This window comes from Phacochoerus africanus, chromosome 8 (assembly GCF_016906955.1).
Source record: "Phacochoerus africanus isolate WHEZ1 chromosome 8, ROS_Pafr_v1, whole genome shotgun sequence".
Taxonomy (NCBI): Eukaryota; Metazoa; Chordata; class Mammalia; order Artiodactyla; family Suidae; genus Phacochoerus; species Phacochoerus africanus.
Window position 1 is genome coordinate 69,162,162 of NC_062551.1, and position 70,022 is coordinate 69,232,183.

General features: G+C 51.3%; 2 protein-coding genes and 1 long non-coding RNA gene across 4 annotated transcripts in view; all 3 read right to left on the minus strand.

Annotated features, from left to right (window-relative positions):
* Positions 1-411: 411 nt before the first annotated feature.
* SLC2A5 (solute carrier family 2 member 5) lies at positions 412-27,540 on the minus strand. Of its 2 annotated transcripts, none has more exons than XM_047792500.1 (12): positions 27,181-27,537; positions 16,482-16,580; positions 15,725-15,885; positions 10,802-10,926; positions 5,083-5,235; positions 3,346-3,471; positions 3,038-3,225; positions 2,815-2,925; positions 2,226-2,327; positions 1,841-1,916; positions 1,256-1,383; positions 412-1,162 (listed from the first exon to the last, which is right to left on the minus strand). In XM_047792500.1, the coding sequence occupies exons 1-12, from the start codon at positions 27,211-27,213 to the stop codon at positions 962-964; spliced, it is 1,503 nt and encodes a 500-aa protein (XP_047648456.1). In that variant the 5' UTR covers positions 27,214-27,537; the 3' UTR covers positions 412-961. The 2 variants fall into 2 exon arrangements, 1 of the variants encoding a protein (XP_047648456.1); XR_007136520.1 differs by having other exon boundaries at positions 1,071-1,162; positions 3,333-3,471; positions 27,181-27,540.
* A 5,440-nt stretch (positions 27,541-32,980) lies between these two features.
* On the minus strand, positions 32,981-40,836 carry LOC125133457 (uncharacterized). Its single transcript, XR_007136443.1, has 2 exons — positions 40,620-40,836; positions 32,981-33,266 (listed from the first exon to the last, which is right to left on the minus strand). It is a non-coding gene; the product is annotated as an uncharacterized LOC125133457 (long non-coding RNA).
* Positions 40,837-50,148: 9,312 nt separating this feature from the next.
* GPR157 (G protein-coupled receptor 157) overlaps positions 50,149-70,022 on the minus strand; it is a 21,453-nt gene continuing 1,579 nt past the window's right edge. Inside the window, exons 2-4 of the mRNA XM_047791933.1 lie at positions 56,089-56,302; positions 51,176-51,370; positions 50,149-50,768 (exon numbers count right to left, since the gene is read on the minus strand). Coding sequence (XP_047647889.1) covers positions 50,553-50,768; positions 51,176-51,370; positions 56,089-56,302 — 625 coding nt within the window. The 3' untranslated portion in view covers positions 50,149-50,552. The remainder of the gene's footprint in view (positions 50,769-51,175; positions 51,371-56,088; positions 56,303-70,022) is intronic.

Sequence of the window (70,022 nt, forward strand, 5' to 3'; positions counted from 1 at the left end):
GCAAGATCCTGAACCCGGGGTTGAATTGGAGCTGCAGGTGCAGGCCTACGCCACAGCCATGGCAACGCTGGATCCTTAACCCACTGAGCGAAGCCAGGGATCAACCCCACACCCTCATGGATAATAGTTGGGTTCTAACCCACTGAGCCACAATGGGAATCCCCCCATCTTGAATTTAAAAAATCACAGCTTTGCAACCACCTCACTTCTCACCCCTCCCCTTCTTTCAGCAAGTATTGTCCCAGGGCCTCCTCCATGCCAGGCCCTTCCAGGCAGTGGGGATTCTGGGATAAACCAAACTGGCCCAACCCCTGCCCTCGAGGGGGCTGAGGCTTCAGGGCAGCCAAGCTCCTTGAAGGGGTGAGGAATGTCCTAGGCTTCCACCTGCTCACAGAAAGCTGCACATCTTGGTGATAAGTGATTATATCTGTTTTATTGAGTATAAAGAGGCAATTCTACAGTCCCCTAATAATAAAATTTGGGATCAATAATCTTGACTTGGTTAAAATCTCCATAGGGACCTGCTTCCCAGCTTCCTAAACATGGCTACAGGTGAATCACACTTTCCAGGACTGGTGTTTCTGGAGATGGATCTGACAAGAGGATGGATTCCACACTGACCAGGTTTCCGTGGCCCTGGAAGACTGTGGGATCAGAGCAGAGTTCATTTCTTCAGCCACGTTCGATTCCTTCCATCTTGCCATCACGGTAACAATTTTCGTTATAAAAGCTGGTGTTACCAGGAGCCACACAACGGCTGACCCACCATGGCTGAGGGACAGCTGCCCCCCATGCCTGAGGGTCGGTGATGGGTGAGTCTGAAAGGCTTTGAGAACTGCATGGAAGCCCTTCAGACAGTCCAGCAGGGCCTGCCTTCCACACTGGACTTGTCCTAGTTCTGGATTCATAGCCCAGGATGGAAGCGCCAGGCAGATCCAATGCACAGGCACTTCTTCTCGAGTTACAGCCCCACAGCAGAGGGCGGAAAGTCCTTCAGCTCCTTTTCTGGGTGCACCTCTGACACTTTATTCATCTTGGTGAAGATCTGATTGATTTCTATGAAGGTCTTGGACTTGGTCTCGGGAACAACCAGGAAGATGTAGATGGTGGTGAGAAGACATATCACGGCAAAAATGATGAAGCAGTAAGCGCCGAGGCCCACCTGTGGGAGGGGAGCAGGTTCACGTTCCTGAAGAGAGTCTGGATTTACCGCTTGAGGAGTTGGGGCATCTGGGGCCCGCGGGATCACACTTACTTGAATGAATGGGAAGATCAAGCCCACGGTGAAGTTGGAGAGCCAGTGGACACTGCCCCCCACCATGTAGGCGGCTGGCCGGGAGGACTGCAGGAAGATCTCAGTGATGAACAGTGCTGGGATGGGACCTGGGAGGGGGAAGAGGAAGAGCGGTCTTCTCTTCCCACCTGCCCACAAAGGGTCCTCGAGCACCCCTCCCACCCCCCCCAACCACTCCTAGCAAGGGGCCTGAGGCATCCAGCCCAAGGCAGGACTCCAGGACTGCTGTTCTTGCGGGGAAGCAATGGGACAAGGCACCTAGCAAGAGTTGGACACAATAGGTGACGTCCTGTCATGTCCCTAAAAGGGAGCCACGACCTCCTGTAAGGCCCAACCACACCAGGCAGCATGTTCCAGCCTAAACAGCCTGCCCTCGCTCTCACCATGCCCCCCCCCCCAAAAAAAACCCTCTGCCCCAAGACAGAGGCAGAGACGCTGAATCCGGCGCTCCCTGGAGCCTCTCTAAAGAGCTCAGGCCAGAAGTTTCTAGGGCTGACCGTACAGGAGAGGGGCAACGAAACCCAGGACCAGCTCTTGGGTACGTACTGGGCCCAAGGGCATGGCCTATGACGTAGGAGATGACGCAGACGATGCTGAGGTAGGGCATCCAGGATATTGTTTCCTGTGGAGAGAAAACCAAGTTGGATCACATTTGCTCCTGGGACTGGAGCATCAGAAATTTTGGTTTCCAGAGGGCCAGGGGCTCGGTCACCTCACCCAGCCACCGCCCAAGTTGGGAAGGCGAGCGCCTGGCGCCTCCTTCAACAGGCAACGCCCCCTGGATGCCACTGGAAGATAAGCTGAAAGTGGGTGAGGTGGTGGGCGGCTGGGGCTGGGGTGGGGACTGCAGGTGGACCCAAGCATCGTGATAATGCGCATGCGTAACAGGGCGCGGGGTGGGCGCTTGCCCCCCAGGCCCCGCCTTCCTCACCTGCAGAGCCAGGGCGGCTGTCAACACGCAGCAGGCGGTAAAGCAGGTGGAGAAGCCCAGGAGGAGCAGGAACCTTCTCCCCAGTAGCTCCACCACGAAAATCTGTAGGGAAGGGGCGAGGGAAAGCGGGAGGCTCAGGAGCCCTGCGTCCCACCGGGGAGGAGGCCCCGGCTGCCCCGCCGCACCCCTGCCTGGAGCCGCCTTCCCGGGCAGATCCCCTCCCCGTCCACACAACACTTTCTGAAGGAGCAGCTACAAGGAGAACCAGAGGGGCTGTGTCCTTGAATGGCCAGTAGGCCACCACGCTGTCCTGGCCAGGGGCTCCCTTTGTCCCTCAGCAGCCCTGGCACAGGGAGTGACCCCCAATGTAAGATGTTGGAGAAGTGCCCCCTCACCCGGTGGAAGCTTCCAGAGTGGAGGCCATAGGCTGCCCCCTCCCGCACGACGGAGAGCCCCGAGGCTAGAGATGAGGGGGCCGAGGGGCACGCCGCCACCTTAGATCCAGGCTCCTTCCTGGGCCAAGACCCCCACTCTCCAGGTGCCCTCCCTCCTTGGGGGCTGACGGGGACTCAGCTCCGGGGACACTCACGGCGATGCCGGTCATCAGCACGTTGACAGCGCCCGTGCCCGCCGTCACAAACTGCACGTCCTGGTCTCTCACCCCAGCGCTCAGGTAGATCTGGTCTGCGTAGTAGTAGATCTGGAAGGCAAACCCCCCGAGGCTGGTGGGGCCGGCCCGGCTGCCCCTGCCCCCGCTCCGAGCATCCCCGCCGCCTGCCCGCTGCCCCCTCTGCCCGGGGCTGCCCCGGTACCGCGTTCACTCCCGACAGCTGCTGGCCGCCCATGAGGATGATGGTGGAGATGACCTGCCACCGCAGGGACCTCATGCGGAACAGCTTCAGCACCGAGATGAAGCCCGCCGCCTTCTCGGCCTGGTCCTCCTCCCGGATCTCCTCGATCTCGGCGTCCACTTCGTCCCAGCCGCGCAGCCTCCTCAGCGCTGGGGGAGGGAGCAGTGGGGGTGTCGGGGGTGGACCACGCCCCCCGCCCCCCCCCCCCCCCCCGCCGGCAAAGATGCCGCTGCCTCCATCCCTTTGCGCATCTCACCTGAAAGCCTTACCGTTTTTGGCAGCTTCTTCATCTTTCTTCTGAATCAGCAGGTACCTGGGACTCTCCGGGAAGAAGGGCAGGAAAAGAAGCTGCAGCGCTGCGGGGATCCCCGTCAGCCCGAGGAGGATGGGCCAGCCTGCAGGGGAAGAAATGTGACGGGAGAGCTGGGCGGGCCCCAGCCTCAACCCCTGCCTCCTGCCCGCTGCAGCCCCACAGAGCCCAGGTGGCCCCTCTGGCCTCTCACCCTGATTGGTTTTCTTTGGAGCTGGCACACAAGCTCGGGGGCGGGGGGTGGGGGTGGGGGCTTTGTCTTTCTCACCTCTGTGTCCCCAGCACCTAGGATGGTGCCTAATACACGGTGGGCACTCTAAACACTTAGAGAATGAGCAGTGGTAAATAACCATTCCCCCCCCCACACACACTAGATGGACAACGTGAAAAATTCTGACAATACCAAGTGCTGGTAAAAATAGGGGCAGATGGAAGGTCTCCACATGGGGCACCTTTAGGGGACTGTCAGGCAGGAGCTGGTGATGCTGGACGCCCTCTCGTACTCTGACCAGCAGCCCCGTCCTGATCAGGAACATGCCTGGGCCACCAGGACGCCAGAACAAGAATGGGAAGAGCAGCACTGGTTATAGAAACAAAACCCAGAAACAAGGCGACTGTGCCCACAGTAGGATGGGGACATACATCGCGGTCCATTCATAAGATGGGATTTTAGGCTGCAATGAAAATGAAGTAAGTCAGGACAGGAGCCAGTCCCACCAGCACGGTGGTGGGTGCAGAGTCCTTCTCACAATGTGGTTCCGTTGTACTAAGTCCAGAAACACGGAATGTTAACTTGATCTTCTAGAAAAGCGGTGAAACTCCAGGTTAGAGCAAGGGCGCAGTGGCTCCCTTTGGGGGGTAGGAGGCTGTGATTGAGGGGCCCACGGGGCACCATTGAGGTTCCAGCTCTGGACCCTTATATATACACCATAAAAATGGTTCAATAAGGAATTCCCGTTGTGGCTCAGTGGTAACAAACCCAACTAGTATCTATGAGGACATGGGTTCAGTCCCTGGCCCCGCTCAGTGGGTTAAGGATCAGACGTTTCTGTGAGCTGCAGTGTAGGTCACAGAGGAGGCTCAGATCCTGCATTGCTGTGCCTGTGGTTGTGGTGTAGGCTGGCAGCTGCTGCTCCGATTCGACCCCTATCCTGGAAACTTCCATCTGCTGTGGGTGGGACCCTAAAAAAACGGTTAAATAAGTGAATGAGGGGTTTGGGCTCCCTCTAGGAGCTGTGAAGGCCTTGCTGTCCCCTTTTCTCCTAGGGCTTGTGGGAGGTGATACCCGTAGATGTCCATGTGCCAGGCACTAGTAGGGGCCCTTCAGTGTAGCTCACTTCCCCGTCACAGCAGTGTCACGAGGCAGCTGTGTTGCTGGGAGGCTCCAGGGCAGTGGCGCATCACTGCACCCCAGGTCCTTGTGTGACAGCCACCGAGCAGCCAGGAGAAAGTCGGACAGCGGTGTCCCCTGCTCCTTCAAAGCCCCCATGACCTGTCCCCCAGGAGGGACTAGAGACTGCCAGCCCGTCTGTCCCCAGCAACTCATTCGGGCCTGCTCTGTGCAAGGGGCCACCAACTCATTCAAGCCTGCTCTGCTGGGTTAGGGCCGTGCGGGATGGGGGCGGGGGATGGTTCAGAGAGAAAAGACTGGTTCACAGGGAAGGGCCGGGGGTCGGAGGAGGCGTCCTGAGCTCACCTTCTTTGTTGGCAAGGAGAGTCCGAAGACCAAAGATCTGGGCCACGAGAATGCCAACGGTGATGAAGAGCTGGGGCACCACCCCCAGGGCCCCCCTCAGGTTCTTCGGGGCCAGCTCCCCCAGGTACATGGGGACGACATTGGAGGAGAGACCTGCCGGGAGCGGGAGAAAAACACAATCAAGAAACAGGCGTCTTCTGGTGGAGACAAGCTGTGTCTCCAGATTCACTTCTTCTTTCTCAGCCATCACATCAGTTGGGCTGAAACTTTCTCAAAACGGCAGGAGTAAAGCGAACCCCACCTCTTACAATCGGAGCAAAAAGTCCGTGGACAGTGCCCTTGCTTCCTGACTGGTGTCACCTGGGGACACAGGCCAGCCGGACCTCTTAACCGGCTTGGTCACCGAGAGGAAAGCCCAGGTGTGGACTCCTTCCTCTCTTGCTTCTTGGGGAGAAACGCTGTTCAGAAAAGGCCAAGGCCCCCCTGCCCCCCAGCTTTACCTGCAGAGACGATGCAGTATATAATAAACCAGTGCGCCGACACTGAAGCACAGGCTTTCTCAATACGCATCAGACACTTGAATATATACTGTGGACCAACTGCATTCTGAGATTTGTGTGGTGCCTGAACGACTTTTGAACCCCCAATATTTGGACTGGTCCATTTTCCTGTCTTGCGAGTTATCTGACGCCCTTATGAACAGGTGAAACACGTTTATAGGCTCCAAAGTGGTTTCGCACATATCACATCCCATTTAATTCTCCTAAAAGCCCAGTGAGATGCCGGGGGTCTGGGGGGACAGTAGGATGGATTGTTACTGGTCCAAGTAGGGTAAGCAGAGCCAAGGGCCGACTGCTGCTCAGAGAGACATGGGGTCTTGAGAGGGAGGCTCTGGCCATGGGGACGCTGAGAGGAAACAGTTTGGGGAGAGGGAAGGCAGGGCTGCTGTTGAGGGGAGGGGATCTGACAGCCCTGAGATCAGAGGAGACTGACCACCAAGTTTTCAAGCTTTGCAGTTCTGCCCGAGGATAGCTCTCTGCCTCCCTGCTTAGTGTTTTAAAAGAGACCCCTTACTGTTCATGAATCAATATTGATTCTTTCTGATTTTCAGAGCAAAGAGGGGCAGTCTTTAGAGCAACTGTGTCCTGTGTGGAGGTGGGAAAGGACCGTGCAGGCCCAGTGCCCAAAGGGTTGTGGAGGAAGCATGCCTCTGATCTTAATTAAAAGCAACAGTGGAGAGGAGCTCCCGCTGTGGCCCAGTGGGTTAAAAATCCAACTGTCATGGCTTGGGTCACTGCAGAGGCACAGATTGGATCCCCCACCCAGCACGGAGGGTTAAAGGATCTGGTGTTGCCACACCTGTGGCAGAGGCTGTAGCTGTGGCTCGGATTCAGTCCTTGGCCTGAGAACTTCCATATGCTGCAGGTGTGGCCACTAAAAAATTTAAAAAAAAGAAAAAGAAAAAAAAGGAGAAACACGGGAGAGACAAATATCAGGAGGTGTGTGAAGAGATGGGAGTCCCTTCAGGTTGGTGAAGAACAATCTCATTTTGTCTTTTTCTTTTTTTCTTTTTTTTTTTGGCTGAGAATGGTACCTATGGTACAGTGGGTTAAACTGGGCAACGCCAGATCCTTAACCCATTGTGCCACTAGGAAACGCCTAGTTTGGTCTTTTTTTTTTTTTTTTTGGCTGCCCCGTGGCACATGCAGTTCCCCTGCCAGGGATCAGATCCAAGCTGCAATTGCAACCTAAGCCTCAGCTATGGCAATGCCAGATCTTTAACCCAATGTGCTAGGCTGGGGATCGAACCGGTATCCCAGTGCTTTTAAGACGCCTCCAATCCCATTGCACCACAGCGGGAACTCCTCCTCATTTTGTCTTAGAAACAATTCCACGGGGCAACCACGGCCAGATCATTCTAATATCAGAGTCAGAGAAGCTGCTTTTAAAGTTTAAATTCCTTCAGTGAGTCTGCACTGTTCTTAACAAAGATGCGGACTCACAGCAAATCAACCATCTGAGCATCTGGGAACCCAGGCTGCACTGACCCTGCAACTCCTTGGTCAGAGTGACTGCTTACTTTGTTTTTAAGGTGTCTAAGTGGCATGGAGCTTGACTTCTAGGCTTGTCAGGAGATACGTGAAGGAATGAATGGCAGGTGGATTAAGCTTCCGCTGGAGTTCCCAAATATGACCTGAGGATCCAAGAGTTCCTGAGACTGTTTCGGGGGTCTCTGAGATCAGAACTATTTTCAGAACTGCCCTGAGATGTTAACTGTCCTTTGTATTCCCATTCTCTGACAAGCTTTCCAGAGGTCATGGTCCCTCTGATATCTCACTGACAGAAGCAGGTTTGAGAGTCTGGCTGTCTTCTACTAAGCCAGACATTCAAGAGATTTGCAAAAACGTAAAACGATGCCACTACTTTTTTTTTTTTGTCTTAGAATATAGAGTGATTTTCGTAAAGACATCTAATGGGCTTATTACTACTATTTTAAAATAAATTAGGAGCAGGAGTTCCTGTTGTGACTCAGTGGATTGAGAATCTGACGAATATTCATGAGGACACAGGTTTGATCCCTGGCCTTGCTCAGTACGTTAAACTGACATGTCCATGAACTGCGGTGTAGGTCGCAGATGTGGCTCGGATCTGGCATTGCTGTGGCTGTGGCACGCAGACTGGCAGCTGCAGCTCCGATTCAACCCCTAGCCTGGGAACCTCCATATACCTTGGATGTGGCCATAAAAAGACAAAAATAAAAAAACAAATACATAAATAAAATGACTTAGGAGCACCCTGGTGGTGAAGTGAGTTAAGGATCCATTGTGGTCAGTAATGTGGCTTGGGTGGCTGCTGTGGCGCAGGTTCAATCCCTGGCCTGGGAACTTCTGCATGGCCAAAATAAATAAAAGGAACTTCTAAAAATTAAAAAAAAATGATTTAATACATTTCTTGGTTGCAATTTCTTTTCTTTCTTTCTTTCTTTTTTTTTTTTTTAATTTTATGGCCATACTCATAGCATATAGAAGTTCCTGGGCCAGGGATTGAATCCAAGCCACAGATGCAACCCACACCACAGGTGTGGCAATGCCTGATCCTTTAATCCACTTCACCAGGCTGGAAATTGAAACTGCACCTCAAGAATGACTTGAGCCGCTGCAGTCAAATTTTTAACCCACTGTACCATGGTGGAAACTTCTTGGTTGCAACTTCTAATGTGATAAATATTGATCAATATGGAGTTCCCATTGTGGCGCAGTGGAAACGAATCCGACTAGGAAGCATGAGGTGGCGGGTTTGATCCCTGGCCTCGCTCAGTGGGTTAAGGATCTGGCGTTGCCATGAGCTGTGCTGTAGGTCAAAGATGCAGCTCGGATCCCGCGTTGCTGTAGTTCTGGTGTAGGCCGGTGGCTACAGCTCCGATTAGACCCCTAGCCTGGGAACCTCCACATGCCACAGACACAAGAAGACAAAAGACAAAAAAAAAATGATCAATATAACGCATGTGAGTGAGAGCTCCCTGGACTCCTCAATAATTTTAAGAGCATAAAGGAGTCCTGAGGCCAAAGAATTTGAAAACTGCTGACATCAAGTCATGCTTATGTAAGAGCAAAGGTTGTTTTTGTTTTTTGTCATTTTTGGCTGCCCTGCAGCACATGGAGCTCCCGGGCCAGGGATCAGATCCGAGCCGCAGTCAGGACCTAAGCCACAGCCTGCGGCTATGCCGGATCCCTAACCCACTGTGCCCGGCTGGGGATTGAACCTGCGACCCAGTGCTCCCAAGACACTGCCAATCCCATTGCATTACAGCAGGAACTCCAAAGGTTGGGGTTTTAAGCTGTGATTTGATACCTATTAGAGCCTAACATTCTTTTTTGGAACCAACTCTGAATCACTGGATGTCAATAGAAAGGTGACAGCACCTGCCTGCTACTGACAACTTCCAGGAATCATCTGTTTTTCATAAAGCTGAGCCCGGCTGCAGGGAAAACCTGCAGAATCAGAGCCCGGTGCCTCGGGGCTCCAGCCCAGATGGCAGATAAATGTCCAGCCCTTCTCAGGAAAAGCCAGCGTGAAGGAAGTTTGCCAGGGGGCCGATCATTCTTTCCTTGAAGTGCCTCTTCTCTCTTTGAGATGCTTGTTTTCCTCCTTATCTCCCAGCCCTGCAGTTCCTCGCCACTCCCCCCAAGACCAGCCTCTCTTTACCCCCATATTGTCCGGTAACTTCAGGCAAGGGGTTTGCTGACATCCGGCCAAATCATCCCTTTGTCCTGATCCGCTTGTTTGGAAGGAGAAAAAGAGTCACTTGCAGAGCCTGGTGGGGAGTGGGGGGTGAGGGGCCCTGGGTGCAGCCTTTCCAAGGGGCCCTTGCGTTTGGGTGCCCACCCTGCAGGTGCCCAGCCCTGAGGGTGGGCACCTTGCTTGCCTTGACGGCCCTGGGAAATGCGGCCCACAAAAGAACGCCAAGCTGGAGGAAGGCCAGGGCATGGCCTGAAGCACATCTCTTCTGTCTGAAGCTGTCTTGGGGGAGGAAGCTCGGCCAGGGCAGTGTGGCTTTGGAGAGATTACTCTCATTAACTCTTTGCTGGCAGAGGGATTCGTACACTGGACTGTTTCTCCAGCTTTTTGGACCATAACCCACAGTACAAAATATAGAAATTCATTTTATATCCAACTTGGTTCTCACTTGGGCAGATAGATAAAGAACTGAAACAAAAGTTTCAAAAGACAAGCCTTACTTTTACAGCATGTGAATAGCCTCCCCTAGTTTTTTTTTTTTTTTTTTTTTTTTTAAGAAAATGCTGGGGCATCTCTGCTGTGGCACAACGGGATTGGCGGCCTCCCTGGAGCACTCGGATGCAGCCTCCATCCCTGGCCCAGCAAAGTGAGGCCAAGGATCTGGCGTTGCTGTAATTGCAGTGAGTAGGTTGCAACTGCGGCTTGGAGCTGATCCCTGGCTCAGGGAACTCTGTATACTGCAGAGCGGCCAAAGAAACAAAGAGAAAATGCCGGAGTTCCTGCTGTGGCTCAGTGGGTTAAGGATCCAGTGTTGTCATTGCAGGGGCTTGGGTCACTGCTAGTGGCATGGGTTTGATCCTTGGCCTGGGAACTTCCATATGCTGCAGGTACATCCAAAAAAGAAAAAAGAAAATATTGCTCACCAAACAGATGTCACCACCCACTAAGTGGTCCCAACCTATAATCCTATAATTTAGAAAACGCTGAAATAAAGGATTGGTTGGAAGGAGCCCTCCTTTTTTTTTTGCATCTTCTAGGGCCGCTCCTGTGACACATGGAGATTCCCAGGCTTGGGGTCCAATCATAGCCGTGCCTACGCCAGAGCCACAGCAACTTGGGATCTGAGCCATGTCTGCAAACTTCACCACATCTCACAGCAACACCAGATCCTCAACCCACTGAGCAAGGCCAGGATCGAACCGTCAACCTCATGGTTCACTAGTCAGGTTCGTTAACCACTGCGCCACAATGGGAACTCCAGGATACCCCTGATCTTGAAGTCCTCTATCTCAGTCTTTAAGGGACAGCCTTCATGGCAGGAAACGCTGCAGTGAAGATCTGCACACATGCCCCAGACGTAGGGGCTCAAGCATCTATTCACAGCGGTGGGGCAGGAACGGCGTGGACCACATGCCTCAGACTGGTTCAGACCCCAGGTGCCTGGTTTCCTTCCCTGGACGATCCCGAATCACAGAATTACCTGCACATATTCCCACCAAAAGTCTGGACACGATGATCATCTCAAAGGACTGGGCGACTTTGCTGCATCCCATCAAGATGGCAGGCACGATGGAGAAGATGTTGTTGAAGAGCAAGGTTCCTTTTCTGCGGAGGACAAACCACCAGCCAGTGCGGCTTAAGCATTTGCGCACGCGCTTTCCAAATGTTCACTCCGTTACAGTGGTGCTGTTGTGTCCTAAGCGTGGCTGTTGACCTAAGACTCAGACAGGTCAAGTGTGTGGCCTCTGGGAGGAAATGTACATGACCCCCACGCAGAGGGCATCCGTGGGGAAGCGAGGGAAAGGCTTGCGTGTGAAATTCAGTAAAGCGTTCTGCAAACATCACCTAACATGCTTTTAGTGTAATCCTGAAACCCAGCTTGGGTAAGGACGCCCACGGGAAAGGTTTAGGCCAACCACACTTAGCAACATAGATGCAAAAAATCCTAAATGAAATATTAGCAGATTGAATTCAACAGTATATAGAAAAATCTTTCAAGGAGTTCCCGTTGTGGCGCAGCAGAAACAAATCTGACTAGGAACCATGAGGTGGAGGGTTTGATCTCTGGTCTCTCTCAGTGGGTTAAGGATCTGCTGTTGCCGTTGCTGTGAGCTGTGGCGTAGGTCACAGACACGTCTTGGATCCTGTGCTGCTGTGGCTGTGGCATATGCCTGCAGCTTGTAGCTCCGATTAGACCCCCAAGCCTGGGAACTTCCGTATGCCATGGGTGCAGCCCTAAAAAGCAAAAAAAAAAAAAAAAAAAAGAAAGAAAGAAAGAAAAGAAAAATCTTTCCAGGTTAAAAACACCGTATTAAAGATTATACAAGGGGAGTTCCCACCGTGGCTCAGTGGTTAACGAATCTGACCAGCATCCATGAGGATGTAGGTTCGATCCCTGGCCTTGCTCAATGGGTTAAGGAGTTGGCATTGCTGTGAGCTGTGGTGTAGGTCATAGATGCAGCTTGGATCCTGCATTACGGTGGCTGTGGCTGTGGCACAGACTGGCAGCTGTAGCTCTGATTTGACCCCTAGCCTGGAAACCTTTATATGCTGCGGGTGTGGCCCTAAAAAGCAAAAAAAAAAAAAAAAAAAAAATTCCTATCTAAGAGTGGAGGGGACTTGGGGACTTGGGCCCTAGAGAGCCAGACAAAGGCAAAGGGAAAGCCTCTTTGGAGGGGCTCCCTGGGCGTCTCTCAGCCAGGCCTGCTGAGGATGGAAAGCACTATTTCTGGACGCACAAAACAACCCACCACATGCAAGAGGCTGCACATACAAACAGCACAGCTTCAGACAATAGGACTAGATAGAAGCTATAAAATATGTCTGTTTCTGGCTGCTCCTGAGGTGTGCGGAAATTCCTGGGTCAGGGATCGAACCCAAGCCTCAGAAGTGACAACACCAGACCCTTAACCCACTGAGCCTGCCAGGGAACTCCTATAATAGGTTTTTTAAACTATATAATGTCCTAAATGAGTAGTGTCCTAAAACAAGTAATTAAAAGGGTACTATATGAAGAACAAGAAACTATAGAAGACAAAAACTATCCAAAACAATAGCAAAAAAAGAGACAGATTTTAAAAAACAAATGAATTAAAACTTCTTGAAATGAAAAATATAATTATTGAAATAAAAAACATAGGTGAATCAGCTGAGGAGAGAATTAATGAATAGGAAGGCAGACATGAGGAAATTACATAGAAAGTGACAGAAAGAGAGATAAGAAGATGGGAAATATGAAAGAGATGGAGGATTATAGTATCATTAGTCACAATTGCCAGAAGGTGCAAGCAACCTAGATGTTTTATCAACAGATAAATGGGTGGACTAAACATGGTATATTCATGCAACAGAATGTCATTCAGCCTTAAAAAGGGAAAGAAATTCTGACGTGAACTACAATATGAATGCACCTCGAGGGCCTGAGGCTAAGTGAGATAACCCAGTCACAAAAAGACAAATCCTGTATGATTCCATTCATATCAAAGTCCCTAGCGCACTTAAATTCAGAGACAGAAAGCTGATCAATGACTCAGGAGAAGGGAAAGGGGAGCTCTTGTTTAATGGGTACATGGTCGGTTTTGCAAGATGAAACAGAGAGACAGGTGGTGGTGATGGTTGTAGAACAATGTGAATGTACTTAAGGCCAAAAATCTGTACCCTTAAAAGTTGGTTAAAAAGGAACATTTTATGTTATTTATCTATTTTACCACAATTTTTAAAAAATACATTTTTTAAGAAGTCAAAAAGGCAACAGCAACATGAAAAGCATGGGGGAACTTCCAGAAGAAAGAATATAAAAAACAGAGGATAGAGAATATTTGTGGAGGACTTCCTGTCATGGTGCAGTGGAAATAAATCCAACTAGGAACCATGACATTGCAGGTTCGATCCCTGCCCTCGCCCACTGGGTTAAGGACCAGGTATTGCTGCAAGCTGTGGTGTCGGTTGCAGACATGGCTCAGATCCTGCATTGCTGTGGCTGTGGCGTAGCCTGGCAGCTGTAGCTCCAATTTGATCCCTAGCCTGGGAACCTCCATATGCCACAGGTGCAGCCCTAAAAAGACACACACACACACACAAAAATTGTGGAAATGATGGCTGAAAAGTTTCCAGAACAGATGACAAAGACCTAAAACCTCAGACAAGGAACTGCCATGAATTCTGGAATAAATACACCAGCCACAGCTTACTCATGAAAGGGCAGGTTCAATAGGGTAAGGATGTCAGTTTTCCTCCAACTAAATTACCCAAAACAGGAGTTCCTGTCCTGGTGCAGTGAGCTGTGGTATAGGTCGCAGACTCGGCTTGGATCCCACATTGCTGTGGCTGTGGTGTAGGCCGGTGGCTATAGCTCCGATTAGACCCCTAGACTGGGAACCTCCACATGCCGTGGGGGGGGGCCCTAAACAGACAAAAAAGACAATAAATAAATAAATAAAGCAACAGATGAAAAAGACCTGTGCCTGGTATAACAGAGTGCAGTGTGGTCGTTACTTGCGCATGCTCCCAAGTGAAATCCACCTGCCCCGTGTAATCTTGGCTAAGTTACAGCAGCTCTCTGTGCCTCCTTTTCCCATGTTTGAAAAGGGGATGGGGATATTGTAATGATTAGAGGAATTGATATCCCCTAAAATCTCTTAGGCTAGAGCTTGGCACATAGGAACCCATCAATAGATTGTTAGCTGCTATTGATATTTAAGGAACACTGGTAAATCTTAAAGAAAACCACGAACAACTGAACAACATTTACTATATTTTCATGCAGGCAGTTGGATTAGAAACCGTCAGCTCCATCTGCAGACCAGACCTCACTTAAGAAGCGTCCTGCAGATCTGACGATGACTAGATTGTTGTCCTGCCCCCGGGGCGGGCCACATGGAGAATTATGAGTTCAACACCAGCCTCCCGGGAGGACTTCGGGATCTTAGATTCTGAATCTCAGTGTGCGTGTGTGTGTGTGTGTGTGTGGGTGGGTGTGGGTGGTTCTTGTTTAGCCACCTGGTGGCATATGGGGTTCCCAGGCCAGGGATTAAATTCAAGTCACAGCTTCAGCAATGTTGGAATATTTAACTCATCGCACCAGCCCAGGGATTGAACGTGCACCTCTGCAGAGACCCAAGCCTGCTGCAGTCAGATTCTGAACCCACCGTGTTACAGTGGGAACTCCATAGTGTATCTGTCTTTATTCTCAGATTTTTTTTTTTAAAGACTGGAGAAGAAACCAAAGTCTGGCATTGGCCTTGACTCATTTTTTTTTTTTTGGCCGTACCCACGGCACACAGAGCTTCCCAATCAAGGGACTGAAACCACACCACAGCAGTGACAATGCTGGATGCTTAACCCGCTGAGCCACCAGGGCACTCCACGGCCTTGACTCTTGACCTCACTAGGTCTGTGGCGGAGAATGGGAACTTGACCTCGCCCGGCCCATCCTCGAAGGGAGGGGGTTGGAGGGGAGGAACGCTTAAATACTGTTCATACCCACGGGATTTACCAGGGGAGTGTGAAGGCTGAAGTCAAATACTAAATCTCTAATGTTTCTACAATTAGGGGCCAAGATTTAAGTTCTGCACTTGGCATTCAAGACGCTCAGAGGGAGGGTGACCCTGAGAGCACATGGTTTCACATGGACATGAATCCCAGCCATTTCAGAGTTTTACAGGAGTTCAATGTGGGCTAAATACTGCATATTACTTGATTCAAGGTACAAGAACAGAGCAGTTAGCTTGAGCTCCTTTAAGAGGCAGCGTTCAAGAACATTCAGCTATGGTCTACGTTGTGCTTGATGTCTTGGCCATGCTATCTGGCGCTTGACTCTTCTAAAGGCCAGAAGGAGGCGTTCCCTTAGTGGTTCAGCAGTTAACGAAACCAACTAGGATCCATGAGGATGCAAGTTCGATCCCTGCCCTTGCTCAGTGGGTTAAGGATCTGTTGTTGCCCTGAGCTGTGGTGTAGGTCACAAACATGTCTTGGGTCCCTGTTGCAGTGGCTGTGGTGCAGGCTGACAGCTGTAGCCTGGGAACCTCCATATGCCATGGGTACAGCCTTCAAAAAAAAAAAAAAAGGCAAATAATAATAACAACAAAAAAGGCCAGAAGGACGTTTTGGGAAGGACAATTTCAAGGTAGGAGAAGATGAGAATGGGAGCGAGTCCTGATCTCTGAAGCACTAAAGCCCAAGACCAGCCCCCTCCACCCACCTCCATCCCTGAGAATTTCATCGCCTCAGTCCCCAAACGCTTGGCCAGTGTCTGGTCTTCTCAGCCACATTAGGAAACGAAAATCATCACAGCAATGGTCCTTATCAAGGTTTCCAGGAACGGTTTCTGCTTTAGACCCGGGTTTTAAGCACAGATGGGGCTGATCCATTTCAGGGAGTTGAAAATTCTCCTCCTCTTTCTTACCTGCCTAAGTGATTCACCAAGGGGCCGACCATGAGGGAGCCGATGAAGCCTCCGAAGGGGAACATGGACACAGACACAGACCACAGCAAGGTCAGGGAAAATTCGCTCATGTATTCCCCGATTCTGTCATAGTAGGTCTCATTGTAAAAGTCTTTCATGAACTGGAGGGCGAAGCAAAACAGAACATCGGAATAATTGGAGGTGCTTTTGCGGAACGAACGACGCCCATTGTGGGTGGGGCCACCCAGTGGGATGAGCTGGGCACGTGGGTATCAAACATTTTTGTGAGGATTAACGGCGATTAGCAGGGGGCCCCCCTGGAACTGAGAGGCCTCTAGTAGGCAAACGGCCTAGGAGGTTTCGCACCCCGGGAAGAAGTGAATCCAGCCTTCAATCATGGAACCCATGTTGGGCCATCCCTGCCTCCACTATGAATCACAGGGCTACCCAAGATCAGGGGCCCCTCAAACCTTGCCCCCCCCAACTCCTGGAGGCCAGCCCACCATGTGCCAGCCCGGCTTGGCTCTCCACCAGAAGCTGAGGCTTGGGGATCTGGTGTGTCCCCATGGCCCTGTGCCTGCAGGTCCTTTGGGCTTGCGCTCACTCTGTGTCTGGTGGGTGCCCCTCTCCACCCTTGAGACCCCCCTGGGTGCCCTCAGCGAAGAGGTGAGTCCCACCCTACCTCCCCCACCCCGGGCACTCCAAACCCACTTTCCTGCTCAGTGGGGGCTTCGTCTCCCCCACTGCAGCGACCTACCCCAGAAGGCGAGTTAATAGCGGCCACGTTGTACCCATACTGGAAGGAGGAGCCGAAGGCAGCTATCAGCGTCGCCAAAGCAAGCACCATTGTCAGCCTCTGCAGGAGGAGAGATCTCAGCTTTAGGTCAGGAAGCAGCCCAGGGTTCGCAGGAGCTCCTGATCGACTCCACTCGGCAACCGGTAGAAACGTGGATGTAATGTGATCTGAAGATGCGTGGCCTTTCAACCCCGCCCCACCTGCTAACGTACCCTCCCTGAGGCCTGGGGTAAAACAGGCTACTTTCACTGCACTCAGGGACCGAGGATCCTTTGCTACAGGGGGTAGGGGTGGGGAGTCCCATACGCACTGTGGAAACAGCCCCCCCCAGTCTGTGACAACCTAAAAGTCTCCACACGTTGCTCAGTGTCCCCAGGGTGTGTGGGGAAGTGCCCTGTGTCAGAGAGAAATGCAAGGATCACCCTCGCCAACCCTCCCACCTGGGGTCTGACTTGCCTCTGACAGTCCTGCTCCGGCTGCATTGGCCGAGTGCTGCAAATGCACCCGAGCGCTGTCTTATACACAGACTCCTTGAAAAATCAAAGAGAAAAACACACGAAAATGTGGAGTTCCCCTTATGGCTCAGCGGAAACGAACCTGGCTATTATTCATGAGGACTCCGGTTCGATCGCTTGCCCCTCTCAGTGGGTTAAGGATTCCATGTTGCTATGAGCTGTGGTGCGGCTCAGATCCTGTATTGCTGTGGCTGTGGTTTAGGCCAGCTGTTTCAGCTCTGACTCAAACCCTAGCCTGGGAACCTCCATATGCTGCACATGCAGCCCTAAAAAGACGAAAAAAAAAATTGGGTTTTTTTTGTTTTTTTTTTTTTTAGGGCTGCACCTGCCACATGTGGAGGTTCCCAGGCTAGGGGTTGAATCAGAGTACAGCTGCCGGCCTACACCACAGCCACAGCAACACAGGATCCGAGCAGCGTCCTTGACCTACACCACAGCTCATGGTGAGGCCAGATTCTTAACCCACTGAGCGACACCAGGGATTGAACCTGCATCCTCATGGTTACCAATCAGATTCATTTCCACTGCGCCACGATGGGAACTCCAACAAAAATTTTTAATTATTTAGGGCCACTGATCAACTTCTTTTAGCCCCTGGACTTCTGCTATAAGAGGCAGAGAGCACAGTGAAAAAAATCTTTAAATGTAGATTTCGAGGAACTCTGACCACGTTCTGTGACACTGTCCCCTCTGACATTCAGGAAACCAAACCCTCATTTAATTAAGACAATCTTCAATGACAAGTGGGAATTCATTAGTAAGGGAATGAAAAGCAGGGGGGACAAAAGAAGCAGAAAGAGCTTTGCTTTTAAAATCTACAGATCCCAGAGTTCCCGTTGTGGCGCAGTGGTTAACGAATCCGACTAGGAACTGTGAGGTTTCAGGTTTGATCCCTGGCCTCACTCAGTGGGTTAAAGATCCAGCGTTGCCGTGAGCTGTGGCATAGGTCTCAGACTCGGCTTGGATCCCGCATTGCTGTGGCTGTGGCGTAGGCCAGGAGCTACAGCTCCGATTGGACCCCTAGCCTGGGAACCTCCATATGTCGAGGGAGCAGCCCAAGAAATGGCAAAAAGACAAAATAAATAAATAAATAAAATAAAATAAAATCTACGAATCTGGAAGTTTCCATTGTGGTTCAGTGGTAACGAGCCTGACTAGTATCCACAAGGTTGTGGGTTTGATCCCTGGCCTTGCTCAGTGGGTAAGAATCCGGCGTTGCCGGGAGCTGTGGTGTCCGTTGCAGACAAGGCTCAGATCTGGCGTTGCTGTGGCTGTGGTGTAGGCTGGCAGCTGTAGCTCCGATTCAACACCTAGCCTGGGAAATTCCATATGCGGCAGGTGCTGCCCTAAAAAGAAAAAAAAGAAAAAGGAAGCATCTACAGATCTCAGTTGAATTTGCTCACTGCTACTTTCTAGCTCAACTCCTATGATCTTCAGTTTCCTCCTCTTTGGTGTGAGATAATAACACCCCTGGGAATTATTGCAAGGGTTAGTTACAGGAGCATCTGGTTGTGTATGTAGGTGAGTAAATCCACTGCCTGGAGTGAGCCTGGGTGTGGCTCTCTGAACCCACTGCTGAAGCACCTCACTCCTGTACTCTGACCCGGGTCCCAGGCACATGGGACTCAGCCCCTCCAGTGGCCGCTGAGGTCCTCATGTCCCCCTCTGGGCAGCATCCTTCCTAATCCGAGCAGGACCCCTTGAGAGAAGCCAGTAGGAGCAGGACAGGCAGAGAAACAGCGGTCACCCCGGCCTTGTCGGGTGCCCAGGAGGGGACAGCCCAGTCCAGTCCATGAACACCCCCTCCGCAGAGCAGGCTCAGGACCTGTAGGAGTCCTGGTCAAGGGCAGAACCACAGATGAATTTACAAATGGTTAATTCCCAGGAAGTTTCTGGTAAGGATGTTAAGAGCCACAAAGCCGCCCATCAAGGAACAACGGGCTCTGGTTTCCAGTCCCTCCTCAGACCCCACCACCCCCTCAAGCCAGTAGGGACAGCAGATGACAAAAGTGGGAGGAGCAGGTGATGCTGCCCAGGGGGAAAGGCATTTCCAGAGCTGTTGCTGTGCCGCGTTTTCTAAAGGCAGCGGGTGTGCAAGTAGGCACCCCCACCCTCAAAAACCCCGCCGGAGATGTGGCGACTCTCCCCTCCTCAAGTGCTCTGAGTCTTCATTCATTCACTCATTCAGCATATTGTGGGAGCGCCTGCTGTGGTGCCACGGGATTGGCGGCATCTTGGGAACCACTGGGACTTGGGTATGATCCCGGGCTGGCACATTGGGTCAGGGATCTGGCATTGCCGCAGCTGCGGCTTAGGTCTCTCTACTGTGGTTTTGCTCGGGTCCCGGGCGCGACCGTTCCACACGCCTCAGGGCAGCCAAAAATGACTACCCTCCCCCCCCAGAAAAACCCCATGTTTGCACCCACCGTGAGCCAGGTGTTGAGCTAGGGACTAGGCTATAGTAGAGAACAGAGATTCTCTCCCCTGTAGCTGTGCCACTGCTTGATTTGGTGGAAGAGAGGATGGGAAGAAGGAAGGACTGGGCGTGGGGAGGGAAGAAATGTTGACGAAAATTTCTCCTATTTTGCCTCCTTCCCAGTAAATGATTAACTACAAATGCTTCATTCATCCTGCAGGTGCAACTCCGACACTCTGCTTTGATGGGTCCTAAGGTTTGAAGTCCTTAGCAAAGCTCAGCTGGGGAGCTGGCTGCTGCTGGAGGCTCATGCCCCATACAGGAGGGGAGGGGCGGGGATTCTGCCAGGCAAGGGTACAGCCAGCTCCCAGATGGCTTTTATGGGATCCCACTGAAAATGATCAGAAAGCCCTCGGGCTGTCGAGTCTCTGAGGCTGGAACACATAATTCAACTTCTCTTCCTTGGCTTCCTACGTGCATTCAAGCCACAGGTACTTTCTATGGATCCACAGGAATCAAGGCTCACCCTTGGTTTTGAAAATAGCAAAGGCCTTCTGGGTGAGTTCTCACTGACCTTGCTGGTCCAAACGCTTACATTCTGATGAAGCAAAATTGTTTTTAAGGCAGGAAAAGACTAATTTTCTCTGCCATTTGAGCCACTATGCCCTCCCCATTAGTGTGCACTGTGTATCTGCATTATCCATTGCCTAGGTCCCCCTAGAAGACACAGGAATGCCCACTTGCAAAAAAAAAAAAAAAAAAGCCATCCTCCTGGCACCAGCAAGATAAATCCTCAGGAGATAATATTCCTTTCCCAACCCTGTAAGAAGTCACAACTCACTACCCACCTTGTTAGACTATTTAAACTGTCAATGTTACTTTGATATATATAACCCTTCGTCTCAAAAATTCCGATGACTGTGCTTGGATTACTAACAGGTGGAAGGAACAGTCTTCAGAGATTTCTTTTTCTTTTTTAATTTTTTTTTTTTTTTTTAGGGCTGCACCTGTGGCATATGGAGGTTTCCAGCGTAGGGGTTGAATTGGAGCTACAGCAGCCGACCTATGCCACAGCCACAGCAAGACCACGACTGAACCGCATCTGTGAACTATGCCACAGCTCACGGGCAATGCTGGATCCTTAATCCACTGAGCAAGTCTGGGGATTGAACCCTCATCCTCACGAATACTAGTCAGGTTCTTAACCTGCTGAGCCACAACAGGAACTCCGGCAGAGCTTTCTCAAAGACTATCTCCCAGGTTATAATCCTCAGGTTGGCTCAAATAAAAAGTTCCATTTCTGTCTTAAATTGACTACTGATTAAGTTTTCATGGCCAATGCATTAAACAAACATTCATTGACAGCCAGCTATAATCTAGGTACCACGCTATAGTCTGGCAGGCAAAACAGCTGCCCTCAAGAAGACTGTGGTCCCGGGAACTATACTTAATATTTTAAAATAATCTATAAGGAAAAAGAATCTGGAAAAAGGAGTTCCCATCGTGGTGCAGTGGTTAACGAATCCAACTAGGAACCATGAGGTTGCGGGTTCGATCCCTGGCCTCGCTCAGTGGGTTGGGGATCTGGCGTTGCGGTGAGCTGTGGATGTAGGTCACTGATGCGGCTCGAATCCTGCGTTCCTGTGGCTGTGGCGTAGGCCGGCGTCTACAGCTCTGATTAGACCCCTAGCCTGGGAACCTCCATATACTGCAGGTGAAGCCCCAGAAAGGAAAAAAAAAAAAAACACCACAATGTGATACCACTTCTCACACATTAGGATGGTTAAAGCCAACAAGGCAGATAATGACACAAATTGTAAATCAACTATACTTTCAAAAAAAAGATAATAATACATGCTGATGAGGATGAAAACTGGAAGCCTCTCACATTTGCCCCAGGGAAAGTCAAATGGTGAAGCCATTTTGGCAAACAGTCTGGCAGGTCCTCAAAAAGTTAAACACAGAGCAACCACAGAACCCAGAAATTGCACTCGTAGGTGTGCACCCAAGAGAATGAAAACACATGTTCACACACTTGATCACAGTCTTCCAGTGGCATTTTCATCACAGCCAGAAGGCGGAAACAAGCCAAATGCCTAGGAACAGATGAACGAGGATAAGCGAGATGGGGGATACTCGTCCAATGGGGTATCACTTGGCCATGAAAAGGCATGAAACACTGCTGCTTGCTACAAAGTGGGTGAATCCTGAAAATGGGCTAAGTGAAGAAGCCAGCCTCAGAAGGCCACCTATTGCCAGGATCCATCTATGTGAAATGTCCAGAATATGCAGATCCACGGAGACAGAAGATAAACCCGAGATTACACAGGGCTGGGGGAGAAAAGGAGGGGATGGTGGGAAATGCGGAGGGAAAGAGTGGGTACAGGGTCCTTTAAGGGTGATGAAAATATTCTTAAATTGGAGTTCCCATTGTGGCTCTGCAGGTTAAGCACCCGAAGCTGTCTCTGCGAAGATTTGGGTTCCATCCCTGGCCTTGCTCAGTGGGTTAAAGATCCAGTGTTGCCTCAAGCAGCGGCATAGGTCACAGATACAGCTTGGATCCGGTGTTGCGGTGACTGTGATGCAGGCCAGCAGCTGCAGCTCCCACTGGACTCCTAGCCTGGGAACATCCATATGCTGCAAGCGTGGCCGTAAAAAGGAAAAATAATTCTACAATCAATTATGGTGATGGTTCTATAACTCTGTGAATATATACTGAATTGTATATGTTAAATGGGGGAATTGCATGCTTCATGAGTTGTAGTCTCAATGAAGTTACTACACAAAAAAAGCATGTAAGAGAAAGGCAGAGCTTAAACTTTCTTTTGATTTCTTTTCTTTTTCTTCCTTCCTCCCTCCTTTTCTTCCTTCCTTCCTTCCTTCCTTCCTTCCTTCCTTCCTTCCTTCCTTCCTTCCTTCCTTTCTTTCTTTCTTTCTTTCTTTCTTTCTTTCTTTCTTTCTTTCTTTCTTTCTTTCTTCTCTCTCTCTCTCTTTCATCCCCTTTCTTCCTTCCTTCCTTTTTTTTTTTTTAAGCTTTCCAGAGGAGGGGGAAAAATAATTTGGGACTGGGCTGGATTAGGGCACGAGGGAGAAGGAGGGGCCAAGGAGGATTTGCAGGTGTCTCCGACCACCTTGTTAAAATGACAGGCGTGGCGTTCCCATTGTGGCTCGGCGGTAACAAACCCAACCAGTAGCCATGAGGATGCGGGTTCCATCCCTGGCCTCGCTCATTGAGTTAAGGCTCTGTCGTTGCCATGAGCTGTGGCGCCGGTCACAGACGAGGTTCGGATCCAGCATTGCTGTGGCTGTGGCATAGGCTGGTGGCTTCAGCTCTGACTCGACCCCTGGCCTGGGAACCTCCATATGCCGTGGGTGTGGCCCTAAAAAGACAAAACATAATAACGTAGAATAAAAGAAAATGAAAAAGTAACAGGCGGCTCAGTGGCCCCCTGGCATGAATGAGGGGGCTCTCCTCAGGGGCCAAGGGGAACTGCCCCTGTGAGCTGTGCTCTGGGGAGAAAGCAAGCGCCTCGTGGCCACAGTAAACGGGCTTCCTGTTTTCCAACATGCTGAGACCATGGCCTAAGACTAGTTAACATAAGGCCCTTCAGAACGTTCTGAGATTTAGTAAAATAACCGCCTTCAGGTCTGAGTCCTGACAGACAGGGCGTGATTCAAGGATGCCTGGAAGAAAGCCCCACCCAAGCTGCCTCTTAGGAATTTGTCTCCAATTTCCATTCCTACCACCAGAGAGGCTGCCTGCGTCTAAGAGGTTTCCTTGTCTGGCCTCTCCGGGTGGAATGCACAGATCCCTGGAAAAGTGAGTGGCGATGAATTAACACTGTAAAGTCATGTCATCACACTGTGGAACGAACCCAAACTTTCACAAAGAGTCCTTGAGGTTTCGGCGGAGGGGAGAGAGGCGAGACAAGCACCGTAAAGTTTCCCAACTGGAGCTACTTTGTTTCGTGGCTGTGGGGGTTGAGAGCAGGGCTGCGGCAGTGCAGCTCCCAAGAGCAAAGGACGAACCCCCCCACTCTTTCTCCCCCCGCCCCAGGCCATATGGCCTGCAGCCTCTGCGTCGCTGTTCCCTCATCTGGCGAGAGGGGACAGTGATCCTGCCTTCCTCCCAGGATCGATGTGGGGAAGGAGTTCTTGCGGGTGAACCACTGAGCCCCAGAGCTGGCTTCAGGAGGAATGCATTGCATCACAGCTTTGCTATGATGGCTAATTACTAACACTGACGACTGGGGGAAGCTACGTGCTGAACGACACTCGGCTAGCTCGTGAGGGAGGCCCTCCATCAACACTTCTGTGCTTTTCTTTTTTTTTTTTTTTAGGGCCACACCTGCGGCGTATGGAGGTTCCCAGGCTAGGGGTCTAATTGGAGCTGTAGCCGCCGTCCTATACCACAGGCACAGCAACATGGGATCCAAGCCGGGTCTGTGACCTACCCCACATCTCACGGCAACACCGGATCCTTAACCCACTGGTTGAGGCCAGGGATCGAACCCGCAACTTCATGGTTACTAGTCAGATTTGTTTCCGCTGAGCCATAATGGGAACTCCCCCTGCCTTTTCTTTTTGTCTTTTCAGGGCCGCCCCCATGGGATAAGGAGGTTCTCAGGCTAGGAATCTAACTAGAGCTGTAGCTGCCAGCCTACAGCACAGCCACAGCAATGCAGGATCTGAGTCATGTCTGTGACCTACACCACAGCCCACGGCAGTGCTGGATCCTTAACGCACTGAGCAAGGGAATCGAACCTGCGTCCTCATGGATGCTAGTCGTGTTTGTTAACCACTGAGCTACGACGGGAACTCCAAAAAATCATGTGTTTTCATTTCCCAAAGCATTTTTTCCCCTAATCCATTTTCTTTCTTTCAGGCCAAGAGTCCTTTTTCCCAGCACAAAGACACCAGGTTTTTGTCTTTCCTCTTTTCATCTGAGGAACCCAATGGCCAGGGGGGCCGTGGTTGCACAGCCACCAGCACAAGAGGGGCCTCCCACCATCCTGAGCAGCCCAGCATCTGCCCCGAGCCGCCCTTCCCCCACGTCTCCTGGGCTCCTAAATCCCCCCCTTGGCTTCGCTTTGTGATCGGCAGCTTCACCGCTGGAATAGTCCTGCTTTGATGTCTGCCAGGAAACCCAGCACTATTCACCCCATGAGGCAGGTCCGCCCTCAGCCACCTGGGAAGGGCCGCCTGCATCCTTCCGGGCCCGGAGAAAGCTTCCTTCCTTATAGAATCGGACGGGCAGGGAGCTGTGATCACGGCCCGCACGTTCTGCATGTAGCTGCTTAATCACCTCCTTTTAAAATGGATGGTTCCTTTGCAGGGGCCGCCTGGCGCGGGGGCCCGGGCGGGGGTGTTTCCTGTTCTTTCACAGCTGCACCTGGGGGCACAGCTGGGCGGTGCATTCCTCTCCCCCTCCCCCTCAACCGAGGCGGTCCTGCCACCTCATGGTTCCTTTCCTGGGAAAGAGAGGAGATAAGATTTGACCTGACACTTTGTTATCAGGAGGTCAACAAGACAGCTCTGTGCAGTCACCTCTAACGCGGTCAGGCTCCTTGGCCAGAGAGCTGTTGGCCTCCAGGGAGTAGGCAGCTGGGATGCTGCTAGACTTTCTACCACACCCAGGCCGCCCCCCACCCCCACCCCAGCTCTGCAGCAAAGAACCACCTGGCCCCAAATGCCAGGAGCGCCCTGCTCCAGAGGATGTTCAAAAAGAATGAACAGGTCATTTACACACATCATCTCAGTGAATTGTTTCTGCAGCCCTCGGCGGTGGTAATGGTTATTGTCCACTGAAAAACACTCCAGAGTTATGTTTTATTTGGGGCAAAATGAGGACTTCAGCCCAGGAGACAGCAGCGCAGGTAGCCCTGAGAGAGGAGCTGGGATGTCTTGGAGATTTTGTAACAAAGGGCAGGGAGCAGGAACAAAAGAGGCCTGGGCTCCCTGAAACCATTCCTTTGAAATGCACCTCCGCTATCGGGGCCAGGATCCTGAGTTCTCACAGCCTGCAGGACGCATCAGCTCTCACTCCCGGAGACATTCTTTATCCTTAACTACAGGCGGCGAGGCTGAAATACCACCCAAGGAGGAGAAGGGGGGACATCAGGATAGGATAAAGGTGAGGGGGAGGTGCAGGCAGCACACACCTGTTTCAATGCGCACACCCTTCTTACAACAGTTTGTTGCTGATCTCAAAGTTACTACCAGTCACAAGGAGCAGACCTCACCACAAAGGATTTTAGTGTTTTTCTAGATATGAGGAGATACAAGCATTGGGCTCATAAAATCTCCTGAAAATATCTGACTATCTGAAGGCCTGTTCTTCCAGTTTCCCCAGAGCATAGAGGTGCCTCCCTCCTGGTCCCCAGCCTGAGCTCCGCTCAGGGGATGCTGAGGTGTGTAGCTGCCATGGCTCATGTTTTACTCCATGCAAAGGCAGATGGCAAATGCCAAACTTCAGTTCAAATTATTATTTCCATTTTATAGATGAGAAAACTGAGGCACAGAGCGGTTAAATAACTCACTCAAGTTCCCATAGCTAGAACAGGATGGAGCAGGAATGAATCCTAGGTACTTGTACCTCCCAAACCTCTCTCTCTCTCTCTCTTTTTTTTTTTTTTTTGGCCGTGTCCATGGCATGTCTAAGTTCCCAGGTCAGAGATCGAACCCATGCCACAGCTGCAACCAGAGCCACAGCAGTGACAACGCCAGGTCCTTAAGCTGCTGACCCACAAGGGAACTCCTCCCCAAACTTGCTCTCTGTCTATGAGCTACAGCGCACATACCCAACCCTGCCTATGGCGAAGGTCTTAGATCCACATGCAAATAATTAATAATGTGCACAAAAAGTACCTCCCACCGTCAATATAAGCAGATGCTGTTGTGATGAATAAAATGCCCATTTCTTAAAAGTGTTAATAGAGTCACATTATGTTTCTGTCCTTATGTGTGTTCCTCAGTCAAGAGATTCTAAAAGTACAAGGCAATTCTATGGAAGGCAGGGGTGAGAGGGGAGAGGGCCAGAAAAATCTTTTGTCTCTAAAACAGAGGAGTCACATTATCTAAAAAGGTAGGGAATCTCTGCTACAGATTTGAGGTAAATTCAAATCCTGCAACATCTTTTCCGAGCCTCTCTTTTTTGCATGCTGGCTCTTTACCTGCTGAAAAGGTTCGTGAAAAGGCTTGGAAGCCAAAATAAAACCAAAGCAAACACATCTCACTAGCCATGTGTAAGGATTTTGCTGCAGTGCCAGAAGCCCTTCACCTCAAATGCTTATGGTTAAGGACATTGTGACAAATTCTCCTTTGAGTCTGATCAACTCGGTGGCAGGTACTTTTTTTTCTTTTGGCTGCACCCACAGCATGCAGAAATTCCCCGGACCAAGGATCGAACCGGCACCCCAGCAGCGATCCAAGCTCCTGCGGTGATAACACCGGATCCTTCACCCCCTGCCTGGGCCACAAGAGAACGCCCCGGTTCCAGGTAGTTTTAAAAGCTGTTTCAGGAGAATGATTTGCAAAGAAGCTCTAAATCCGAACGTCTCTAAATGTCTCTCAAGTCCCTGTAGAAGTCCAGCTGCGGGGTGAACTCCGAGGGGCAGGTCCCCGCAATGGTCCCCCATGGCACAGAGCTCCCAAAAGCATCCCCTAGCAGCGCTGAACTGGTCCTGCGGGTGGGCTGCTTCCCCCCTGCCTCCCTGGACGGCACACTTACCCCTTCCCTCTTGACCGGCTCCTGGGGCTCCATCTTGGGTCTGGACGTACAGAGTTCTGCTTATTTCCCTTCAGCCAAAATAACAAATGCACTGGATGGCGAGAAAAGACATTCTGGCTGTACTTTGGCCGGGCCAGGTAACAGCCAATAGCATTTTTATAGGCAGTCTCAGCCAGAATAACCCTTTCGGGAACCTAGAGGTGGGTCTTGTTTTCGCTTCTTCTTTCAAACGAGATGTCTGGGGTCTGGCTCAGCAAGCGGGCACCCCCCAGGGACCGCAGACCAGACCGCAGGCACCGTGCCTTCCTGAGTTGGGACAGTCTGCGATATTTCCTTACTGCCTGTGAAAGCCTCCACTGGTCGGGCTCGTGGTGAGTGACTGGAAGGGTTATTTCTGTCACAAACACATGGAAAGCAACAGGTGCCACCGACCCCACAACACACCAGGTAACACGGGGGCAAGGCATAGGGTCATCAGAGGCTTCTCCGAGTGGCCCCTGCCAGGAAGCCTGCAGCCACGCCTCTCCAGCAGAAGAGTCGAATTTTGCCAGATTTGACCCTAGGCACCACTTTCTCAGAAAGCTGATTTTCCTTTTTAAGGAACTCAGGGTTGGCTTAGAGATGCGATTTTCTGTGCAATCATCACTCTTGCAAAAGCAGTAAATATTTCAATTCCTTTTATCTGCAGGGCAGGGAAAGTGAGTCACCGCTGTTTGACTGGGTCCTCCACGCATGGCCGGGCCACCGTCGGCCCCCTGCACTCAGCACGTGTTCAGCTGCCCTGGGGCACACAGGCTCAAGTGGCCAAAATCCAGAGCAAAGTCCCACAAGACCCATTGGGTTTCATCTTTCCTGGGCCCATTCCCTGCTTTATTTGCTGTGGTCCAAACCAGTTCCTGGAGTCACCTCTTTCCCTAAGCCACCTTCAAAGACAGTTAAGGGGGCCCCACTCTGTGTTGGGGGTTGGTCCTGGCATCCGTGGAATTGTGACCAGGCTTGGAGGAGGGGGGACAGTGTAATTAGCCTGTGTGCGCTGCCGGTGGTCTGTGCTTTCTGATTCAGAGAAGGATGGGGACCGTGGGGGTGGGGTGGCACCATTTCCTTCCCTGTCCTTTCCCTTCTGTGTCACAGCCCTGACACAATGATTTCCAACTAAGGGTTGGCCAAACCCGGAGGTTTCCAGTTATTTCGAAGAGTTTTGAAAAATTCTCCAAAGAAAATGCGCTTTAGTTGGGGGCAGGGGTACAGGATGCTGGGGACAGAGGAAAAGGGTTCAGGCTGCACCACCAACGACAAAAAAAAAAAATGTCAAAAGGCTGCCAAGTCAGAGAAGGGGACGGGGACACCCTGGCCCCCAGCCTCACCCGCCCCTCCAGGAGTGGGGGTGGGGGCCCAGGGCCGGAGGGGGCTGTCCTGTCCCCAGTACCTGGCTCAGGCAGGTCCCAGGGCCTCCAGGACGCAGCCTTGGGAGTCACCAACGCCTCAATGGCCCCGGAGCGCAGCGCGGGGGTGGGGGGTTGAGAACGCGGGGAGGCCGCCACCCGCGCGGGGCCGCGGAGCCTGGGCGCCCGGCTGCTGGATGCTCGGCCGCCGCGGGGCCGCCCAGGCGTCCGTGCCAGGTCCCCCTCCCCTCTGCCCTGCACCTCCTCAGCCCAGGACCGTCGAGCCCCGCGGCGGGCGGAGTGGCACCGGTCCCTGCCTCGGCGGCCTGGCTGGGCACCTAGGGCTCCGGTGGGCCTGGAACAGTCGGGAATGGGCCCGGAGGCTCGGGGACTAACCCCTACCCAGGTCCTCTGCGTCCCCTGCCAGGTCCTTCCCAGCCCGGGGCCCGGGGCCCCGGGCACAGCAGCCTCTGGGTCTCAGGCTGCCATCAGGCCCGATGGGGTTGGGGGGAGGGGGTCCTTTGAGGGCCCATAGATCTCTGGACTCAGAATGGAGAATGGCCGCTGGTGGGAGGCAGGGACTGTCCCTGCTGGGGGTCCTTCAGGAACCTAGCCTGGGCTTGCCCACTGCAGGGGTCTTTTCCTGATCTTTCCATGTGTATATATCACCCATGGGAGCTGAAAACCCCGGGCAGGGGTGGGGTCTCATTGCAGGGGTGGAGTCTCATTGCAGGGGTGGGGTCTCATTGCTGTTCCGGGGCCCTCGCCCTCCTTCCCGCCCTGCCCGCGTCCCTGTCTCCTCTGGACTGAGGGAACCTGCCATTTGAAACCTGTTTTCACCATGGGGTTTAAAGGGACAATAATAAACAACACTGATTAACCCAAGGACATTTTGGCTAATTGCACTCAGCAGGCCAAGGCGTGTCCTAGGACCGCGTACCACTGTTTCCAAGAAACTGACCTGTGTTTGAAACTACCTCTGATGCAAGCCAAAGAATCACTTTTAAAGGGAAAGGACAGCGGCCAGACCCAGGTTCTCCCAGCACTCCCCTGATTTCATTTCCCCTCCTCGCATACAGTTTGATTCGTGACAGGGAAATTATATTAGAATTTTGTCATTGAGGGAGAAGAGGCCCTGAAGCCAGTTTGCCTCATTTGCGGAGGGCTGTGCATTAGGCCCCTCTAACCTCTCCAATGGGAAAAGCTCTTGCTAAGAACCCGTGCTTGCCCAAGATTCTGACAGGAGGATTTGGGTCCCAGAACTCGACTCCCAAACTGTTAATGTTGGCATAAAATGTAAGTGCATTAGCCCACAATTTTTTTAATTAAAAAATTTTATTAAAGTATAGTTGAGTTACAACATCGCACCAATCTCTGCTGTACAACACACTAACTCAGTCCTACATGTGTGTGTCCCCTTTCTATGTTATCTTCCATCAGGTTCTATCCCAAGAGACTGGATAGAGTTCCCTGTGCTCCACAGCACGACCTCATTGCTTATCCATGCTAAATGTCATTGCCTGCATCTATTAACTCCAAACTCCCAGTGTATCCAGCTCCCTCCCGCTTCTTCCTTGGCAACCACAAGTCTGTTCTCCATGTCTGTGAGTCTGAAGTTTCTGTTCTGTAGATAGGTTCATTTGTGCCATGTTGTAGATTCCACATATAAGTGACATCATAGGGTATTTGTCTTTCTCTTTCTGACTTATTTCACTCAGTATGAGAACCTCTGGTTGCATCCATGTTGCTGCAAATGGCATTATTTTGGTTTTTTTTTTTATGGCTGAATAGTATTCCATTTGTTAGCACACAATTTTTGAAGATTTATCAGAATCTTAAAACAGTGGGGTTTTTTTTCCTAGGGTGTGAGATTATGAATGATTTTAATCATAGCATATATTTACCCTTCCATTTACTGAGTCTACTACTGTACTAGAGGGGGAATACAACAGGGTGCAAAAATAAAAGTTGTCTGGTCCTCATGCGGCTTAGACTCTAGTTGAGAAAGCAGACTTTAGTCAGATAAATCCATTGAAGAATTTATAACTATTAAAGGGATTCTAAAGAAGAGGGGCTGGGGGCTGGTCAGGGAAGTTTTCCTTAAAAAAAAAGTGAGCTTGAGCTGAGATGGGAAGGATGACTAGAGCTTACCTTAAAAGGGGGGGTGGGTAGGTGGGGGGGGTAGTGGAGAAAGTCTTCCACAGGGAACAGTATGTGCCAGGGCCCTGTGGTAGAAGAGAAATTGCCAAGTCGGGGGCAGCTGAAGAACACAAAGCAGAGAGGAACAGCGGATGGAGAAGCTGGGGTGGGTGGGCAGGACCAGGCTATGTTTAGTGCTTGTGGACCATGTCAAAGAGCTTGACTTTGGTTCTAGGCACAGAAAGAGGCATTAAGGGTCTTGGAGAATGATCAGATTTGTGTTTTTAAAAGTTCACTGTGGCTGCCTAGAGGGGATCAGATGAGGGACAAGAGACCAGTGGATTTGGGGGAGAGCAGAGTTCTTGGTCGCAAATCAGGTGAGGAATGATGATGACCTGGACTAGTGCCATGGAAGAGACTAGAGAAATCCAGGGGTGTGAGAGATACTTAGGTTGCAAAATTGATACAACTTGGTGATTGACACCAAGGAGCATTCATAGTTTGTTTTTGTTTTTTGTTTTTCTATTAGTGGTGTAATAAAACAAAACAAAAATGGTCTCTCTGAAAGAGACGTTTTTCAGAATTAAAAGGAAAAGTTGATATAGGAAAAATTAACCAGGATGTAAGATGTTTAATTAGCATCACAAAGCAGGCTGGCAAGTCCCTGGGCTGTTCTGAGACCAAAGATACCAAGATTTCAGGTCACTGCTGGTTTCGTCGCTACTAGGAATGTTCTGGAAGATTAAAGCTTTGTGGTGGGCCTCTATCTACAGACCATAGTGGCTCCACTGACCCCTTTCCCATTTGACCAGTCCCTCTTCAGCGGTAATAGAGTTGCTGGTGGGACCTGCGGCTGCGCAAAGGAAAGAATCCCTTTCCCATCAGCCTTGCAGTTGGCGTGGGCTTATGACAAATTCCTTCTAACAGAATGTACTTGAAGGGGTCCTGGGCTGGCTTCTCAGAACCCTGCTGTCTTCTTTGTCCCTTTTGATGTCCCGCTGCCTGGAATACAGGTGCCACCAGCTTGGACCATGAGATCGAGGCTACACAGGACAGTGCACAGAGATAGAAGGAGCTTGGCACCCTTACCCGGTGGAGTGCCGTCCAGCCCAGACCACTGCCTGGACTGTCCATGAAAAAAAAAAAAAAACTCTCCTCTTTTTCATGTTCTGTCACTTACAGCTGAACCTAATTCCTCACTGATATAACCCTCAGACATTTGTCTGAAGTTCTGCTAGGACAGAAAACGGGAAGGGATTGAAGAAGCTGTGAAGACATTTTCATATATGTCTTTGTTTTTAGGGCTGAACTTGCAATATATGGAAGTTCCCAGGCTAGGGGTCTAATCGGAGTTACAGCTGCTGGCCTACACCAGCAGCAACACCAGATCCAAGCCGAGTCTGCAACTTACACCGCAGCTTTCAGCAATGCCGGATCCTTAACCTACTGAGCAAGGTCAGGGATCGGACCCACATCCTCTTGGATACTAGTCAGGTTCATTACCACTGAGCCACAATGGGAACTTCTGTTTGTTTTAATTGACGATAGCCTAAATCAAATTTTATTAAAAAATTTTTAAATGTTGAAGTATAGTTGATTTACAATGTGTTAATTTTTGCTGTATAGCAAAGTGATTCAGTTATATGTGTGTGTGTGTGTGTGTATATATATATATATATATTACTTTTAAAAATATTCTTTTCCATTATGGTTTATCATAGCGATGTTTGAAAGATGTTACCGGAATCCAGGTTCTTGTTCATGTAGCCAAAAAATGAAGTTCATGATCACACAGGCAGCGAGCAAGCAAAGTTTTTATTACAGGAAGGCAAATAGCTCCCAGGGCAGCTGGGAGGGGGGAGAAAAGGGCCCCTCCCCATTGTCTTATAGGGATTTTTATCCCTTAAAGATGGGGGGGTACCAACCTGGGGTCCAGAGAGATGTGGTTTTCTCCCATGGGCCTTGCCTAGTTACCTATATCAGTCCTTGTCCATTAGGGGGTCTTTGGGGTGGAAATGTCCCATAAATCTCATGGTTTCTTTGCCCTTTTCTTCCTGTAAACTGAGTCACGGGGGCCTAGAGATTAATGTCCATCTGGGCATAGGTACACTTCCTAGAGAAAACTAGGCCTGTGGGGATGTAACTCCCTGATGCCCTTAAGCCACAAATGCTAATCAATGGTCACATCAAAGACTGCATCAAGCCCGGCTCCTATACTGACTACCTGAGTAATTATTCTGTTTCAATCGGATATTTGTTGACTAAAAAAACACACCACCTGAAAGTTGAGAGTTATGTTTTATTTGGGACAAAATGAGGACTTCAGCACAGGAGACAGATCGCAGGTAGCCCTGAGAAACTGCTCAAGGCGCTGAGCTAGGATATGTTGGAGTTTTTGCAACAAAGGGCAGGGAGCAGGAACAAAAGAGGCCTGGGCTCCCTGAAACCATTCCTTTGAAATGCACTTCCACTATTGGGGCCAGGATCCTGAGTTCTCACAGCCTGCAGGACGCATCAGCTCTCACTCCCGGAGACATTCTTTATCCTTAACTACAGGCGGCGAGGCTGAAATACCACCCAAGGAGAAGGGGGGACATCAGGATAGGATAAAGGTGAGGGGGAGGGGGAGGCAGCATGCACACATTTCACAAAAGTTTGTTGCTGGTTTCCCGAAGGTTACTACCAGTCACAAGGAGCAGACATCACCAGCAAGGATTTTAGTACTTTTTTAGATATGAAGAGACGCATGCATTGAGCCCATAAAATCTCCTAAAAATATCTATCTGAAAACCCGTTCTTCCAGTTTTCCCAAAGCCCAGAGCGCCTCCCTGCGGATGTCCACCCTAAGCTCTGCTCAGGAGATGCTGCGGGTGTGTAGCTGCTGTGGCTCATGTTTTACTCCATGTAGAGGCGGATGGCAAGTGCCAAACTTCAGTTCACACATTGAATACAGTTCTTTGTGGGATATAGTGGGACCTTGTGGCTTATCCTCTCTGTGGATAATAGCTTATATCTGCTAACCCCAACCTCCCGCTCCATCCCTTCTCCAACCCCTTCCCCCTTGGCAACCACAGTTAGGGTCTCTATAATTGTGATTCTGTTTCTGTTTCATAGACAGGTTCATTTGTATAATTTTTCTTTTTTTGTTTTGGCCTTTTTAGGGCAGCACCCGAGGCACATGGACGTTCCCAGGCTAGGGGTTGAATCGGAACTACAGCCGCCAGCCTATACCACAGCCACAGCCAGGCTAAGATCTGACCTGAATCTGCAGTCTATACCACAGCTCCAGACAACACAGGATCCTTGACCCACTGAGTGAGGCCAGGGATCAAACCTGCAACCTCATGGTTCCTAGTTGGATTCGTTTCCGCTGCACCATGAAGGGAACTTCAAGCCCTGTTGTTTCTTGATGTGCCACGTGATAGAATGTGGGGTTCTTTAGGAACGCATGTGGCATTAGAGCAAAAGAACTGGCATGTACCTCAGAGGGTGCGGAGGCTGCAGCCGGGAGCAGCGTGTGTGCGGATGGCTTGATTGGAGGGAGGAGGGCAGGAGGGCGGGAAAGCACTGGGTCATCCCTATTCTAGGTTTAGATAAGGAAGGGGTAATTAGCAGGTCTCTGGCATGCATCCAACTATCCACACAGGCAGCACGCCTGGGGCGGGGATCCCATAGGTTGACCCAAGACTACTACCCAAGCCCAGTGCCCAGTGGGGCCACCTCCCCACCTGACCGAGGCCTGGTGACTTCCAGCCATAGGAACCCAGCTCTGCCACGTGAAGGAGGAAGGAGAGAACATGCTTGATCCAGGCTAAGTTTCTTGCTCCACGGGCTAGTTCTAGACTCATTATTGAATCAGACCCAAGATTTTATCAGATGCTTTCAAGGCAGAAAGGCTACTGATCATGCTGACACGCCTGGTGAGTAAACTTGGGAGACGATACAAGGTCCCTATGTTTTCTTTGCAAGAACAGAATTTGACCTCACCTATCAGTGCAATCAGGGGAGTGACCCTTGAGAATCACGGACAGAATGCATGAAAGCCAGGGGGTCACAAGCCTCCTGGGGATCCAGGTGGCTTCTGTTGGTTACACATTACTCCGGGGAGACACCTCTTTTTTTTTTTTTTTAAAGCTGGTAAAAACATTTAACAAAATGAACCATTTTTAGGTGTACAGTTCAGTGATGCTGAGACTATCCACTGTTGTACAACCAATCTACAGAACGTTCTCCTCTTGCCAAACTAGGCCCTGTATCCATCAAGGAACAGCTCCCCTCCAGCTCTGGCAACCTCTGTTCTACTTTGAACTGGACTGCTTTATTACCGTGTTTTCTTTTTTTTGGCCACGTCCACAGCACATGGAAGTTACTGGGCCAGGGGTTGAACCTATGTCACGGCTGCAGCCCAAGCTACAAAAGTGCCAATGCCGGATCCTTAACCTGCTACACCGCAAGGGAACTCCCTTTTATTTTTTAAAGAGATTTATTGCAGTGTAATTGATTTGCAACGTTGTGTTAGTTTCAGGTATACAGCAAAGTGACTCAGCCATGGACAGATACACAGCCACTCTTTTCTAGATTCTTTCCCCATCTGGGTTATTACAGAATATTGAGCAGAGATCCCTGTGCTACACAGGAGATCCTTGTTAGTTTTCTGTTCTATATGCAGCGGTGTGTGTGTGTCAATCCCAAACTCCCCAAGCAGCCTTTCCCTTGCAACTGTAAGTTTGACTTGGAGATCTGTGAGTCTGTTTCTGTTCTGTAAATAAGTTTGTTTGTATCTTTGTGTGTGTGTGAACTTGACTATTTTAGTTGTTTCATTATAAGTGGAATCATAGAGTGTTTGTCTTATTTCACCTGGCATAATGTCCTCAAGATTCGTTCATGTCTTGAGCAAGGACGTGGAGACATTGGAACCCACGTGGTCTCCGGGTGGCGATGGAAAATGGGGCAGCTGCTGTGGAAAAGTTTGGTGGTTCCTCAAGAAGTTAAACATAGAATTACCATATGACTCAACAATTCTATTCCTAGATTTTTTTTTTTTTTTTTTGGTGGCACTCTTGGCATATGGTAGTTCCCGGGCCAGGGACTGAACCCTCACCTCGGAGCAACCTCCTCCCCAACAAGAGACAATGCCAGATCCTTAACCTGCTGCATAACAGGAACGCCTAGGTGTGTTTTAATTCCCAAAGATTTAAAAACCAGCAAGCAAATATATGTATAGAGTATTCACAGCAATACTACTCACAATAGCCAGAAGGTGGAAACAGCGCAGGCATCCACCAGTGGAGAAACAAACTGTGATATACACACACAACAGATGGGGCAGCTGCAGAGAGAAATGCAGGGCTGATACAGCCACATGAGCCGGGAAAGCCTTAGGCTAAGGGAAAGAAGCCAGGCACAAAAAAGTCACATAGTTTATGATTCTATTTATACGAGAAATCCAGAAAAGGGAAATCCGTGAAGACAGAAGGCAGACGGTGGTCGCCAAGGGCTGGGGGCAGATTGGAATGGGGAGTGACTGCCTCGGTGGGTGTGGGCTTTCCTTTGTGGGGGGATGAAAATGCTTTGCAACTAGATAGAGTGGTGACTGTACAACACTGTGAATGTACTAAACGCCACTGAACTGTACATTTTAAAAAAGTTATTTGTTTGTTTTTTTAGGGCCACACCTGCATCATACGGAAGTTCCCAGGCTAGGGGTCCAATCAGAGCTGTAGCTGCCAGGCTACACCACAGCCACAGCAACGCGGGATCCGAGCCCCATCTGTGACCTACACCACAGCTCTCGGCAACGTTGGATCTTTCACCTGCTGAGCGAGGCCAAGGGATCGAACCTCCGTCCTCGTGGATGCTAGGTGGGTTCGTTAACCGCTGAGCCACGAGGGGAACTCCAAAAGTTTCATTTTACGTTATGTTTATTTCTCCTTAATTCACAGAAAACAGTTAATTAACACGACACTGGACTCACAGCATTAGCAAGAGACTAAACGCTACCTTACTCCGTAATGGTATGGACTAGCCCACCTGTTTCTGCCTCCATGGTTAGTGGTTTCATGTCAACAGTGTTAAAGAATAATTTTCCCAAAAAGGTAAAAATTAGGACTCTTTTTTTCCTTTCAGTTTTGATGAGATGTGGCTGACACAGAGCACATAAACTCATAGAATAGGAGTTTCAGGGCTGCAGAATCATGATTTCGCTTCACATACATCACGAAACGGTCACCACCAGAAGTTTAGTGAACATTCCATCATCTCCCATCGTTTCCTTGTGATGAGACCTCTTAGGATTTGCGCTCAACCACTTTCATATACAACACACAGTGTTAATTGTATTTATTATGTTGTACATCCCATCCCTGGGACTTATTTCTTTGTTATATATTTTAATGATTTTTATTTTTCCCATTATAGCTGGTTTACAGTGTTCTGTCCATTTTCTACTGCACAGCAAGGTGACCCAGTCACACATACATATACACATTCTTCTTCTCACATTATCCTCCGTCCTGCTCCAGCACAACTGACTAGATATAGTTTCCAGTGCTATACAGCAGGATCTCATGGCTGATCCATTCCAAAGGCAATAGTTTGCATGTCTTCACCCCAGATTCCCCTTCCATCCCACTCCCTCCCCCTCCCCCTTGGCAACCACAAGTCTGTTCTCCAAGTCCATGAGTTTCTTTTCTGTGGGTAGGTTTATTTACGCCATGTATTAGATTCCAGATATAAATGCTATCATATGGTATTTGTCTTTCTCTTTCTGACTGACTTCACTTAGTATGAACGCCTCTGGTTCTATCCATGTTGCTGCAAATGGCATTCATTTTTTCTGAGACGCATTCCTAGTACTTATTTCTTTTATAATTGGAAGTGTGGCCTTTTTGGTTGCCTTCCTCCTGTTCCCACTCCTCCTGCCTCTGGTAGCATAAATCCGATCTCTCTGTCTACCAGTTCGTCCGTCTGTTGTTTTTGAAGTATAATTGACCTGTAGCACTATGTTAGTTCCTGGTACACAACGCAGCGATTCCGTGTCTATACATTTTTCAACACGATCCCCATGATTCGTTACCCTATGCCACCATACAAGCCTATTACACAGTTTTGGCTATTTTCCCCATACTCAACATTTCAAGCCTGTGACTCATTTACTTTGTAACGTGAAGTTTGTACCTCTTAATTTCCCTCACCTATTTCCCTCCTCCTCCCACTCCTCTCCCCTCTGGCAGCCACCTGTTTGCTGTCTGTATCTATGACTCTGATTTTCTTCTACTATGTTTGTTCTTTTCTTTCTTTCTCTTTTGGCCGCCCCGTAGCATATGGAGTTCCAAGGCCAGGGATCAGAACTGAGCCACATTATGACTTAGGCTGCAGCTGAGACAGTGACAGATCCTTTAACCCCATATCCCCACCTGGGGATTGAACCTGCACCCTGGTGCTGCAGAGACATCACCCATCTTCTTGCGCTACAGTGGGAACTCCTATTTTGTCTTTTAGATTCCACATATAAGTGAAATTATAGAGTATTTGACTTTTTCTATCTGACTTATTCCACTTAGCATTAATACCCTCTAGTTCTATCCATGGTATTGAAAATGGCAAGATTTCAGGGGTTCCTATTGTGGCTTGACAATAACGAACCCAACTGGTATCCGAGAGGTTGTGGGTTCAATCCCTGGCCCCACTCAGTAGATTAAGAATCCTGCATTGCCATGAGGTGTGGTGTAGGTCAAAGACGAGGCTCGGATTTGGCCTTACTGTGGCTGTGGCATAGGCCAGCAGCTGAAGCTCTGATTTGACCCCTAGCCTGGAAACCTCCATACGCACAAGCTCAGCCCTAAATTTAGGAAAAAAAAAAAAAAAGACTTCATTCTTTTCTTTTTCTTCTTTTTAGGGCTGTACCTGTGGCATATGGAAGTTCCCAGGCTAGGGGCTGAATCAGAGCTGTAGCTGCCGGCCTACACCACAGCCACAGCAACATGGGATCCAAGCCGCCTCCCTACACCACAGCCACAGCAACATGGGATCCAAGCCGCCTCTGTGACCTACACCACAGCTCACGGCAATGGCAATGTCGGATCATTAACCCACTGAGCGAGGCCAGGGATTGAACCTACATCCTCATGGATACTAGTCAGGTTCATTTCCACTGAGCCACGATGGGAGATTTCAAGATTTCATTCTTTTTAATGGCTGAGTAGTATTCCATTGTGTGTGTGTGTGGGGTGTGCCACTTCTTCTTTATCTATTTATATATATCATGGTTGCTTTCATATCTTGGCTATTGTAAATAATGCTGCAATGAACACAGGGTGAAAATGTCTTTTCAAATTAATATGTTCAGTTTCTTTAGATAAACAACCAGGAGTGGGATTGCTGGATCATATGACAGTTAATTTTTTGTTTGTTTTTTTTGCTTTTTAGGGCCGCACTGAGTGTGGCCAGAGATCGAACCCACGTTGTCATGGATCTTAGTCAGGTTTGTTAACAGCTAAGCCATGAAGGGAACTCCAGTTAATTTTTCAAAGACACTTCCATACTGTTTTCTATAGTGGCTCCACCAATTTACGGTTTCACCCGACTGTGCAAGAGTTCCCTTTTCCCCACATCCTCAGCCACATTTATGTCTCGTCTTTTTGATAATCTCTGAAAGATGTGAGATGACAGCTTGTGTTGGTCTCGATCTGCACTTTCCTGGTGATTCGTAATGGCACCTATCTTTTCCTGGACCTGCTAGCCATCTGCATGTCTGTTGAAAAGTGTCTATTCATGTCCTCTGCCCTTTTATTTATTTATTTATTTATTTATTTGTCTTTTTGCCATTTATTGGGCCACTCCCGCGGCATATGGAGGTTCCCAGGCTAGGGGTCGAATCGGAGCTGTAGCCTCCGGCCTACGCCAGAGCCACAGCAACGCGGGATCCGAGCCGCGTCAGCACCTACACCACAGCTTGCGGCAACGCCGGATCGTTAACCCACTGAGCAAGGGCAGGGACCGAACCTGCAACCTCATGGTTCCTAGTCAGATTCGTTAACCACTGCACCACGAAGGGAACTCCAAAGCCCTTTTTTTAATTGGGATATTTGGGGGGTTGCTTTGTTGAATTATATGAGTTCCAACATCGGTTACCTATGACTTACAGAACTGCAAGCTCACAGAGAGTACAAAGGCAGAGCCCTGCACCAGCAAGAAGGAGGCCATAAGCAAATGCACGACTTTCCACTGAAGCACACACATTTCCCTGCGGCTGTTTGAAAATTTGGCTTTCGTGGGAGCATCACAGGTATCAGCAAATGCTGTAAATCAATGCCACCCACCCTAGTCCGGTCGGTCATTGAACAGCTACAGTGCCCCACAAAACATAGCTCCACCTGATGCCCCAGGACCAGATCTTGCATGTCCAACCTGGGGTCCTTTTTTTAATTCTGCAATGCCCTCAACATGTGAAAGTTCCCCAGCCAGAGATCGAACCCATGCCACAGCAGTGACCCAAGCCATTGCGGGACAATGTCATGTCCTTAACCCACTGTGCCACCAGGGAACTCCTCCAACCAGGAATCTCAAGGAGCATGTTATGGAAGTCATCAGCCACATGGGTGCCGTCCAGCCACTCAAGTTTGCCTCAAAGCCAAACCATGGAAGCTACAGCCCGCACTCTTGAAGCCCCCAGAACCAGAGTTCCCCCAAGCCTCGCTGATCTGTGGACCGGCAGCAGTCACCTCACTTGGGACTTGTTACAAATGCAGACTCTTGGACTCCGCCCCAGACCCGCTCACTCAGAACCCCAGGTGGTCTGGCTCTCATGAAAGTCAGAAGCACTGCTCTGTGCTTCTCCTGAATGTGGCACCAAGGCTTTCTCCCTTGACACCCAGCGCCAAGGTCTCCAGGATCTGTGCCCAGCCAGGCCAGACTTACCCCGTAGGCTGACACGGTGTCCGAAGCACTTTCATAGTCATCCATCTGGGTGACGGTCAGCTAATTTCCCACGGCACCTGCTCTCCGACTCTCCACGCTCCCCGTCTGCTTTTCCTTCTGGGGCGGCGGGGCAGAGACAGGAAAGAAGACAGGCTGCTGGTGTTGGAAAAGCTCTCCCAGATGCAACAGGCTCAGACAAATCCAAGGATTCACTGTGTGCTGCAGAGGGGAGACGTTACCAAAAAGCTTTGAGGACGGAAGGGTCTGCTCCCAAGACTGACACAATGGTCCTGAGAAATTCCCCACGTGTGTGTTCAATAGGGGCTGCCCAACAGGAGTGTGAGACTTTTCCCTCCCAAGGGCCATCTGGAGCTGGGCCTGGGGCACTAGAAACAGAGGGGAGGGACCGGCTGTGGGGGTGGGGCCGGGAGTCCTAAGGCTTCAGTAACAGAAGCACGGCTACCTGATCATAATCCCAGCTGGGGCCTGTAAGAGCTTTTCTCTGGCTCAGTCATTGTACTAAGCACTGGGTCTTGTTTCAGTCTCATTATTATCTCCATTTTAGATGAAATCGAGGCTAAGAGAGGTCACAACTCTTTACCCAGAGCAATTAGGAACAGCCCAGCCATGGTTGACCCAGTTTCTCTCCTTCCAGAACGTCATTGTTTTTGTCTTTTGTCTTTTTTTAGGGCGCTCCTGCGGTATATGGAGGTCCCCAGGCTAGGGGTCAAATCGGAGCTGTTGCTGCCGGCCTACCCCACAGCAACGCCAGATCCGAGCTGCGTCTGCAACCTACACCACAGCTCATGGCAACGCCGGATCCTTAACCCACGGAGGGAGGCCAGGGATCGAACCCTCAACCCTCATGCTTCCTAGTCAGATTCGTTTCCACTGCGCCACATTGGGAACTCCCCAGAACTTCCCTGTTCACACGACAGGTGGTTGGGCTCCCCTGTCTCCCCCGACCCCCTTCCTTGGACCACGGCTTATCTGCCAAGACATGGCTGGGTAAAGACAGGGCTGCCTTCACCAGCATCACTTTACCCCTCTCAGGAGATGGGCCCAGAAAGATATAAGTTGCAAGTGTCTACTGGAAAAAAAAACCCACAATGTAAGCGCTGTGAGTTGAGTTTTATTCAGTGTCTCACTGAGGACTGTGGCCCGGGAGACAGCCCCTCAGAGAGCTCTGAGAAACTGTTCCAAAGAGGTCTTGGAGCAGCTAGTATGTATATGATGGGTTTTTTGGTTTTTTTTTTTTTTTTGGACTGGGAAATACATGTATTCAAACATACAGCTTAGTAAGAGATTACTGCTAATCACAAAAACCAGATATCTCCAGTTAGTGATTTTAGTGCTTTGCTATTTAGAGGAAGGTACAAGAAAATCTGGGGTCATCAAAATTCTTCCTTAGATAAGCATCTTAACCCCCTGGGGCCGCAGTAGAATGCTTCTTCCTGAATTCCTTTCAGGCTGCACTACATATAAGTCAGGGGCCAGTGACAGCATCCTGGCGGAACTGGATAGTGGGCAACCTTGTTTTGTTTCTACAAATCACTTCGAGATCTTGCCAAGAACTTCCAAGAAACGCTCAACATTCTTCCACAGAAAGCGTCAAGTAACAGCTCACGCCCAAAACTCTTTCAGTCCTTCACCTCTGGATTCTCATTTCACTGTGCTTAACAAACCCAAAACTGTGATATCATGGTCCCTGCTCAACCCCGAGGACGCTGAAAGACACGCCTTAAACCAGACTTCAAAAATGCCATCAAGCTTCCCGCTAAATGCCCCTCCCCGCTGAGGCCCAACGAAGACCCTGTTGGCAGCACTTTTCTAACCCTGCAGGCAACACCCAGCTTTGTCTAATCCACAGGCAGGGCCGGGAACCCAGGGAGTCACTTGGGGCTCTGCTGAGAAGGGCAACGTCATCTGACCCCAAATGTAGTAAAGAGCTCAGGAAATATTAGCCGTGGGCTACTAAGAGCCACCTGCCCCCTGTTAGCAACTAACACCAGACAAGCCTTTTCTTCATGGATTCGGCTCCAATAGGTGATTCTGAGGTTGTTGGTTTTTGGTTTTTTTTGCGATCCACATGCTTCCTTCAGAAAGTGGTTCACCTCTTCACCCAAACTTGTAAGTTTTTGAAGGTGAAAGCCTTAAATCCCAGGTGTGTTCTCGCCTGGCCCTGAGAGGGTCTAACTTTGTGCCCAGAACCAGGCAGGCTCTGGGGGAACTGGCCCTGTAGAGTGGTCCCTGGAATTCCTGGTTTCTGGGAATACTGGGGTGTCCTGGGGTTCTGCTTATAAGGCCATAGAGCTGAGGGAGGCACCCTTCGGGGTGTCTGCTGGTTAAAGGTAGAAGTAGGAAGCCAAGCAAGAACGGGAAATTAATCAACTGGGAACCATGAGATTGCAGGTTTGATCCCTGGCTTCATTCAGTGGGTTAAGGATCTGGCATTGCTGTGGTGTAGGCCGGCAACTGTACCTCTGATTAGACCTCTAGCCTGGGAACCTCCATGTGCCACGTGGCTAAAAAAAAAAGCAAAAAAAAAACCAAGAGGGAACAGCATGGGACAGTACAGAACAGCATTGTGATTTGAGATTTTTTTTTTTGTCTTTTTGCTATTTCTTTGGGCCACTCCCGCGGCATATGGAGGTTCCCAGGCTAGGGGTCGAATCAGAGCTGTAGCCACCGGCCTACGCCAGAGCCACAGCAACGCAGGATCCGAGCCGCATCTGCAGCCTACACCACAGCTCATGGCAACGCCAGATTGTTAACCCACTGAGCAAGGGCAGGGACCGAACCTGAAACCTCATGGTTCCTAGTCGGATTCGTTAACCACTGTGCCACGACAGGAACTCCCGATTTGCGATTTATAACAAGAAACATATGTTTGGTTTTCATCCATTCTCAGCACACAGATCCTAAAATACTTAGAATTTCCTTAGCTTTGAGAATGTCTTTGTTACGTCAACGAGGTGACTTTTGGAAAAACCCTTGATGAGCAAAGGCTGGGGCTAGTTGCTGGGGGACCAACCCTGTGATTAAGGGGTTGGAACTACTAGTCCCATCCCACCAACCTCCTGGGTGGAGAGAGGAGCTGGAGGTTGAATCAGTCACCAGTGGCCATGGTTCAACCAGTCATACAATGAAGATGTCTTAAAAAGGACAGGACAGTAGTTCCCATTGTGGCTCAGCGGATTAAGACTCCAACTATAATCCATGAGGGTGCGGGTTCGATCCCTGGCTTCTCTCAGTGGGTTAAGGATCTGGCATTGCTGTGAGCTGTGGTGCAGATCACAGACAAAGCTCACATCTGGCATTACTGTGGCCATGGTGCAGGCCTGCAGCTGCAGCTCCAATTCAGTCTCTAGCCTGGGAACTTTCATATGCCACAGGTGTGGCCCTGAAAAAAAAGGACAGGACAATGCAGAGGTTTGGGGGGAGTAGGACTTGGAGGGCCTGGAAGCTCTGAGTCCTGTCCCCATACCTGTCTGCCTCTGCCATCAGGCTCTTCGTGAATTACATCCTTTGTAACCACCAGTGATCATAACTGTTTCCCTGAGTTTTATGAGCCAATTGAGTGAATTCATTGAACCTGAAGAGGGAGTGGTGGGGACCTCCACTCTGCAGAGGGTTGCTCAGAAGTGCGGGACCACTGGACAACCTGGACTTTCCATGGGTATCCGAAGAGGGAGCAGTCTTTTGTAAGACTGAGCCCTTCACCCTTCACCTGTGGGGTCGGATGCCATCTCCAAGTAGAGAGAGTCAGAACTGAACTGGAGGATGCCCAGCTGGCCCTACAGCTATTGGGTTTGGGAAACAGCACACATATCACCAGCACGGAAGGGTGTGCTTCTTGCTGGGGAGAGGAGGGTGGAGGGGGTCTCCTGAGGAGAGGGCAGGCTCAGGTCAGTGGGGGTCTGAGGGCTTGGATTATTCCCTGCAGCTTCCAGAATTCTTCAGGCTGGTCACCTGCAGCCTGGGTGGTGCACGGGGCCTCCCCAAGCAGGACGGAGAGGCTGCTGGGAAGGTCAGGGAAGAGGTAGGAAGGGTCACGGAGGGGCGAGGAGATGGACCAGGGAGAGGCACAAAGGACCCTGTGGGGGACGGAGGCTGCCGGGAAGGCCTCTCAGGACCAGCCGGGCAAGGCTTCAGTTGTTTTCTCACAGATGCACACATCGCATCTGGGTCAGAGAGAGTAGCCAAAATACTGCCAAAGTGGTCACCTGAAGAAGTGAGACAGGGCACGGCTGATTTTGTGCTGCTTAAGTCTGTGCATATCACATCCTAATAACAAAATTAATATAAAAGATGCAAGTCACTCCTAGGGGCTCGTCAATGTATTTTACTTACTTAATTATTTTTTTTCTTTTTCAGCTGCACTTGCAGCTCATGGAAGTTCCCACGCCAAGGAGAGCTGCAGCTGCGGCAACCCCAGATCCTTAACCCATGGCACCACAGCGGGAACTCCATCAATTTTTTTTTTTTTTAGGGCCACAGGTGCAGCACCGGGAAGTTCCCGGGCTAGGGGTCAAATTGGAGCTGCAGCTGCCAACCTACACCACAGCCACAGTAATGCAAATCCAAGCTGGGTCTTCGACCTACACAGCAGCTCGAAGCAATGCTGGATCCTTAACCCACTGAGGGAGGCCAGGGATCGAACCCAAATCCTCATGGATACCAGTCAGGTTGATTTCCCCTGAGCCACAATGGGAATGCCAAAGTATTTTTAAATTAAATAATTACATTAAGACTTTCTTATGGTCTCTATGGGAAAAGAATCTGAAAATGAATGGATGTGTGTATATGTATAACTGAATTCTTTTGTTGTATAGCAGAAATTATCACAACATTGTAAATCAAGTATACTTTGACAAAATAAAAAAATGAATAAAACTTAAGCCCAGAAATTTTTTAAAAAGACAATTTTTCTAAAGAGCAGTTTAAGGTTTACAGCAAAATCTGGAGGAGATACAGAGATTTCTCATGTACCTCCTGCTCCCACATGTACCCCCTCCATTATCCACACCTCCCATCAGACAGCACACTTGTCAGCAGGGATAAACTTGCACGGACACATCACGATCACCAAAGTCCATCGTTTACATCAGGTTCACGCTGGGTGTTGGACATTCTGTGCACGTGGACAAATGTATTGATAAGCATCCAGCACCGCAGTGTCATACAGAGCAGTTTCACCGCCTAGAAATCCCCTGTGCTCTGCCTCCCTCCCCGCAACCCCTGACCTTTTTAGTGTGTCCCTAGTTTTGCCTTTTCCATAGAGTTGGAATCACATAGCATGAAGCCTTTTCAGATCGGCTTCTTTCACTGAGGAAGGCATTTAGGTTTCCTGCCTTTCTTTTCACGGCTCAATAGCTCATTTCTTTTTAGTGCTGACCATCTGGATGGACCACACTTTATTTGTCCATTCTCCTACTGAGGGACATCTTTTTTTTTTTGGTCTTTTTGTCTTTTTAGGGCCGCACCCGTGGCATATGGAGGTTCCCAGGCTGGGGGTCGAATCGGAGCTACAGCTGCTGGCCTACACCACAGCCACAGCAACGCGGGATCAAGCTGAGTCTGTGATCTACACCACAGCTCATGGCAACGCCGGATTCTTAAGCCACTGAATGAGGCCAGGGATTGAACCTGCAACCTTATGGTTCCCAGTTGGATTCATTTCCACTGTGCCACAACGGGAACTCTAGTAATCGTCCTACCTCAGGGAGTTCCTGTTGTGGCACAGCGGAAACGAATCCGACTAGTATCCATGAGGATTCGGGTTTGATCCCCAGGCTCACTCAGTGGGTTAAGGATCTGGCGTTGCCATGAGCTGTGGTGTAGGTCGCAGATGACGCCTGGATCCTGCAGTGCTGTGGCTGTGGTATAGTCTGGCAGCTGCCACTCTGATTCAACCCCTGGACTTGGAACTTCCATGCGCTGGGGGTGCAGTCCTTAAAAAAAGGCAAAAAAAAAGAGCCCTTTATCAGATAAAGACCGCCCCTCACCCCAGTTTCACTGAGAAATAATTGACACATATCTCTGTGTAAGATTAAAGAGGACAGCATATGATGATTCACAGATATTGTGAAATGATTACATCCTGGGAGTTCCCTGGTGCTCTAGTGGTCAGGACTTGATATATCAAACCAATTCACGCCACAGCCAAAAAAAAAAAAAGACTAACATCCACTGTTTCATATAGATACACAGATGTGTCTTTTGCAAATATTTTCTTCCAGTCTTTGGCTTGTCTTCTCATTCTCTTGATAGTTCATATAGTTTTCTTTTTTTTGTAGGGCTATACCTGCAGCATACGGAAGCTCCCAGGCTAGGGGTTGAATTGCAAATGCAGCTGCTGGCCTACACTGCAGCTACAGCAATACTGGATCCCAGCCGTATCTGCAACCTATGAGGATTCACAGAGACAGCATCAGGTCTTCAACCTGCTGATCCCCAACGGGAACTCCAGTGGATATATTTTTAACTTTACGCAATCCAGAAAGTGGAACAAAGAAACAAACAGCCCTTTGGGGAGCAAAGGTCCCAAGATGTTGCCAGTTAAAAAAAATAAAAGGACTTGAAGGCGAGGCTCTGAAGGTCTGCACAGCCAGCAGCTCTACTGGCTGATGTGGGGACGCCGTATCCTTCTGACAAGAGCAGCCCTTGGCCACCAGGGAGCCTTAGCTGCTTCTGCCATGGGTACCGGGTGCTGTGATCAGATCGTGCAGGGAGTGAGACATGGTTGGTGGCTCAGTGCTGGTGTGTCTCATGAGAGTTTTGCCCCAAGCTGTGGGTTCCTGGATTTGGGGACCCTCATGAGCGCTGGGGACCTGGGAATATGTATTCTAAACACCACCCCAGCGCTCCCCCCTCCCCAACACCCGTGATTCTATGAAGCAGACTCGGGAGAAGCTGGCTATGCCAGTCGGGTGGCCGCCCCTTGACTGCATTTGCCCACAGAGAAGGAGCCAGAAGTTGTGTCCAGGGCCTGACTCTGGATCTGCACAGGCCTGTCTGGATCCCCCTGTCCACCGCTCTTTCCCTCCAGCCACATACATCATTGGCAGTTTATCAAACTCACAAAAGAAAAATAATTATTTTATTTAATTTAAAACAGCAAGACTTTGGTCTTGATCCAGATGGTGGGTCAATTTCGTACGGGCAAAAAACCCTCCCTCGATGACATTATGCTACCATGGCATGTCTGCAAAAATTGTTTTTCTTTTCGTGGACACATGGAGAGCTCTGTCTGCATCCTCAGCCCAAGCCACATGATAATCTTTATTAAAAAACAAAAACAAGGAGTTCCCGGTGTGGTTCAGCAGTAACGAACCAAACTAGTATCCATGAGGATACAGGTTAGATCCCTGGCCTTGCTCAGTGAGTTAAGAATCCAGTGTTGCTGTGGCTGTGGTGTAGGCCGGCAGATGCAGCTCTAATTCCACCCCTAGCCTGGGAACTTTGATATGCCGCAGGTGCGGCCTTAAAAAACCAAAGCAAAATAAACAACCAGACACAACTCAGAGGCACAAAGAGGCAGAATGTGCTTAGCCTGAGGAAAAGACCAAGGTTCAAAAGCTCCTGAAAAGAGCGGGACTCAGGGCGGAGAACGCACCGTAACAAGAGATGGCAGGACCTGTTCAGGCTGAGGTCACACATCTGTGACAGGGATGAGGGTGGAGAAATTTTAACTACATACAGAGGAGGGAGAACCCTGAGGCTGAGCCCGGTGAAAAGGGAACGCACTTTTGTTCTGCTCGGATCCGAGGCAAGAGCCCTTCTGGGGCCTTAAGGATGGGACATCATTCCCACGCATCCTTCGGCTCTGCGCTCCACTCACCCAGCTGGACTGATCTGAGATGCTGCCCTTGGTAAGGTTCTGGCACCAGGACGAGCTCCTTCCCTGTCCGCAGTCACACATGCACCTGTCTGTAGGGGCCACCGGGGAGAAGGAAGCGGTGTGGGGAGCAGAGGGAGGGGAATGGAAATACCCGGGGCAACTCTGGGGCAGTGTGTACACCCGAGGCATCACACAGATGCAGGGAGACCTGTACAAGGCCGGGGCGGGTGGAGAGATAGTCTTCTTTGAGCCCCGCCTCCTTCCCGGCTGCAGCCAATCGGGGGAAAGATGCGTCCCAGCCCCGCCCAGCTGAGGCCACGCCCAGCGGGCTCCTTGAGCCAAGGCCTCTGGGGCCCCGTTCAGAGCGGGTTTTCTTCCAACGTCATTCTCCGCCCCCACCTCCTCCTCCCCTGTGGCCCCTACTCTAACTCAACGGTGAAGCATTTTCTTTTTCTTTTTTTTTTGGTCTTTTTGCGTTTTTCTTGAGCCGCTCCCCCCAGCATATGGAGGTTCCCGGGCTAGGGGTCCAATCGGAGGTGTAGCCACCAGCCTGTGCCAGAGCCACAGCAACGCGGGATCCGAGCCGCGTCTGCGACCTACACCACAGCTCACAGCAACGCCGGATCCTTAACCCACTGAGCAAGGCCTGGGATCAAACCCACAACCTCATGGTTCCTAGTTGGAGTCGTTAACCACTGCGTCACGACGGGAATTCCGCATTTTCTTTTTTGCAGCAAGCAACGTCTTGAATTTCTGCTCCTCTCTAGAAGCTAAGGTGAGGGTCTTTACCAGCTAGGTGCCGGTGGTTTGCTGCAACTTCTTTAGGGGAACCCCTGACGCCCCTCACATGGGCCGTTTCTGTAAGGAGACTGCCCTACCGACAAGGAGCTTTCTTTCTGTAGGGCAGACTGGAGCTTTCTTGGAATCCTAAGAGGATGTTCATTTCTTGTTGATTCTCATAAAAACTTTTTTTTTTTGGCTTTTTAGGGCTATACCCTCAGCATATGGATGTCCCAGGCTAGGGGTCAAATCGGAGCTACAGCTGCCAGCCTACACCACAGCCATAGCAATGCAGGATCCAAGTCGTGTTTGTGACCTACACTACAGCTCATGGCAATGCCAGATCCTCAATCCACCGAGCGAGGACAGGGATTGAACCTGCATCCTCAGGGATACAAGTAGGATTCACTTCTGCCGCGCCACAACAGGAACTACCCATAACAACCTTTTAAAGGACACCTAGGAAGTTCCTTGTGACACAGTGGATTAAGGATCTGGTGTTGTCACTGCTGTGGCTCATGTTCAGTCTCTGGCCTGGGAACTTCTGCTTGGGTGCAGTCCCGCACCCCAAAAAAGAACAAACCCGAGTGACAGTCAGGTGTCACTGCACCATTCCAGCCCTGGAACTGGAGGAGGGACCCTTATTTTAAGTGCCTGGTGGAGGCGGGAGACTGGATCCCAGCCTGTGCTTGAAACTAACGCAATCTACATCAAGGGCTGACAGCCCCAGAATTTGGGAGGCTCCGAGGGGACCAGCTGCCCTGAGCAGCTGTGTGGGGCTGTGCTCACGGCGGTCACCTCCTGGTCAAAGCTACTGCCCTTTTGTTGACCAGCAAAGCTATCCAAGAAAAGCTAGGCTCGCGGGAGAATCTCAACGCTCTGACAAACCAGGAATCTGCTCCGTGATACCTTGGTGGGGGCCGCATCTCTGGTAGCCCCTGGCATTTTATTGAGGACGGGTATACAGTGAGCATGTCTCTTTGTGCTTTTCCCACAGGTGTGGGTCCCTCCACCTGTAAACAAGGCCGATGATCCGCTGGCCACAAGGCAGCGTGGCCATGATCCCACACCACTGGTTTCCCTGAATGTCAGTGCCAGCCCTCATGCACACGAACTCCCCCCAGTGCAGCAGGGTGAGGGGTCGTGCCTGAGGGTCAAGGAGGTAGACGAAGCTGAGTTCGCGCTGCTCCCCCACGGGGGTTAAAAGTTCCAACTGCCAACAGTCACAGCACAGCCCCCCCACAGAGGGGACTCTGAGCCACCTGGCCCCAGGTGGCAGCACCTACGCACAGAGCTAGGGAGTGGGGAGCTCAGGTGCTCAGTTGTTGGTCTGGGGCCCAGCTGGGGCCCTGAGACTTGCCCGCCTTGATGGGTGCGGAGGCGGTGGGAGGGCCCTCCTGGGTCTCGGTGGTGGGAGACTGAGAGCAGCAGCAGCAGCAGACTTGCAGGAGCCGAGTCCGGACCGCCTGGGTGCAGAGGGCGAACATGATGCAATTGGCGCCTCCCTGAAACGTGTTCCCGATACCCTGGTGGGGAGAAAGGGAGAGGTGTGAGTGCCAGGGCTGGAGCTGGTCCTGACGGCGCAGGCTGGGAGGCTGGGAGGTGCTGGGGACCCGGGAATCTGGTCCTCCCCGCCTTGAGGCTGGTCTGGGGGGACCCTGGCCACGAAGGCCTTTGGCAGAGCATCGAGCAAGCCCGAACCTGCAGGCCACGGACAGCCGCTCAGCGCCCCGGGGCTGCCCCCGGCCGCCCTGACCTTCCCCCCTTCTCTGGTCAAGGCTCCCCGTAGGGCAGGGGGAAGCCTCGATGGAGCAGAGCCCCCAGCTGGCCAGTGTTGGTCGGCACGTTGGGACGAGCCTGCTCTGCTGGAAGCGGGAGTGTGACCTTAGAGCAGCGAGGACAGGGCAGGGCCGGGGAGGGTGGACCTACGTACGTGCAGAACGACCAGCACCGGCACCTGCACGGCCGGGGAGCCGCAGAGGGTCAGCACGAAGCGCACGGTGCTCCAGACCCGGAGGCAGATGAAGATGAGCGGGATGAGGACCAGCTTCTTGTCGGCCACGGAGGAGCGGCCCCGAAGCTGGTGGGTCTCGGAGATGGTGGGCCGGTACTCGGAGAGCGCCTCGTGCTGGGCAGGGAAGGCGGGGGGCAGAGTGAGCCAGACACACACTGCCCCCCACCCCGGGCCGCCCTCCTCCCAGCGCAGAGACTGGCTGGAGGAGGGGGACGGGAGGCATGCAGTGCCTTTTCCACCTGACATGGTGGCCGGGTTCCCATCTCTGGCCTGGTCTGGATTTTTTTTTCTTTTTTTTTTTCTTTTTAGGGCTGCACCCGAGGCATATGGAGATTCCAGGCTAGGGGTCGCATCAGAGCTGTAGCTGCTGGCCTACACCACGGCCACAGTAGGGATCCGAGGCACGTCTGCAACCTACACCACGGTTCATGGCAACGCCAGATCCTTAACCCACTGAGCGAGGCCAGGGATTGAACCCGCATCCTCATGGATGCAAGTTGGGTTCATTTCTGCTGAGCCATGATGGGAACTCCTGGATCTTTCTCCTCAATACCTGTCTCCTCGGTCCTCCGCCTGCTCTGTGCCCCCACGTGGGGGCCTAAGTCCATGGGAAACTTTTCACGTCCCAAATGGACACCTGCTCCTGATCCCCAAGGCTACTGCGTCCATCTGTGGAAAACAGACCCTGACCTGGATGTTCTGTCCACTGCCTGGTCCTAGCTCCACCACACTCAAGACAGCTGCCACCGTTTCTTCTTCTTTTATTCTTTTTCTTTCTTTCTTTCTTCTTCTTTTTTTTTTTTTTGGCTGTGCCCAAGGCATGTGAAAGTTCCCGGGGCCAGGGATCAAACCCGTGCCACAGTCGTACCACTGCCTCTTAACTGGTCTCCCTTCATCATCCTGACCCCGCCCCCCCGCCCCCCTCCAGTCTTACTCTCAGCCCAGAAGCAGGGCAGTTCCCGGAAAAGCCGTCAGATCAGGCCAGTCCTCCATCACAGCTCCCAGTGGCTCCCTGTCTCACACGTTCCTCGCAGTGTCCCCACCCCTGGTCTAGCTCTGACCTCATTTCTGCTGCTTCCCCCCCCACCCCCCAGCCCTGGCCACACCGGCCTCCTCCTCCCCAAACCTGCCAGGCACGCCCCACCCCAGGACCTTTGCACAAGCCGCTCCCTCCCTCTACTTGGCTCACTCCCTCGGTCTTTGGTCCAGTGTTGCCTTCTGGATAAGGGCTAGCCTGTCAACCTGATGTATTGATTTATTTTTTAAATGATTTTCATTGTTTTCCATGAACGGTGGTTTACAAGTCAACCCGATTTAAACTGCAAAGGCATTTCCCCCCGGGGGTGGGTGGGTGCTGTGTCCACCTCCAGCTCTATTCCCGTCTGCTTTTCATAGGTCTTATCGTCTTCCTTCCTGGACACCAGGCAACCTCATTTATCAGGCCTGTCGTTTGTGATCACCCTCCCCCTCCAGAATGCAAGGCTCTCCCCCCCCCCACCCCCGCTCCCACTGCCCCTGCCGTGTCCCCCGCCAGCCTGCCTCAGAGCAGGGCTCTGTCCAAAAGCTGGGGCAGAAGGAAAAGGTAGGCAGGGACCAGCTTTGGCTTCCCTGCTCCTCAGAATGCCCATCCGTGAGACCAAAGGGCTTTCTGGATCACAACCAAACTTGGAAAAAATAGATGAACACAAACAAACTGCTCCAAAAAACCCCAACCCCCAAAAAACGACTCCATTACAAAGATGTGTTTTTGCGCCTGGCCTTCTGTGGGGAACACTGAGGGCCCAGATGAGAAAAGCCACACACCTTGGCCTCTCTGGGCACCCGAGCTGCTGCAGCTCATCTGCTCAGGGCACCTGCCTCGCCCCCTGGGGCCTTCAGCAGCACCCAGAGCTGCACGCCCCCACCCTGGAACCACGCGGGTGGGTACAGGAGCTGGGCACTAAGGCTGCTGGCCCACTCTTCAGAGTAAAGCTTGCCCCACCTTATTTTTTTAGCTCTCCTTCCTAGCTGGAGGCAGGAACAACTCCTACATTCTCGCCTTCCTGCCCAGTATTATTCTTTTTTTTCCTGGAAACACTGGCACAGTAGTAAGAGAGGACCCATTCTCACACATGGGGGTCAGGCTCATGGACAGGGCCCCAGGCTTCCTGCCCAGCTACAGGAAGGGCAGGGCAGAAGACAGACACAGGAAAGGCCACTCGGGGAGTTGGGGTGGGGTGGTCTGAGGCAGACCCTAGTGGAGCTCCTGGGAGCTCCTCCACTAAAAGAGGAGGTAAGAGAAGCCCCCCCCTCCCCCGGCCCAGGCAGAAGACCAGCTAAAAAGCCCTAAGAAGGAGTTCCCATCGTGGCTCAGTGGTAAAGAACCCAACTAGTATCCATGAGGATTCGGGTTTGATCCCTGGCCCCACTCAGTGGGTTAAGGATACAGCATTGCCATGAGCTGTGCTGTAGGTTGCAGACATGGCTCCAGATCCCACATTGCTGTAGCTATAGCATTGGCCAGCAGCTGTAGGTCCGATCCAATCACTAGCCTGGGAACTTGCATATGCCACAGGTGGAGCCCTAAAAAGAAAAAAAAGTTAAAAAAACAAAAAGTCCTGGAGTTCCCGTCGTGGCGCAGTGGTTAACGAATCCAACTGGGAACCATGAGGTTGCGGGTTCGATCCCTGGCCTTGCTCAGTGGGTTAAGGATCCGGCGTTGCCGTGAGCTGTGGTGTAGGTCGCAGATGCGGCTCGGATCGCGCGTTGCTGTGGCTCTGGCGTAGGCTGGTGGCTACGGCTCCGATTGGACCCCTAGCCTGGGAATCTCCATATGCCGTGGGAGCGGCCTAAGAAATAGCAAAAAAGACCAAATAAATAAATAAATAAATAAATAAAAAGTCCTAAGAAGACAAAGAGGGAGTTCCCGTCGTAGCTCAGCGGTTAACGAACGGGACTTGGATCCATGAGGATGCAAGTTCGATCCCTGGCCTCACTCAGTGGGTTAAGGATCCGGTGTTCCCATGAGCTGTGGTGTAGGTTGCAGATGCAGCTCAGATCCTGTGTTTCTGTGGCTCTGGCGTAGGCTGGTGGCTACAGTTCCGATTGGACCCCTATCCTGGGGACCTCCATATGCCACCAGTACGGCCCTAAAAGACAAAAAGATCAAAGAAAAGACCACAAATAGGATCTCACACCAATTGGTAAGCCCTGCCAGCATCTCTGTCAACAACTCCAAGCTCAGCCAGAAGAGGGCAGCAGGGAGGAGTGAGAATCAGGTAAATTCCAGAGTAAAAAGAGAACCAGAAGTGTGTGTCCCCTGAGGCACAGCTGGGCATACAGGGTAGGGGTCTGGTGTCACACAGCTACGGGGAGCAGCCTAGACACTTGGCAGTGGCCGCCGAGCCAGCAACACACCCTGAAAGATGCTGGACACACTCGCCTACAATTTCAGCCTTGAAAACTCAGACCAAGAGAGAAACACAGGCACCACACCAGCAGGATGAGCTTGAAGTCTGTCACGTGAACCTGTGTTACTGCTCCAGCCACATATCCTGGTTTACCTTCCATCGTAATGACACTTCTGCCTCCTCTCGGGCAGGATTTGAGTTCTCATTAGAAACTCGCAAACTTGGAGTTCCCGTCACGGCTCAGTGGTTAACGAATCCGACTAGGAACCATGAGGTTGAGGGTTCGATCCCTGGCCTTGCTCAGTGGGTTAACGATCAGGCGTTGCCATGAGCTGTGGTGTAGATTGCAGACTCGGCTCGGATCCTGTGTTGCTGTGGCTCTGGCGTAGGCTGGCAGCTACAGCTCCAATTTGACCCCTAGCCTGGGAACCTCCATATGCCGCGGAAGCGGCCCAAGAAATGGCAAAAAAAAAAAAAAAAAAAGACAAAAAATAAAAAAATAAATAAAACGCACTAAGGATGTTCCTGCGGTGACTCAGCAGGTTAAGAACCCAACTAGTTCCATCCCAGGGCTCTCTCAGTGGGTTAAGGATCTGGCATTGCCGTGAGCTGTGGTGTAGGTCACAGATGCGGCTTGGATCCCAAGTTGCTATGGCTGTGGTATAGGCTGGCAGTTCCAGCTCTGATTGGACCCCTAGCCTGGGAACTTCCATATGCCGTGGGTGCAGCCCTAAAAAGACAAAAGACAAAAAAAATTTTTTTAATTAATTAATTAATGGTGTTAAAAATCAGTGCTCACTATGTGTAAGCTATTATTTTTAACTTTATTTACTTGACATCTTGAACCAGTCGTCCAGAACAAGGAACAATTTGGCCAGATTATCAGAGGAAAACCATCCTCTCCTAGAAGTTCTGGCCAGCCCAAGTTGTTATTAGTCTCCAAGACCACTGGCCAGCCCTGCGTATTGATTTACGAATGCTTGAGAGCCTGAAAAGTCGACCGTGGATAGTTGAACCACCAAAGATAATGAAGTGAGTTATCTGTATCAGTGATTATGAAATTCCATGGCCTCTCCTCCCCGGGACATGCCAGTTCAATTTTTATTTGAATACTGCTCATCTTTCACCTGCATTCCTCTCAGGGTTAAGCGACCACAGCAGTCTTTCCAGGAGGGGGCAGTAGAGCGCTGTGGCTCAGCCTCCAGGATCCCACAGCCGCGTGCATGCAGAGCCGGGCGAGTTGGGGGAGACTGTCACCCTAGCCTTGGTGAACCCCTGCTTCCTCGACCCACACCCACAGTTACGGCAGGACCAGCCCACCATGCTCCTAATTCAGTGTCACCCTTTGTCACTCTGGCCTGTTCCTCGACCTGGGTGGCTGACCCTGATGCCAGGACCCAGCGGCCACACAGAGCTCTGCACGGGGCCCCGAAGGGTGCCTACCGCTCTGCTGATGTGCTTCCGGACGAGAAGGTAGAGCAGGGGCAGCATGATGTAGGCCAGCATCTCCCACAGCTTCCCGGTCAGTAGCATCCACAGGACATAGTCCTCCGCCTCCAGGTTGATCCAGCACCAGCCCACCGACACATCCGAGGCATCGTAGCCAATCTTCTTTAGGGCCACAGCTGCCATGGTGATGGCCAGCGGGACCCCCCAGCTGAGGAGTAAGGAGTAAGGCGGTGAGGTCAGGCCTGGCTCCGGCACAGCCAGTGAGGGTGAAGTGATCAGGACGCTCTGCCCACAAGGAGGATGGTCTTCCGGAGCCTGGAGCAGACCATGTCCCTGGAGAAAAGGTGGGCAGGGGGTCCTGCAGAGCCCAGGGAGGAGGACACAGGGGACGTGCTGACCACCTGTCTGGCCAGACCCCCACCCCGACCCCCAAACCCCTCAGAGGCCAGGTTTGCTTCCAGAACTGCCAGGCTCCCTGGAGACTGGTGCTAGGATGCTGTGGCAGGGGGGTGGCCGGCTCCCTCCGGCACCCAGGGGCCTTTGCACCAGCCTGCGTGCGCCAGCCCCCACATGCAAGCCTCATCCACGCACCCCACCAACACTCAGGCCTCCAGGGCCGGCCTGGGTCTGGCGGGGGCACATGCTAGGCTTGCAGTTGTCTGGGTGGGGGATTCCAGGCTCCACGCACCTGTGACAGGAACCAAAAGAGGGAAGAGGGGCTCTGGGAAGACATGTCTCCCCAGTCCTGAGACCTCCTTGCTCTATGGGGAGGGGACAGGCCTTGGCAAGGACCCCAAGGGCCACCAGACCCCCAACCTCAGGCAGTGCCGGGCTGACTTTTCTAGAGGTTACAGCAATAGCAACACAGCTGGGATTAGAGCCATGCCCCAAGGCGCCCCTCCCCCTCAGTGGTCCCCATACCAGCCTCCTCACCCAGCCCTGCCTTTAAATCGGTCGGGGTGGGTTTAACCATGCACAGAAGCTACGTGGCCCCTTGGCAGGTGGTTAAGCACTTGGACTGCAACAAGTCTAGGTCTGGGTCTCGGCCCGCCCCACTTGGCTGCAACACGCCAGTGTCTTCTCCACAATGTGGGGATGATGCCAGGGCCTCGAGGGGAGTATCAGTGGGTTAAGGAGTATCAGTGGGTTAAGTTGCCGTGAGCTGTGGTGTGGGTCGCAGACGGCTTGGATCCTGTGTTGCTGTGGCTATGGTGTAGGCTGGTGGCTACAGCTCCAATTAGACCCCTAGCCTGGGAACCTCCATAGGCCGTGGGTACGGCTCTCAAAAAAATAAATAAATAAATAAATAAATAAGTAAAAATAAATAAACTCCTTGACATTATACACAACACAGGGTGTCAGTGTTGACCCTGGTGGGGGGGGTCACCGCCACTGTTGTCACTGCGACTTGTCCCCACGTCCCAGAATCTGGGCCCGTGTGCAGGCGCCTGGAGTACACGAGGCCTGTGCGTCTCTGGCCCCAGGAAGATGATACATGGGCCGACGCGCTAGGTCAGCTGCCCAGGGGACAAGCAGTGAGTAAACAGGACAGTGTCGTCAGAGAAACGCTGAGTTTGGAAGCTGGTGCTGTCTTGAGGGCTCTGGCAGCAACATGGGCTCCTTGTGAAAGCAGTGGGACAGTGCTAAGGTCACAGGTGTACTTGGGCTAAGGTGTACTTAGCACAACGAGGCTGGAAGGGCTGTTTCTAAAACACTGCAGGGCTGTGGAGGGGGCGGGCGATGAAAGGGAGAAAGTCAGCGCCCTGGGCCCGTGGAGGACAGACCCGCACCCTGTCCCTCACTGGCCTCCAGAGGGGGAGAGTCCCTGGGCAGTGCCCTCAGCTTGGGGCTCTGAGGACAGCTAGGACTGCCCGGAGGCTGGTGCTGCATCTTCTCCTCTGAGTCACAAAGGCACCAAAGGGGCAAAGATCCACACAAATGAAAGGACTTTTCCAAAGGTACCCAGTCACACTTAAAAGGGAATGTGTTCATTTTGAGTGCTTGTTCTATGCAAAATTATTTACCTGGTAAATTAATATATTCCAGTGACAAACTATTTTTTCTTTCTTTCTTCCCTTTTTTTTTTTTTTTATGGCTGCACCTGTGCATATGAACGTCCCCAGGCTAGGGGTCAAATTGGAGCCACAGCCACGGCAACACTGGATCCAAGCCGAATCTGCGACCTACACCGCAGCTTGCGGCAACGCAGGATCCTTAACCCGCTGAGGGAGGCCAGGGGTCAAACCCGTATCCTCACCGACCCTATTTCAGGTTCTTAACCCACTGAGCCACAACGGGAACTTCTCAGACTATTTTCGTAGTAAAGGGTTACGTTCTAAAACTCATGCCACTGCGGATTTTAGGACAGCGTCGGTCAGCTCTGAGCTCCATGAGGCGAGGGCGGTGTGAGTTCATCTCCCTTGGCATCCACAGCAGTGCCTGGCATGTGGCAGTGCCTGACAAAACCAGGACCTGCTGAATGACTGACTGAATGAAGAGTGAGCCGAGTGACTGAGAGGGCGCCCCCCAAGTTACCCCTTAACTATTCAGAGCACAGATGTCACCAAAAAGAGGGGAAGGCCTTTCAAAGGGGCTGAAACAGAAATCCTGAGGTCACAGTGGTGACAGCACTGTGGGCTGGGCCGGTCCCCTGGCAGGACTGGAGCAGAGGGTCCCACTCAGGCGGGAAGAGGGCACAGGTGTGGCCAGAGGAAGGCGCTCCCATCCCTTCCTGGCAGCCCTGGGGCCCCTAAAGGACACCGGGTACCACAGGGTCCCCATGTTTTGCAACTTTAGGTTTGTCATACAAAAGCTACAAAGCAATGCATTTTCAGCCTGAGCCCCTGCGATGTGCCTGGAGCTGAGTCCGTGCTGCGAAACAGCTGGAAGGAAGACCAGACAGAGGGCTTTGCAAGGGTGGAGGGTGTGCTCGGATCAGTCAGGGACGGCGTTTGAACTTAAGCTCCGAGGGCAGGCGGCTCTGCCTGGGGAGGTACCTGAGTGGAGGCGGGAAGAGGGCACCCAGAGCGGTGGGAATGGAGTGGGAGGGATGTCTAACCACCCCGCCAAGCTGGCTCCGCCAGACTCGTCCACTGTGGGGACAGTCGGCGGTGTGCTGGTGATGTTTTAACGTCAGAAAGATGGATACTTACAGGAGTTCCCATCATCGCGCAGCGGAAACAAATCCAACTAGCATCCATGAGGATGCAGGTTCAATCCCTGGCCTTGCTCAGTGGGTTAAGGATCCAGCGTTGCCGTGAGCTGTGGTCTAGGTCGCAGACGCGGCTCAGATCCCACATGGCTATGGCTCTGGCGTAGGCCAGGGGCTACAGCTCCAATTCAACCCCAAACCTGGGAACTTCCATATGTTGCAGGTGTGGCCCTAAAAAGACCAAAAAAGAAAAAGAAAAAAGAAAGACATATACGTACAGGTGTGTGTTTGTGTGGACGTCCACCCACACGTAAACATGGATTGTGAATTTTACAGCTATAAAGGATGTAAGGCACACAACTTGCAAATAACAATAAAATACGCAACACTCCTTCCGGTAAATCCCCTACGGCCAGCCGATGCTCCCAGCAGGTTTTTGCTGATTTTTGCCAAACCCCGGAAACGGCAGCCAACCCGTGGTCGCAGTTAGCAAGTGGAGGTGTTCCGTGAGGTGCAGGCGGCTGCCGTCTTCAGTTTCCTTACTGAGCAAGCAGACGTGAAATGAGGAAGAGAGGGCCTCTCCTGGGCTGATGGAACCGGAGCAGCCTCTCTGCGCATCAGGTAATACGCTTCCGACAAGAGCAGAGTATTTCTCCTTTCTTCCCGCTCTGTGACACGGCCCCTTGTCATCACCTCCCCCTTAAATACCCGGCTTCTCTCCTGGCCCGGTGTGGCTGCCACCTTGGCAGAGGTACAGAGACGGGTAACAGTTTTCCAGTTCATCTTTACCACTAATGCTTTCTCTTCTTTCTTTCTTTCTTTCTTTTTTTTTTTGGGGTCTTTTTGCCATTTCTTGGGCTGCTCCCGTGGCATATGGAGGTTCCCAGGCTAGGGGTCGAATCGGAGCTGTAGCTGCCAGCCTACACCACAGCCACAGCAATGCGGAATCCGAGCCAGGCCTACACCACAGCTCACGGCAATGCTGGATCCTTAACTCACTGAGCGAGGCCAGGGCTCAAACCCGCGTCCTCATGGATGCCAGTTGGATTCGCCAACCAATGAGCCATGACAGGAACTCCTATCACTTTCTTAAATGGGCACCATGGGTCCAGCAAACTAGGGCCCTCAGGCCAAATCTGGCCCCATGGTTTGTTTTTTTAAATAGATGTTACCAGAACACAGCTACATTCACTCACTGGTTACATGTCGCCCACGGCTGCTTTTGAGCAGAAAGAGCTGAGCTGAGCAGTTGCATCCAAGATCATTGGCCTGCAGAGCTGAAAATACTCTCGGGTCCTTTACAAGAAAAGTCTGCTGACCTCTGCTGTACAAAATCGGCAAAACAATGACTAGGACCTACGGAGTTTTGAGTATGTATTACTTTGTTTTTAACGTAGTGTATTTAATTGTAAGTTTACATAATTAAAGAAAAAAAAATTTTTTTTTTTTGGCCATGGCCCACATGTGCAAGTTCCCAGGCCAGGGATTGAACCCGCACCACAGCAGTGACAACGCCAAATCCTTAACCAATAGGCTACCAGGGAACTCCTATATATAATTTAATTTTGAAGAAGTGATTTTTTTTTTTGTGCAGGGCCACCCCATGGCATATGCAGTTTCCCCAGGCCAGGGATCAGATCCGAGCCACAGTCCCGACCTAAATTTCAGCTGTGGCAATGACGGATCCTTAATCCACTGTGCCAGGCCTGGGATTGAACCTGTGGCCCAGCACTGCCAAGACACTGCTGATCTGGTTGCACCACAGTGGGAACTCCTATAATTTAATTTTAGTGATGGTTGTATCTGATCATCAGCCCACAAAACACCCTGAAATTTAACAGTTGGGAATTTCCATATGCCACAGGTGCAGCCTTAAAAAGCAAAGAAAAAAAATGAGTTCCCTGGTGGCTCAGCAGGTTAAGGAGCCAGTGCTGTCCCTGCTGTGGCTCAGGTTGCTGCTGTGGCACAGGTTTGATCCCTGGTCCAGGCACTTCCACATGCCATGGGTGTGGCCATCTATCCACCAATCAATCACACAAAATCAAACAAACAAAATCAGAACTAGTAAGATACAGCTTAACAAGAGCACATGTGAAACAGACCAAGGGTTTTAGCTGACTGGGACCCAGAAAACCTCGTGGTTGGAGGGGCTGCCCTGAGGCCCAGACGTGGGTGGTGGCGAACGGCCAGTGAACTGTCCTGCCTCCGTGTGGACACCAAGGAACTACATTCTAAACCTGTGACTGTGAGCCAGGCATGTGAGGACGTGCTGGGCCTGGAGCTGGGTCCTCGAGCGTTTACAGGCTCTTGAGGAGGTCCTGCCGGTGGAGCAGACGGCCAGTAGCGGCAGCAGGAGGGAAGGGCAGGTGTCCTGCTCAGTCCCAAGGCCAGTCCCAAAGTCGAGGGCTGAACCGGGAGCTTCCTCCAGGGAAGGAAGCCACGTGACCATGTGCAGGGGACGAGGTGAAAGGCACTGAGCAGGGACGGTTAAAGCAGGTGGCCACTAAGGCCCCTTCTCTCCAAACCTACGACTCAGGCTGAGAAGAAGCAGGGCTGGGGTCACCAGATGGGAGGACCACACTCTGCCCAGAACCCCCCCCACCCAGAGGTGCCCAGGGGCCCCGGCTCTCATGGTATTTGCTGGACTCCAGGCTGGTTACCCTGCCCAGCCCCGATCCTCGGAAGTGGTTACTGTCTGAGTAACACCCTCCAACCTATATTGAAGTCCTACCCCCACCCCCACCCCCAGTACCTCGGGATGTGACTGCATCTGGAGACAGGCTCTGTAAAGAGGTGATTCAGTTAAAATGAGGCCCCGGGTGGACCCTAACCTAACAGGCCGGGGTCCTCGTAAGAAGAGGAGATTGGGAGGCAGACAGTCCCTGAGGGACGGCCGGGTGCGGACAGACGGTGCGGACAGCCGTCTGCAAGCTGAGGGGAGAGCTCAGAGGGAGCCAAGCCTGCCCACACCTCAGACTTCCGGCCTCCAGGGCTGGGAAAGAATGGGTTTGGGTAGTTTAAGTGCCCCACCCAGTCCGTGGGCTTTGCTGGGCAGCCTGGGCAGGCTGAGGCAGCGGCTCTCCACTAGCTGTGCAGGAGACACCCTCGGGGCAGGGGATGCTAGCCTGGCTCTGGGGACCCTGGTCCCACCACACCCAGAGAGCAGAGCAGAGCTGGGGGGCCCTCGGGGAGCTCAGGGGAGGACCAAACTGACAAAGGCCCTGCAGACGGGTCCTGAGCTTGGCTCCTGGAACCCAGCACCCACGGTGTCCTTTAATCGCCCAGTGAGAAGTGGAACCACGGGATCAGCTGGGTGGCGAGCAGGCCACATCCCGCACCTGGGCTCCCTGGCCTGTGTCAGATGACCACAAGGGCGGGCTGTGCCCACAGAGGCAAGGCTCTGAGTTTCCCTCGGGGTTCCCAGAGAAGTCCCAGAACCTCTCCCAGCAGTCAGGTGGGGCCGCCTGCGGTGACAGAGCCGCTTCCCCCTCCGCCCCAGGGGGATCCGCTCAATCCATTGCTGGATTCCTGAACTTTCCCCTCACCCCAAACCCCCTGCCCGCTTCCTGCGGATCTTTGGGGGTGGGGTAGCACCCACTGGGGAGGCCACAAGAGGGTCTTCTCCCCCAAACAGCAGAGCCTGGCCCACGTGCCTGTGGCCTATGGAAAGCCTTAACTGTGAACATGACCCCGAAATGCTTTGAGAACAAAACCATCGGGCAACAATGTGTCAATGTCTGAAGCTCCCGGGAGCAGGACTGAGCCAGGCCCTAAGGGACGCAGCTGTCGGGGACAGGGCCTGGGGAAAGGAATCCGAGCACTGCCGCCTGGAGGTTTCTGCCCAGACAATGGGCTCTGATTGTTAAGCATGGGGCAGAGGCTGGTGGCGGGAGTTCTGGGAGTCAGCCCCTGGCCAGGCCACCACCAGGTCACTCTGCTGCTCTGGCCACAGAGACAGGAAGGGACTCCCAAAGGAACTTGTACATGCCCAGAGCCTGGGGCCGCCCTCCGCAGCCCTGGTTCTGCCAGGGACGCCTTCCTGCCTGCCAGGGCCTGGGGGAGGGCGGGTGGAGTCTGACTTTGCCTTGGAAGGGTCAAGGGCAGCCTCTGGGCCCGCAGTGCAGTGAGCGGGCTTCCAGCAAACACACAGGCAGTGCAGACACCTCACTGCAGCAGGGGCCTCAGGAAACACAGCCAGTTCAATAGTGTTCTTCAGGGGAGCACAGACTTAGGCGGTATGCATCCACCCCCACACAGGCACTGCCCGCTTGGGGCCTCATCCCGGGGCCCCTCGGTGAGCTGGTGTCTGATTAGAGAGCTCTCGGACTCTCCCCTTTCAGGGCCCTCGGTTCCCCTTTTCTCTGCACTGGAACTTCCCACTCCCCACAGCAGTGGTTTTTACAGTGAACCGGAGGTGCCACAGGCTCTCTCTTCCTAAAGAACCCTAGCAAATGCCAGAGAGCACATGGGCACGTGGGCCAGGGTCGTACCCACACACTTACCCAGAAGAACTCCTAAGACTTCTCGAGGTGGCCGACTTGGCCTGGTCCTCACTTCTCACTGGGTACATCCCCAGCCCGACGTCCCCTGCCCCCGCAGGAGACAGGTGGATGCCTGGCGTGCAGGTGGGTGGACCGTTAATGACCTGCCAGCTGGATTCAGAAGGAGCCCACCTCATAGTGGGAAAAAAAGGGATGAGGACAGCTTTTGAAAGGACAGATGGTTTCAGGCTCATCTTATCGGAAGGGAAATGACCCCACCCACGGGCCGCTGCAGGCTGAGCCACCCAGCACTTTCTTAGGTGAGTATTGCAAACAGACAGCCACAGATGCTTATCTACTTGCATATATCAAATATGGGCACAGACCTAGGAAACAAAATCATGGTTACCTAAGGGGAAAGGGGGGTGGTGGATAATAGGAGTAGGGGATTAAGATAGGCACACTACTACATATAAAATAGATAACCAGAAAGGACCTACCATAGCACAGGGAACTATACTCAATTATTTTATAGTAAACTATAAGGGAAAAGAAAGAAATATATATACACACATACATACTCTCTCCATATACACACACATATATATTCGTCTATATATATTCTCCTATATATATACATATATATACATATGTGTGTATATATTGTTTTTTTTTGGTCTTTTTTGGTCTTTTTGTCTGTTTAGGTTCACACCCACAGCATATGGAGGTTCCCAAGCTATGGGTCTAATCAGAGCTGCAGCCGCCGGACTACACCACAGCTACAGTAACACCAGATCCAAGCTGCCTCTGTGACCTACACCACAGCTCACGGCAACGCTGGATCCTTAACCCACTGAGCGAGGCCAGGGATCGAACCCTCAACCCCACGGTTCCTAGTCAGATTCGTTTCTGCTGCGCCACGACGGGAGCTCCCATTCTTCATATATTTAGGAATATATATACGTACAGACAACTGCATCACTGTGTGGTACACTTGAAGCTGACCTTGTGAATCAACTGTACTTCAATAAATGAATAAGGAAAATATGGAGCATCAACATCATGCTGCCTCTGCAGCAAAAATACAGCAGAAAAGAGACGGTACGGGGCTCTCCCTTGAACAAGGAATATTCTCACACCTTAAAAATGCAGCGAGTCCCATACAGGATAAACCCAAGGAGAAACACATCGAGACACATATGAATCAAACTGACAAAAGTTAAATACAAAGAAAAAATGTTAACAGCCACAAGGGAAAGCAACAAATAACATACAAGGGAACCCTCCCCCCAGTAAGGTCACTAGCTGATTTTTTTTTGCCATTTCTTGGGCCGCTCCCACGGCATATGGAGGTTCCCAGGCTAGGGGTCGAATTGGAGCTGTAGCCACTGGCCTACGCCAGAGCCACAGCAACACGGGATCCGAGCCGCGCCTGTGACCTACACCACAACTCACGGCAACGCCGGATCGTTAACCCACTGAGCAAGGCCAGGGACGGAACCCGCAACCTCATGGTTCCTAGTGGGATTCGTTAACCACTGAGCCACGACGGGAACGCCTCATCAGCTGATTTTTCAGCAGAAACTCTATAGGCCAGAAGGGAGTGGTGATGTATATTTAAAGGGATGGAAGGGAAAAATCTTCGACTAAGAATCCTCAACTCAGGATGGCTCTCATTCAGATTCAACAGAGAAATCAAAAGCTTTACAGGAGCTCCTGTTGTGGCTCAGTGGGTTAAGAACCCGACATAGTGTCCATGAGGATGTAGGTGCCATCCTTAGCCTTGCTCCGTGGGTTACAAATTCGGCATTGCCATGAGCTGTGGTGCAGGTTGCAGACATGGCGTGGATCTGGCATTGCTGTGGCTGTGGCGGAGGCCGGCAGCGGCAGCTCCAACTAGACCCCTGGTGCAGGAACTTCCATGTGCCGTGGGTGTGGCCCTAGAAGGAAGCAAAAAAAGCAAAAGCTAAAAGACAAGCACAAGCTAAAAGAATGCAGCATCGCCAAACCAACGTCACAATACATGCTAAAGGAACCTCTCTAGGTTGAAAAGGAAAAAAGGCCACAACTAGAAACAAGAAAATTATAAGTGGAAAGCTCACCAGGAAAGGCAAACATAAGAGGAGGTCATTGTCCACAGCCAAACACGACATGGAAACCAGCAATCGTGAGAAGAGAGAATGAATACAAATGCAGCAAAGAACCAGGAGAGTCTTGGCAGCATGCCGCTGGAGTCAATGGACGTGACCCCGCGGGGCGAACATTTGCAGGGTTCCAGGAGGTTTATCTTAACAAGATCCTTACTCACCTCCAAAGGAAAAAGAGTAACTGTGGTAAAGAAGTGGCTGATAGCACCTTCATCACGTGACCAAAGGGCACATCACCAGGAAAGGAACGAGTCCAAGCTGCCAGCCACCACCAGGTCGGAAGGGGGCACAGGTTTCTGTGAGATTCCAGCTCGAAGTGCAGGACCCACATCCACTCGAGGAAGCATCAGGGGACCCGGGATGGGGTGGGGGTAGGGGGGGGTACATTCTGCAACATGACGGGCCTGGACTCTTCAAAAAGACCAGTTGTGAACCGCCAAGGAAAATGGAAGAATTGTTTCTGATTGAGGAGGATAAAGAGACGTGAGAACAACGTCAGCACATAAGCCAAGACCTTCCTTCGCGATCAGGAATCTTATCAGACGACCGGCAAAACCTCAATAAACCCACAGTCAATATCCTGGTACTGCTCCGTGCTGATCTCCTGCTTTGGGGAGGCATGTGTGGTTCACGAGAAAGCCCTTGCCTTCTGGAAAGAAATATACGATGAAGGATTTAGGAGTTGGGGGGCATCAGGTCTGCAACTTACTTTTTTTTTTTTGGCTGCAGTTTGACGTGGGATCTCAGTTCCCAGGCCAGGCACCAAACCTGGACCACAGCGGCGAAATCACCAAGTCCTAACCACTAGGTCAGCAGGGAGCTCCCTGCAACTTACTCTTTTTCTATTGACTTATTTTAATCTTTTCAGGGCCGCACCCCAGGGCATATGGAAGTTGCCAGTCTAGGAAGTGAATCAGAGCTGTAGCTGCCGGCCTGCGGCACAGACACAGAAACTTGGGAATCTGAGCCGAGTCTTCCACCTACATCACAGCTCATGGTAACTGAGCAAGGCCAGGGATCGAACCCAAGTCCTCATAGATACCAGTCAGGTTTGTTACCACTGAGGCACGAGGGGAACTTCCCTGCAACTTACTCTTTTTTTTTTTTTAATTTAGTTAATTAATTTTGGGGTGCGGGGCTGCACAGATGGTATATGGAGGTTCCCAGGCTAGGGGTCGAATCAGAACTACAGCTGCTGGCCTACACCACAGCCACAGCACAGCAACATCAGATCCGAGCCGCATCTGCGACCTACACCACAGCTCACGGCAATGCCGGATCCTTAACCCACTGGGCGAGGTCAGGGATCGAACCCGCAACCTCATGGATTCGTTTCCACTGAGCCACGAGGGGAACTTCCCTGCAGCTTACTCTTTCTTTTTTTTTTTTTTCTTTTTGCTATTTCTTTGGGCCGCTCCCATGGCATATGGAGGTTCCCAGGCGAGGGGTCGAATCGGAGCTGTAGCCACCGGCTTACGCCAGAGCCACAGCAACTCAGGATCCGAGCCGCGTCTGAAACCTACACCACAACTCACGGCAACGCCGGATGGTTAACCACTGAGCAAGGGCAGGGACCGAACCCGCAACCTCATGGTTCCTAGTCGGATTCGTTAACCACTGCGCCACGACGGGAACTCCTGCAGCTTACTCTTAAATGGCACCAGATAATCAGGATAAATAATGCTCAGGTGGCAATCTGGAAAGTTACATTATCGTCAAATTATCTCTCAGTTTGAAAAAGGATTGTCAAGGCCAAGAAACAAGTTGTAATCCTAAAAGGAGCCCTGACCTTGAAGTTCTAACCCTGCCTGCATGCTCCTGCCCCCCAGGCCCCCAGCCTCCGAGCTAACAGCTCTGTGGCCCCCGCACGTCTCATCAGCTGTGGCTGGTGGGGGATCCTCCGGAGTCCCCTGCGTTACAGAGGCTCAGGGAGCTAAGGAATGGGACAGCATTTCACAAGATCTCAGAAGCCTGATGCAGCTCGTGATGACAGGCAGGTTCCCTCAGGATAAAGTCTAAGCTTCCCTCTTGCCCAGTGAGATAAAAAAAAAAAAGTCTGTAAAGGAAATTCTCAGGCATCATGATGGGGCCCAGAGGGGCCACGCAGGCACTTTCTGGGAACGTGCATGCGCTGGCAGGCGTGCACATGCACGGTTCTCTCCAGCCTCCTGCTGTGCATGGCTGCGTTCGGCTCTAGAGATGGCTCTTTCCCACGTAGCACTGTATCATGCCATTTAAAAAATGTATGATTTACAGAGTTCTCGGCCAGTTTTTAATGGCAGCATGACACTTCTGGGTGGGGTGTAGCCTGTAACTTACTGATCCCCTATTTTTTTGGACATTTAGGTTGCTTTCAACTTCTCCTCATGCTAACAGTGCCACACAAACCCCTTGGTAATTCCAGCTTGGCAGGTAATTTGGGTTATATCTCCTTAGACTAGGTCCCTGGAAATAGGATTACTGGGACCAGGGGGTATGAACCAAATACTTTAGACATGGATTATTCCATGTATTGTCATATCTGTATTCTGCCTTCTCCTAACAGAAAGAGAGAATGGTACATCATTGTTATAACTTGTATTCAGTACTCCTACTTGTGCTATTTTGTTGGAATGTCTGTTGTCCATTTGGCAGGATATTTAAAAAAAAATCAACTCATAAAAACTCTTTACAGAACAGAGAGATCAACCTTTTGTGTTGTCATAGTTAAAAATATTTCCCAAGACTGGAAGGTGGTCAGAGGACTGATTTCCAGTCATTTGAAGTGGTTATTTAGCAAGTGGGTGATGGTGCAGCCTGTCCGAAGATGAAATTTCCCATCACAAGAGGTCCTTTGAGCAGCAAGAAACGCATCCTCCAAAGGAAGATACTGAAGAGTCCTTAGCAACTCTGTCTAGGAGAATCTAGGTTTGTACACAAAGCTGTTGGACAGGTTTTACTCATCCTTTGATAGGCAAAGTGGGAGTGCTAACTTCTGAAAGAGAATAAACTGTCGAAGTCCCTTTCTAGGATGGATACAGGTAATTTTTTTCCCTTTTTCTTCCTTTTTTTTTTTGCTTTTTAGGGCTGCACCGGAGGCACATGGAGATTCCCAGGCTAGGGGTTGAATCAGAACGGTAGCCGTTGGCTTACGCCACAGCCCCAGACATGCAGGATCTGAGCCACATCTGTGACTCAGACGCTCACGGCAAGTCAGGGCAACGCCGGAACCTTAACCCACTGAGCAAGGCCAGGGATCAAATCTGTAACCTCATGGATACTAGTCAGGTTCGTTACCGCTGAGCCACAAGAACTCCTAATTTTTTTTAATTTTAGAAGCAGGTGGAGGAGTTCCCCTTGCGGCTCAGTGGAGACGAATCTGACTAGGGTCCATGAGGACGCAGGCTTGATCCCTGGCCTCGTTCAGTGGGTTGCCGTGAGCTGTGGCGTAAGTCATAGACAAGACTGGCAACTCCAGCTCCAATTCGACTCCTAGCCTGGGAACCTCCATATGCCGGCCCTAAAAAGACAAAAAAAAGGAAGAAGCAGGTGGATCACACTCAACAGACAAGATGAAAAATTTGCTTCCTTTTTATGGCCTGAGAAGGATACACAAGCTTTCTTAGGTGGTCTTCCCTAAGCATCACAGAAAACATTCCTAGGAGGGAGAAGAAAAGGTCCTTAGGAAATGTGTCTTTTACAAGAACTGCCTCAGTTTCTCTTTATCACTTTGAAAGTACTCAGTATTATCATCATCATCATCATCATCATCATCATTATTAGGCATGGCATTCAGCAGCTTGATGTGGAACCTCAGTTCCCAGATCAGGGAATGAACCTGGGCTACTGCAGTGAAAGTGCCAAATTCTAACCCCTAGACCACCAGGGAACTCCCTGTATTCAGTATTTTTAAAAAGAAGCGGGGAAAGAGAAGAGGAGCTTGCAAAGAAGGTCTTGGGGCTCTTTCCAAGTACATGTGAGCTCCACGATGCCCACACCTAACCAGCCTGCCAAGCACTGGTTGGTCTCTGAAACAGATGCAGAGATCAGGTGGGACACAGAGGGAGGAAGAGCAGTCCTGTTCTCTGGGGGTCTCTGCAGCACCTGAGGCAGGTCCAAATGCCTGGTTGCACAAACTCCGACTTGAACGGCTGAGAAGCAGGCCTTTGG

Coding starts and splice junctions, on each gene's coding strand:
- SLC2A5 (XM_047792500.1), bottom strand. CDS start 27,213: ATGGAGCCCCAGGAGCCGGTCAAGAGGGAAGGG. Junction 3,472..5,082: donor TCTCCTTGCCAACAAAGAAG/GTGAGCTCAGGA, acceptor CTTCCCCTGCAG/GCTGGCCCATCCTCCTCGGG. Junction 3,226..3,345: donor TGAAGAAGCTGCCAAAAACG/GTAAGGCTTTCA, acceptor TCCCTCCCCCAG/CGCTGAGGAGGCTGCGCGGC.